General features: G+C 39.9%; 4 protein-coding genes across 7 annotated transcripts in view; 3 read left to right on the top strand and 1 right to left on the bottom strand.

The window, feature by feature from the left end:
• The window catches only part of LOC139927346 (LIM domain and actin-binding protein 1-like), a 23,278-nt gene extending 1,355 nt beyond the window's left edge, over positions 1 to 21,923 (top strand). The window contains exons 2-10 of the mRNA XM_071919456.2: positions 2,912 to 3,054; positions 4,453 to 4,498; positions 8,194 to 8,637; positions 16,532 to 16,589; positions 16,786 to 16,883; positions 17,178 to 17,256; positions 18,401 to 18,432; positions 18,536 to 18,669; positions 18,863 to 21,923. Of these exons, the coding sequence (XP_071775557.2) occupies positions 2,933 to 3,054; positions 4,453 to 4,498; positions 8,194 to 8,637; positions 16,532 to 16,589; positions 16,786 to 16,883; positions 17,178 to 17,256; positions 18,401 to 18,432; positions 18,536 to 18,669; positions 18,863 to 19,952 (2,103 nt within the window). The 5' untranslated portion in view covers positions 2,912 to 2,932 and the 3' untranslated portion in view covers positions 19,953 to 21,923. The remainder of the gene's footprint in view (positions 1 to 2,911; positions 3,055 to 4,452; positions 4,499 to 8,193; positions 8,638 to 16,531; positions 16,590 to 16,785; positions 16,884 to 17,177; positions 17,257 to 18,400; positions 18,433 to 18,535; positions 18,670 to 18,862) is intronic.
• A 738-nt stretch (positions 21,924 to 22,661) lies between these two features.
• On the bottom strand, positions 22,662 to 43,075 carry LOC139927353 (SPRY domain-containing protein 3-like). Of its 3 annotated transcripts, none has more exons than XM_071919465.2 (11): positions 42,639 to 43,075; positions 40,219 to 40,365; positions 39,947 to 40,022; positions 36,567 to 36,691; positions 35,387 to 35,522; positions 35,044 to 35,232; positions 32,084 to 32,233; positions 29,116 to 29,173; positions 26,703 to 26,822; positions 26,451 to 26,572; positions 22,662 to 26,340 (listed from the first exon to the last, which is right to left on the bottom strand). In XM_071919465.2, exons 2-11 carry the CDS (start codon positions 40,344 to 40,346, stop codon positions 26,206 to 26,208), a joined length of 1,239 nt encoding a protein of 412 aa, XP_071775566.1. In that variant the 5' UTR covers positions 40,347 to 40,365; positions 42,639 to 43,075; the 3' UTR covers positions 22,662 to 26,205. The 3 variants fall into 3 exon arrangements, with proteins under 3 accessions (XP_071775566.1, XP_071775567.1, XP_071775564.1); XM_071919466.2 differs by lacking the exon at positions 42,639 to 43,075 and adding an exon at positions 42,123 to 42,195; XM_071919463.2 differs by lacking the exon at positions 42,639 to 43,075 and adding an exon at positions 42,069 to 42,191 and having other exon boundaries at positions 22,663 to 26,340.
• A 610-nt stretch (positions 43,076 to 43,685) lies between these two features.
• On the top strand, positions 43,686 to 46,880 carry LOC139927335 (insulin-like growth factor-binding protein 6). Its single transcript, XM_071919438.2, has 4 exons — positions 43,686 to 44,213; positions 44,892 to 44,920; positions 45,031 to 45,150; positions 45,286 to 46,880. The coding sequence occupies exons 1-4, from the start codon at positions 43,874 to 43,876 to the stop codon at positions 45,397 to 45,399; spliced, it is 603 nt and encodes a 200-aa protein (XP_071775539.1). The 5' UTR covers positions 43,686 to 43,873; the 3' UTR covers positions 45,400 to 46,880.
• Positions 46,881 to 50,367: 3,487 nt separating this feature from the next.
• On the top strand, positions 50,368 to 60,739 carry LOC139927338 (phosphatidylinositol 5-phosphate 4-kinase type-2 gamma-like). Of its 2 annotated transcripts, none has more exons than XM_071919445.2 (10): positions 50,368 to 50,686; positions 50,807 to 50,922; positions 52,364 to 52,460; positions 55,073 to 55,222; positions 56,278 to 56,424; positions 57,176 to 57,214; positions 59,070 to 59,183; positions 59,265 to 59,523; positions 59,712 to 59,815; positions 59,976 to 60,739. In XM_071919445.2, exons 1-10 carry the CDS (start codon positions 50,537 to 50,539, stop codon positions 60,054 to 60,056), a joined length of 1,257 nt encoding a protein of 418 aa, XP_071775546.1. In that variant the 5' UTR covers positions 50,368 to 50,536; the 3' UTR covers positions 60,057 to 60,739. The 2 variants fall into 2 exon arrangements, with proteins under 2 accessions (XP_071775546.1, XP_071775547.1); XM_071919446.2 differs by having other exon boundaries at positions 50,807 to 50,904.
• The last annotated feature ends 209 nt before the right edge of the window (positions 60,740 to 60,948 follow it).

Genomic DNA, 60,948 nt, shown 5'->3' on the forward strand with positions numbered 1-60,948 from the left:
CACTTTAAAGAGGAAATCCAGCCTAAATCCAGTTATTCCTCCGATCGTGGACAATTTTGGCAATGTTTGAGATGATGAACAATTCTCTTCTGAATCCTGAGAACCAAGACACCAAATAATAACTGATAGCACACAGTGGAAAAAAAATGGAAGTGAAGAATCCTCAGCGGGAACAGATGTTGCGAAGGCCAGTTGCGAAAGATTACATTCACCTGTTCTCAGAGAAGAAACTGTTTACTGCCTTTGAGGCAAAACATCTTCTGCGGTTTTCTTTCAATGCCAAGTAATCATACCTGCAACTTCAAAGTCATTTTTATGTCTGGCCTTTGAAGAAGTATAGCTGAGTTAAAACAATTATAGAAACACACAACACACCACATTATCTGTTAGAATTGAGCAAATATTTGCATGTGGGATGTATGAGAACTTATTTGACATACAAAGGGTGGCTTGTACAGCTTAATTATTTGGAGTTTGAGCAGTACCAGTCATAGATATATCACGGTGGTCTGCTGAGTGCCAGTGATATTGTTTGCTACATGATGTTATTAAGAATTTGTTTCCAAACCAGGCCACCCAAAAGAATGTCAGAATCTGTTGAATAGATGGTGTGTAGAGTAATGGCATCATGGAGTAATGGCATCATGTTTGCCTTCACATTGTAGCATTCCTTGGCCCCGCCCTGTTCTTCATTTATATGATTAACATTTCCTGCTGCTGGAAATTCATTAGTTGTAGATGACAGTTCAACCTCAACCTATCCCGTTCTCTTCAGGATAGTGCACGCACAGCAAGAAGGACCCGGGTTTGATTCCAGGCCCGGCCCTTTCTCTGTGGGCTTTGCCTGTTCTCCCCGTGTTTGTGTGGGTTACCTCCCACAGTCCACAGTCACAAGTCAGGTGGATTGGAGACTGTAAATTATCCATAGGTGTGAATGTGTCTATCTGTATTAACCCTGTGATGGACTGGCAGCCTATTCAGGCTGTTTCCCTGCCTTCTACGCAGTGGATGCTGGGATAGACTCCAACCTCCCAAGACCGTAAAAAGATTAAAGGGTATAGAGAGAAGGAATGAATCACTGCATCTTTTCCACATGGCCACCAAACGACAATGTCTTTGAATGCTCTGTTGCCCATTCCCTCTTAATTTTACACAGCACAGCATGCCACTGAGTGACAGCAAGGTAAACTTGCCAATCAGGCCACAAAACCTGTAACAACAGCAAACAGCCCCTGGCTCTTGAGAAACCTAACCACAATGCTTGAGCACTGGACAGGCCTTCACGTCTCTATGTTGCGTCTATGTTGGGTGTTTTATTTGTCTTTTATTTGAATCTCGGCCTTCTGCCCATCAGGAGGCCTACATGCTAGCCAGACAGTAAATCTAAATTAATATTAATTGATAATTGATCTGTCTGGGTGAATAAGTAAAATAATAAATAAATATGAAATTGCTGCAAAGTGCAACAACCTCCTTGTGACTATAAATATTAATGTCATGAGAAATCAGTGTGATACCTTACAATGAGAACCTGGTAGCACCTGATAGATATTGGAAGTCAACAAATTAAATGATTTGGGGAGAAGTTGAATATCATTTTCATCTAAATTGGTGGGCAAGTGGGCAATGCCGTTTCAATGTGTATCTGAATTTGAGTCTTTGTGAGAGGTATTAAGTTTTTTTTTGTTTTTTTTTCAATATTACAGAGCCAGTGCTAGGTTGACATTCAGTTCAGTCCAAAGTCCTTAGACTATTTGTTGCCAGTGTCTCTTTGTGTCTCAGTGACCTATTACATAGGTGCACCTCAGTGAAAAGGCCCAGATAATCAGAGAAACCATTGTTGATAAAACCTACCAGCTGCTACAGCAGTGGTGATTTATATGGAAACACACGGTTATAACATAAGATAACATAAGATTTTTCCAATCATAAGCGACAGCGAAAAGATTGAGCAGCGCAAATTTACAAACTGAAATTTGCAGATTTTCAGTCTCTTCTGACTCACTATGCACTAAAGGAGAGATTCATGGCCTGACAGAATACCTTAAGAGCTGTTTAGAATGTTCTGTCCCTCCAGACAAGACTATCAGAGGCTTATCGTCTGTCTGTGGTGCTCATGTAAGTATGGGTTTGTCAGAGTGCAATTAAAGACCAACTGTGTGTGTGTGTATTAACCGAGTGTTTGTGGCACTCTGCCATTCTCTGGTCCTCTGTAAATGTTGCCCTTTGCAAGTTAACTACTCAGAGTCAGATTGATGATATGCTCAGATTCAGAAAATAACAGCTTAGCTGCTTAAATCTTGTGTTTCCATCTTGCAATCAAGCAGCACAAACTGGAGTGCGAGTTTAAACATGCTGACCTGATCTACAGGCTTGAATTTATAAATGACACTGTGTGTGTGTTTGCATACATGCATATGTGTATGAGCGCACATGTATATGTGTATGTGCATGTGCTTATTTGTAAACACATGCCATGTAGTGGGGGTGTGGTGGGCGATGTCTATGAGAGAAACTGACCTGAGCAGGTGATTATCTTGCAGATCAGTGACCTCAGAGAGCAGGTTGTCCCTTTATATCCACAAACCATGTTGGCACCGACCTGAACTCTGCCACTAATCCGCTACTGCAATATTTGGTTGTATAAAGGTAGCCTGTGTCTATATGGATTCACTAACAATGCAATAGGAGTTTTACTGACTATTGAAGAGTCTGTACACTGATAAAAGACACCTGTTCCACTTGTCAAATGTTAGGATAAAGTGATGGCTAAGGGTAAGGTTTAAGTTTAGTAGTGAGGGTCCCGGTTAGGGAATGATGGTAGACAATGGGTAATCATAAGTGTACTAATACACACTGTTTGTATGTGTGTGTGTGTGTGTGTGTGTGTGTGTGTGTGTTTGTGTTTCAGGTAACCGAGCAGTTGCCAGAGATGGAAAGTGGTCCGTTCAGTCGGCGGTCTTGGGCGTCACAGTCCTTACGTGTCACTGCTAAGGAGCTGTCGCTGGTCAGTGGCAGAGGGAAGAGTAATGCTATTGCAGAACGCTTCTCCAAGTGAGTAAAGCCCACACATCACATGGTTTCCATAATGACTATGGTTCATTTTATATTGAGTGCATTTGTTTTGGGAATGAAATCAATGGATGGAAAAGAACACTGTTATGCTTATGTATCTACTAAGCTCTACTTTGGCACACTGTGTCCTCACCTTGGCCACAGAATAAGGCATCCGCTCTTTGTAGATGCAAACAGCGCTGAGAATGTACTCAGCTCTGCCATTACTTTGAGCCATGTTGGAAGAAATGTGCACAGTAAGCTATACTAACAAAGCAATAGAATCTTTATGGATCCCTGATGACATTGCTCATAATAATGATCATAACTGAGGTTATTATCATGAACTGAAACTAAGATGAAAACTAGGTGTTAAAAACATTGTTGTAAACAGAAATAAAATAAAAATGAAACTGAAACTGAACTAAAACTATCTTTGCTATTTGTAAAACTAAGTAAAATAAAATAAAAATTTTGAAATGTTTTTAGTTTTAGTCTTTTTGTTTATATAGATTTTGAGCAGAGAATTTTTGTCTATTTTTACTGACCTCTAACTACACCACTAGATGGCTCTATCCTGTAGGCCGACTTGCTAGGCTCCCATTGGTTCTCAGAGGAAGTGCCAGCGTTGCCATAGCTGTTTGCACAAGTCATGCTGAAAATGCTTGGGAGAAAATGCAGTCTTGTTTGTTTATTTATCATTTGTTTGTATCCTCGTTTGTTTATTTATTTTGAGCTAAATGGTCTGAATTCAGATTGCTGGTGAGTCTGCTAATACAATTAATTTGTGCAGCATGAGGATGTATTGAAAAATTAATGTAAATAAAATTGTAAAAGAATTTATGATTTCTTGTTTGTATTACACAATACTTGTTGCAAACATGTACAGAATACTTGTTCTGAACTTATATCATTAGCTTGTACTTTAAAAAAAATACTGCCCCTAAAATAAAAAATACTAAAACTAGAACTGAAACTACAACGAAGCATTTGTAAAACATAAAAACTAAACTAAACCTACCAAAACCACACTACCAAAATCCAAAACTATAACAGCCCTATGATTTACTGATACTCATTTCCATCTCATCCTTATAAAACTCTTAAAATTGATGTCTGCAAAAGCTAGGTTTGTTAGTTGTTTTTTTTGCTCATACCAGTGTGATGAGCATCAAACCTATTCACAAATCATATATGCTGATTTGGACAAGTGGGCCAGCAGTTCTCTGACTACGGTGGTAAAATAGACAGTAGTGAATGTTTAACAGTATGCAATGCTTGAACACCATACAAGGTTTTTAAAAGAGGAAATGTGATGAAAGCCTTTACGCTTCTCTTTGACACTGTCTTGAATCAGCAGAGGTCAGTGTTGTTCCCATCTCCCTCTGTCTCTCTCAGGTACCAGAGAGCTGCTGAGGAGTCAAATGCAGAGAGAAGAAAAGGAGTAAGTATTTCTGCTAAGCTTTTCAAACAGACCACCAGAGACATTTTGTCTCCCAGACACGCAGGTTTTTACTTTACCCAAATCTAAATATAGTGGTAATAAAAAATAATTTACTGTTCCTGTATTCATCTGGGGGCAACTTTATACCACTCTGATAACAGGCTCTGCTATGGTGAAATAGGATGCTACATCACATAAGGCACACCATAGAAATTAATTGCACATTATGTTATGTCTACGTGGAGTGGAGGTGCTTATTGCTGAAATGTCTTTCGCTGGGCTTCTTACTGAACTGAATAATGCTGACTAAAGTAATATACGTATGCCTGAGTGGATTAGCTCAGTAGAGGTCCTTCACTGCTGCTGAAGCACATTTTTTGCGTAACCACTGTACGTTGAGCACACACACACGCGCACACACACACACTCACACACACACACACACGCACACCATGCCAACACAGAGTCCGGTGCAAATGTCTTGTCCTGGCTGACCTCTTATTGGCCACTTGTTGCGATAGGCAGGCCATCAAACCCATAATCCTACTTCAGTGTAATCCTCTGGCAATGCTCTCTACAGTTCCAACTGTAAGTTAGCTGGCTTTGTCAGTCTGAAAGACTAATAAACAATCCTGGATTAAGAATAAATTAATAAGTGATCAGCTAATATCATGCAGAAGTTTAAGGTAATACCGCTGTGGATATATTTTATGTGACATTATGGGACATTTTATGTGATAGTTTATGTGTTTACCAAATGTGTGTGAGCTAGCTGCTTAAAAATATGTTAGCTTTTTCACAGTCTTTGTTTCATGGTGTGGTGTTCAGCGTGCTGGTTCCATTTACTCCAGTAGTTTGACTTTATGTGAAAATTACTTGCATTTCTTGCATTGTTCACTCAGATTTAGTGTTTAAAGAACAATAGTTAAAAGATGCTTTGAAGGCTAATTTCTGTAAAGCTAAGCAACAAAGTTCATTTTTTCTATACCTTACATCACGATTAATATGATTCATCATGGATTTATCATAATCACCAATAATGTGGAGCTCAGATGATGCCAATATTAGGGGGATGAAGGAAACTAGTTAAATATTGGCAGATAACACTTGTGTCCCGATGTATCTGTCTGAGCCTAGTTTGTAGCATAACGGACCATCTGTCTGTCTGTGTTAGTGTGTGTGTGTGTGTGTGTTGGGGGGTGATTAAATAAGCTGACTAAATGATGATTAAATAAAATGTCAATCAAATATAATGGCTTTGCATCAAAGAAACTGTAAGGATGCTGTGTTTATACTTTGTGCAGAATTAAATATGTGCTACAATAAGCCTATTTCACCTATTTATTACACAGCTAGTTACCATCAAAATTTACATATTCAAATTTCTTCATTTTTCTGTGGACTGTCACATCAAATCACATTCTGGGTCCTCACGGTACATGCTCCCCCTCGGCCATATAATCTGTAAACACAATGTTTAATTTCCCAGCATTATCTCCCGTTAAAACCCATTGATCCACGCAGCCTTAACACTCTCAACGTTTGCCCCCACAATATTATGGTGCTGGTCTCACAACTTCTTAGAACTCAAGGATATGGAATCTGAAGTAATTGTATTTGGTCCTTCCAACTCCAGAAGTATGAGCCAGAACAAACTAGGTGTCTATTTTCCCACATTAAATCAGTGTCCAGAAACCAAGGGGTGGTTTTGGCACAGCGATCTGACTTTTTGAGGTTTAGAAGCTAGTACAGTTCTGTTTCTTTCAACTGAGGAATATATCTAAAATCAAGGCATTTTTATCCTGGGCCGACTTGGAGAAGGACATTCATGCTTTTATAGCATCTCCTGTAGCCTAATATAATGTATCAAAAGTCAATCTCTTGTCCAGTACAGAATACAGATGCCAGATTTTAACTGGTGCTAAACGGAGAAACCATATCAGACCATTGTTTGGTCCCTAGCTATATTGTAAACCTTTTAAATTTCTTCTCAAGACTCATTTCTATAGACTTGGTTTCATGTGATTTATTTTAGTCTGTCTTTTATTCATTTGTTTGTTCCTATTTTTGTTCCTACATCTGTTCCTTTCTTCTGGTCTCGTTTTATTCATTGTTATTCCATATGTTGTGCTATTTTGTTTTTTTTATGTGAGGATCTTTGTAAAGTCTGTTAAAGTCTGTTAAATATGTGCTATATAAGTAACGTTTATTATTATTACTATTATTATGATCAGAAATCAGTTGTAAGTGGGACATGACACAAAGCCGACATAGTGAACAAATAGTTAACTTTTCCCTGAATGTATCATTTCCTGCTCTGGTTTCCTGGGTATTCTCTCTCTCTCTCTGTCTCTCTGTCTCTCTCTCTCTCTCTCTCTCTCGCTTTCCTGGTGGTAAAGGGGTTGGGCTAGTTCCTACAAGCAGAGTTTGTCTAGCCGCTAACATCTGGGAGAGCTCTATCTCTCACTTTCTCTCAGCACACTGACCCATAGAGAAGGACCGGCCAGAGGACGCTCACTTTCTAGTTCTGGTTATACCTCGTCTCGCCACTCCTTCGCATTCACAGAGGTTTCTCCTTTTTGCTTAAGAAACAGGGAACAATCTTTTCATTGTCCAGTTCTCTCCCTTTACCCTGGGCTTGCCTCACAAAGACAGTGATTGTGCATCTGTTTTCTGTCCACTTTGGGTTTTCTCTCCCTCTTCCCGTTACTCTATTCTTTTATTCTATTCTGCTGTCAATCTTTTTCTTTCTTTCTTTCTTGCTTTCTTTCTTTCTTTCTTTCTTTCTTAGTATAACTTACTTGTAATTGTAGACGTAGTCTGCTAAGGTAGTTATTTCTTTGAGTTGCTAATTGTGTGTTTTCAAATGATTGATTATTGTGTGAAGTAGAAAAGTCAGGAAGAGTCGTCTCTAATGTTGGATGCTAAATGTTGAAAAGTCATTTTTTTCTTTGTTGAGGAATTTTGGTTGTTGACAGCATATTTGCGACATAGTAGTGGTTAAATGTTTCATGCCGACCTAAAACTCTGTCTTGTAGCACGAAGCCTGAAAAAAGCACTTGAACAAGATTTATTAGTTGATTAGTTTGCTAATCTCAGGGTCATTTGTTCTCATGTCTAGACCTTCTTCATAAGTCATGGTTCCTTCAACTTCTCATTCCTTTTTCTCATTGAGGAAAGTTCTGTACGTCAAACAGCAGCAATGTGCCTCCTGTTGTTCTGTTGTGCTGTCAGCTGCTCAACATCTTTTGTTTTCATGGGTGATTGAGTGGCGAACACAGCCCTCCCCGGTGTTTTTGGGAAAGGTGAAGTTGTCGTATGGAATGGAATGCAGCTGAAAAAGCTGCCTCCATGCTCAGCCCTCCTGTCTCCATCTTGAACCAATCCTTGGCTTGAGCAGCCACAGCAAAGCTTCTGTTTCCTGGACCAACTTCTTTGAACAGCTGTTCACCTAATCTGTCAGTGTAGCCAAGCGTTAAGATTTTTCCAGCAGTTCCTATATTCCATTGTACAGCATTTGAAGCTTAAGGCGTGTATTTAGTACTGCATATGAACGGTTGCCAAATGGACAAACATTTCCCTATATGATTTAGAATGTACTCTCAACTTATTTTATCATGCCAGGTGGTGATAATATTGTTTTGCTTTGGGATGATCACTGCTTAATTGCTTTTAATCTCTTCTCTTCCTCACAGTCATTTGAGAGTGCGGCACCCGCCCTGCGCACCGGCAACCTGAGTGTTCTGAAGAAGCGTTGGGAGCAGGCGGGGCACCTTCCTCAGGACAAGCCCTCCTCCCTCCTACTTCCTAGCCAACCCAGCTCCCGCTTCACACCTCCTGCCCTGCCCAAACCTGCTCCTGTCAGCGAGCACTGCCCTCCATCGAAGTCCCCTGGACCGCTGACGCCCCCGGGAGGTCGAGGTACAGCCGGCTGCTTCCAGCACCCCTCAGCAGCTTCAAGAGCAGCCGAGGGAGACCAGAAGAGAGGGATGGAGAGGGATGAGCTGACGTATAGTGAAGGGCCCAAAAAGCTTGAAGAGCCAGTTCCATCCAGCCCCTGTGCCTCTTTTGAGAAACCCAGTGTGCCACTCAACAACCTGAAGATGAGGTTTGAGAAGGGAGAGGAAACCACGGTCAAGGTAAACATGTACCCCCCCCCCCCCATAATTTATTATCATCATCATGCTTTAGCGTATGTGTGTGTGTGTGTGTGTGTGTGTGTGTGATTATTTCATCAGTGTCCAAACTCCGCCAAGTGCGAGCACAAGTCGATCAAAAGATCCTCCTTAGGTGCACGGCCAAAGATTAATAAATGAAGAAAGAAAAGCCAGCACTCATAATGTCCTTTTGTCTTTTAATTAAATGGGCAGCTATAGAGCACAAACGACGGATGCATTTCAGCAATAAGCCATCATCAGCGTTGTGTTGCTCAAAGCGGAAGTGACACTTAAATACATATATGCATACAGTCCAATTAATTATTCAATCAATATGAAAAATACATGATCAAAAAGTCACTGTCAAAGAGAAATCAACATACCAGCTTCCCCCACTCAGTACGGATTAATACCAGGAATACACAATCCACAGCATAAACATAACACTTAGGAAAAATAAGTATCAAGAAAAATATAATATAAGAATAGAAGAATAGAAAATACAGCTAAATGTCTCTGCACATATATCTCACAATTTTTTATCATTTCAAAATACAGATTCTCTACACAGAAAATGGAAATGAAGGGAGGCTAAATATTCCCTTGTACAGGCAGAAGATATTAGCCTTATGAAACTAAACAACTGCACATACAATTGGCCAATAGAACATGCAGTCAGCTGCAGCAGGCAAATCTGCCCAAACAGCCTGGGCTCTCCTTAAAGTTAGGAGTAGAGCCACTAATTATTTCCAAATACATATGAGCCTAGGACTGGAATGAGTGCAGCACATATCAATACACCAACAAGAAAAAACTTAAAATATGTATTCAAAAAAATGCATATCTATTTCACGAATACAAGTTCAGACAATTTCAGAGAAAACACCCTAATAATAATTCTTCATTCAGACCTTTTGGGTGTTCAGTTTGTAAAGTATGTATCCAAAACGCCTCTCTCTGCAAAAGTGTCTTATCTCTATCACCCCCTCTTTTCAAAGGTCTGACTTCTTCTATACCTTGGAACCTCAAGGAACAACGTCATGGCCTGCTGAGTTAAAGTGTCTCGCTACTGAGGACTTCTCATCCCTATTCCTAATGCAACTTTTATGTTCAGATATCCGGGTTTTTAGTTCTCTTTTAGTTTTACCAACATAGCACATCCCACATGGGCATTTCAAAAGGTAAACCACACGCTTCGTCTTCAGAAATAGGAGAGTCTTTTTTACATCCACACTCTGGCAAAAAGTTTTTTATTAAGAGTAGGATTTCTCGTAAGACGAAGCGTGTGGTTTACCTTTTGAAATGCCCATGTGGGATGTGCTATGTTGGTAAAACTAAAAGAGAACTAAAAACCCGGATATCTGAACATAAAAGTTGCATTAGGAATAGGGATGAGAAGTCCTCAGTAGCGAGACACTTTAACTCAGCAGGCCATGACGTGTCTTCCTTGAGGTTCCAAGGTATAGAAGAAGTCAGACCTTTGAAAAGAGGGGGTGATAGAGATAAGACACTTTTGCAGAGAGAGGCGTTTTGGATACATACTTTACAAACTGAACACCCAAAAGGTCTGAATGAAGAATTATTATTAGGGTGTTTTCTCTGAAATTGTCTGAACTTGTATTCGTGAAATAAATATGCATTTTTTTGAATACATATTTTAAGTTTTTTTCTTGTTGGTGTATTGATATGCGCTGCACTCATTCCAGTCCTTCTACTTTGTTGTCGGGCTCATATGTATTTGAAAATGCGGAGGGTGGCTATTAATTAGTGGCTCTACTCCTAACTTTAAGGAGAGCCCAGGCTGTTTGGGCAGATTTGCCTGCTGCAGCTGACTGCATGTTCTATTGGCCAATTGTATGTGCAGTTGTTTAGTTTCATAAGGCTAATATCTTCTGCCTGTACAAGGGAATATTTAGCCTCCCTTCATTTCCATTTTCTGTGTAGAGGATCTGTATTTTGAAATGATAAAAATTTGTGAGATATATGTGCAGAGACATTTAGCTATATTTTCTATTCTTCTATTCTTCTATTATATTTTTCTTGATACTTATTTTTCCTAAGTGTTATGTTTATGCTGTGGATTGTGTATTCCTGGTATTAATCCGTACTGAGTGGGGGAAGCTGGTACGTTGATTTCTCTTTGACAGTGACTTTTTGATCATGTATTTTTCATATTGATTGAATAATTAATTGGACTGCATGCATATATGTATTTAAGTGTCACTTCCACTTGAGCAACACAACGCTAATTACTTCATCAGGACACTCTATCTAAGGATGGTTTGAGTTAAGTTTCTCAAGGGAAAGCACAATGCTGAAGTTTTAGCTCTCCTTAATGTTATTTTCTCTGATCATATAAATAGAAAGCATTAAAAGGCAATTTCATTGAGTTTTGAGTCTGAGGTACTGCATGCCAAGTGCAGACAGGCAGATTCACTGTTAAAAGAACAACCTCTGGCAACCTCTTCTGCTGCGGCTCCTGACACCCAATGTAATGAACACTTCAGCAGGCAGCAGGACATGATCCACATCTCACATGAGGACTCCTGCTCTTTCCCGTCTTGGATTCCATCAGTTACTATTAAGCACTACCAAAGCTGCTAGAATCCAGATATTGGGTGCATTGTCTCTAATAATGGCATTGTCAAATAAGTATTCAAATCAATTTTGTGGTCATACTTCCCTACAAAGCTTGAGACCGCCATTGCCTGAAAAGGTTAAGCTGTCTGGCTACATGCTGCACTGAGCCAAATTTTTTGTAAGAAAATGCATGGCCTCTTCTTTTTTGACAGCTGTGCATCTATTGGCCATGTCTCTCAGGCATTAACTGTGACCACACTGTGGATGGTGGGATTTACTGTACTGATGTTTGAACATTCTTACAGTTTCTGAAACCCTCTTGAGAAAAACGAAGGGCGTTTTTCCCCATATGGCTAACTTTGTGTAGCATACTTTGTAGTAGCCTTAACAGCCTCAGGATGTCACCACAGTTAACTTGCATTTATTTTCTTGACTCTGAATGTGACCATTGCACAATTTGGAGGAAATCTTGACCATTATGTCATTTAGCAGACGCTTCTGTCCAAAGCGACTTACAATAAGTACATTTTGTCACCAGTAGCCAATTCATACCGTGCGGCAAGAACTGGCTGGCCAAAGGCAGATTCTTCCTTGAGCATATATAAAACAGACATATGGAAATACTCAAAAGTTTGATTTTGTTGTAAATGGACCACTCCATGTGAAAGGCCACTATTTGTCCTAGTGTGCAAGTGCTATTCACTGCATTGCACTATGCATAATCATGCATTCATTTCCATGTGAGCATTTCCATGTCCCTTACTCAGTTTCTTCTCAAACGTATTCTTTCTGATGTCCTCTGTCCTTTATATTTCCTGAAGTAGGCTAGTCCTGTTTCTACCAGGCTTCTGCCTTGTCTCCCCACTACCCATATATATCTCTCTCTCAGCCCAAAACAACTTTAACTCAACCCCACTCTCTACCTTCCCTAATAGCCCTAGGTCAGGAATGTTCCTGCATTCCTCTGTTTCGTTCTTCAAAGACCCTCCTGTGAGGAGCAATTCCTCTCTCTTTCTGTTACTTTTCATTAGCTATTTAACTTTTTCAGGTGTGAGTTCTGAATTTTGCAACAATCTCCCTTGTGTTTTCTATTTTAGGTTTTTGACAGCCTTGCATACTAAATGTGCAGCTGCTCTCACACCACCGTTATACAATCTACACTTCATCTTCATAAAAAAATAAACATACAATTTTAACATTAAATTACACTCTACAGGTGCTCAGTATTCTACAGTGTTTTCCTGTTATTTTCCTCGGCTGTAAGCACTCTCTGTCACTTCTGCCATGGTGTCTTAAGTTGTAGATGTTGCAATCGTTTAAACGTACTTGTATGACTAATGCCATTACATCACCACCAGGATGTAACGTTCAATCACAGAGTGGAAAAGAGAAGTGAAAAAACTACCGCGGTGTACATTAACAGTTTGCTTATTCTGTCAGTAGGTTGACTATTCAATGAATACTAGCAGACCAATTTACCCATGGCCTGCCCCTACAGAAGGCCACAGTCTTGAGTGTGCTATAATCTAGTTGTTGTTTTTTGTACTGGATTTACATGCAGAGGCTGAGGTGGATATAAGCGCAACAGGACCCCACGGTTCCAGTGAAGCAGCCTGAAGGAGCAGGCCGTTTTAATTGGCCAGATCTCTTCTCCACTCATGTGTGTCTGGGATTACTGCTAAGCCACACTGTCTGGTTTACTCATTAGTGTTGCTGACGCACACACACAAACACACACGCATACATACGCACATACACATAGCTCATTCTTTGCAATCAAAAAGCAATAGAGTGGTTTCGGTCCTCCTGATTGGTGCACTGGAACTCAACGTATTACCAGGCCTTAAATGGACGTCTGGAAAGGGACATCACTGTTTCTCTGCTTCCATTTTTCCTCTGTGGCTTCACTTCTGGTGTACTCTGCCCTCAGAGCTGCTTCTTTACTTGTGGCGCACCATTTATTCTTGTCAACTCTTAAGTTGTAGATGTTGCAATCTTAATCATACTTGTATGAACAAGGGCAGGGATGGGCAAGCTGGGCGATGATTAGCATTCCACCAAGTAAAAAGATGTGGGCTTGTTCCAACAGTCTTGACTCCCTGGGAGGGAGAGATGTCTGAAGGGCTTCCATTGCATTTGACCTGGTTTGTCCTCAGTGCAGAACTTTGCTGAAGTGCAGTCAGGAGTTTGGAGGGAAAGTACTTTCCAAAGACCATCCTAAGACACTGTAGGGCCTTAGTGTGATCAATGAAGGCAGCATATGCAGTAGTTGATGTGTACACAAATTTCAAGGGGGATGGTGGGGTCTTATGGGGACAAACAATTTGATAGTGGTGAAGACAGTGTGGAGGGGGGGGGGGGGGGGAGACCAGCTGTTTCAGCCTTAGCAGTTATCCGTTTCCTTTACCAGCATAGATTACTCCCCAAAGCAGTCATCAAATTATGAGCCACTGCACAAAATTCAGCACATACTAGAGTAAATGCCTTTGTGCTCTAAATCCCCTGGTCCTTTGTCAAATTTTATTCTGATTTGCTGGACAGCAATTCCCTGGCTTACATGAGTATGACACACAAAGGGTCTTTCCTTTTGACGGTGATTACCTGCCACTTGAACAACAAAATTCTAGCTATAGGTTAACTTTCTGTTTATTTTGTTGCCTGGCAACATCCCGTTGAGAATGAAATGTAGCCTAATTTATAATAGCCTAATGTTTTTTTGTCTTTTTTTTTTGTCTTTTTTTTCATTAATATAATTTTGGTGTCAAAATGTCAACTAGCAATCTAATCTCTGTTTCTCTTTTGCCTTGCTCATAAAATCCAATCTACTGACCACTGTATCAACAGTGAACATGAAGTCCTTATGTCTTAGGAGCTGATATCTTGCTCAGGGGGGAGGGGGGATGCGAGAATACTGAGCATATGGAACCATGTTGCAGATTGGGACAGGGAGCATATAGGACCAGTTTGCAGGCATATTTTTCCAGAAGGATTTATTTAAAATTGTGGGTGTCAGTCTGTCAAGAAGAACTCTGGACATTGGAAATGTTAAAGTTATTTAATGGTAGTTTGGGAATCTGACTCCTTACTGTTGTTCTTGTACAGGCACACCACCACTGCATACCTTAGATAGTGGGGCACCCTTCCCCCGAGAAAGGAGGGATGAACAGGATTGTGAGGCTGTCTAAAAAGGCATCACCCTCTAGTTTGCATACTTCTTGTTAATTTCAGGGATTTTGCAGGCTTTCATGGTGTTTGTTAGCTATTGCAGCCTCTTCCAGAGCTGGTTGGTTGTCCAGTGAATAAAATACATTTCACTTTGGTACATCTTAATTTTTCAATATGCTTACCTGCTGCTCGGGACATTTCTGGGCGTCAACCTTTTGGTAGTAGGTGTGTCCAGCTGCAACCAAAACCACTGCTAAATCATTTTATATCTAAAAGCCACGTTGGCTAGGGTAGTAGTCCCAAACTCTAAAGCAGAGCAACCGGTCAGAGCTGTTGTGTATCGTGAGCTGGCAGCTAGCTACAGTTAGTGTAGCTTCGTTGTAGTAGAAAAGCTGATAGCTAAGCTAACTGGCAACTACCTTTCCAACAGAAAACAGGCCAACTCAGCGTCACTCTTCATCCCCATTCTCTCCTTTAATACTCTCCAATGGGTGAAAGGCAACCCCAGATTCAATCTTGTTTTGGAACGAGCCTTGTCTGCTTGGTGTTTTGCCTCGCTGTACTTCTTTAATGTTTTTTACCATTCTGGCAACCGCAGGGAGGAGGAGTCAACTTTGAAAGTTGTGTTTACAAGCCACAAGCAGCAAAATCCTACCCAGTATGCCTTTAAGTGGGTCCAAAGAATGCAAGGTCATCAGCTTGTCATGTTATGGGTCCAAGTGTGATTCATGGCTTTTTGTGTATGTCTTCCCCTTTCTTTGTCAAATCTTTCCTGTCAGTCTCCACTTCATGATGTCTTATAAAGCTGAAATGCGCCTAAAATAATTTAAAAGAAATCACAGAGTGATGTTGTCATGAAACCACAGAGTGAAATTGTCATGACAGGACATGGCAGCAGCAGCAGGTGTGACCTTGATGCCTCAGCGCATTACAGGAAATTCTACTCTAAATGGAAGGAAATCACAGATGGCTTGTACTGTCTTTCTCATCTAGTTGTATTTACTTTTTGTTGCCACTGTTAAAGTTTTTTACTTGATTCATTCAGTCTTCTTGATAAAGTTGAGCTACCTAAAACCGATATGGTTTTTTGATGTAGATACAGATATTTTAGGATTAAAGATGCCAATAGCTAATATTTTGTGCTGGTATCCAATAGCTTGTGATGTGACCATTTTAATCCAAAAAATTGCAAGGATTCAGTGTTCCCACCCCGGTGGAAAAGCCGGAAAGCTGAAACAGCATGTGGACCTTCACGTGACACTAAAACTAAAACCCATACTGAAATTGTATTAGGTGGATTGGCAGCTTTCTAAGGCAGGGGGAAACTGGGATACATTGGGCCTTAATTTAATGTATTGTTGTTATTATTAATTATAGTAACATTATTGAACAATATAAATACATTGTGCAAAGAAAATCAAATTGCATGTCGGGTTTTACTGACTGGCCCCTCTGACAATACTCCCACACCACACTGGAATGATTCCTCTGCTCAGCCGAAAGAAAAATAATAAATTATACAGTCATGCATACTGCAATCTAAATGTTACATTAGAATCAATTTTGGAGCACCTTGCTGCATACATTTTCATTTTAATGAGGAAAAATATATTTTCTTGAAACTACTACAACTCCTTAATGCTTTAAGATTCATATTAATACTGCCCATGTGTTATGTGAAAACATATAGTATGGTGACATACTTATATTATTATATTTACTAATTCATACAGTAATGAGCTTAATGACCTTGGTCTGGTTATGTTTAATATATCATGGTGGTACTTTACATCAAATTAAATCAAATTTAGCAAATACTTACACAAAACAGAATGTGTACTTTCATGTAAAGGGTCTCTGTTTTGTGAGAGTGTAGTAAAAGATCTCATGTTTAGTAAGCATGACTCGGCTGTTGAGGTTTAGGTGGGCGTCTTGAGAGGGGGAAAGGGGATTTGTGGAAGTGGTCAGCAGTGACTAATGATGTTTTGGCATAAACAAATGTGGTTGATTTATGCCATAGACAAAAGTTAGAAAAGACAAAAGTTAGAAAAGTTGAGGGAAACTGGGTTGGTGCATATTGTTGTGTAAACTGACCCACTGATCCTGTCAATCTCTCTCTCTTATCATCTAGGTTAGCAGGACAGGACTGCGCAGCACTTCATCAGAGGACATGGACCAGCAGCAGGGGGGTAAAGACAATTGCACACACACATACCCCAGGCAACAATAAATATGCCGTCTCCCGTGAATGATTCAGTCCCCCTCTGGGCCAGTTAATACCAAGAATGTCACCTTATTTTGCCCTGTAACGGTAGCACCGACTGACTGTACTGCAGCAGATCCACAGTTAAAGCGTTGTGTGTGTATCTCCCTTCTGCCCTACAGGCCTGTCTTTGTCTGACAGGGTCCTGGAGACCATGTCCCTGAGGGAGAAGATGGCCAAGTACCAGGCTGCTATTTCCAAACAAGCGCCCACACACTCTGTGAGTTCATGCCAACTCAGGAGCTTTTCATTCATATTTAGGCAGTGATTGGAAAAGAACACAGTGAGAAATGTTTGCATGAATTTTGATAGATTCATACAGTGCAGGTGAAAATACATCTAGATATTTTATTGAACAGTTTTGTAGTATTGTATTAGATAGAAAAATTAATTATGACGATGGTTCTAAATAGTGAGTTAACATTATAACTGATGTTACTGTTCTTTCTTTCTTTCTTTCTTTCTTTCTTTCTTTCTTTCTTTCTTTCTTTCTTTCTTTCTTTCTTTCCTCCAGGGTCTGGCCCCAGATATGCCTAGTCAAAAAATATCTGCACCTGTACCTGAGAAACACATATCTGTACCTGAGCACAATGGTGAGTCTCAGGACTCAGGGACTGGAATATACTTCAAGGACATATTCCCAGATACATCTGACTCATATTACTATTATCGCTATGAAAAATGAGGATAGGCCTAGGAATCTAATTACAAACTCACACTTTTTAGCTCATCCCACACTGTACTGCGTACCACCTCGCCCCGTCACATTTCCCCACTTTCTTTTCTGCCTCTGAAGCAATAAATAGTGCTGCAAATGCATGCAACTTCTCAACGTCTGTAACTCAAATTAGACATATTGAGATAGCTCTGTCATTTGTCACTTTTGAATAAAGTTGCCTATCATTTTCAATTAAAACTTCAAAACTCCAGCCTGCCTCATTAGCAGGGATGCCAGGTCAAGGATGCTGTGAAGGGCTGCATATCTTATTTAATAAGCCTATGTCCAGCAAATTGCATTTCTTTATCAAAAAACAATGCCATGGTATCATATTAATGCTTTCATAAGGACTACCATGTTTTTAGCCTGGCTATTCCCGTGTATTAAAATGATGTGCATGTATACAGCTAGTTAAGAAAGTCATTCAAAAGGAAGAAGTGAAATAAAGAAGAGAAGCACATGAGTAGGTAGGCTACAGGCTAACATCTTTACGCTGTAGGCTATTGTAGGATTATTTACAGCACCTAGTGCTCTCACATAGCTTGACTTAACACCAGAAGAAATAAACAAGAATTTATTGTGGTTCCATTTCATACAGAAGTTACTGTGTGCTGTGATTTCAATTCAAACTTAAAATGTTTTTGATACAGTAACATAGTTCAACATAAAGAACCTGCCAGTTGTCAAAACTGACATTGGCCTTGACTGACATTGGACTGACCATATACCTCTGAAAGATTTCAGTTAGTGGCTATTACTGGCTATCAGTCACATACAGTGAGCTCCATAAGTTTTTAGACTGTAATGTTTTAATTTTCAGCATCATACTATTACTACTTTAAATGTGAAATGGCACAAAGACTGACATACTAATCTGTACCAAATGCACTGGCATGTACATGGGAGGCTGTAGTTCCTTTGAGTGAAATCCATTTTGGTTTGATTGCCATTCTCAACGCCTCTGATTGCCTTTTGAGCCACAATAGAGACTGAAGTTTTGTGTTTTTGGTCTGTTTCAGGGGAGAGCAGCGACCCACCCAAGGCATCCAGGGTGAGTCAGTCCTCACAAGTGTGTGACATGAATGAACTATGAATGGCAATCCAATTTCGACCCTTGTTTACGTATGGATATATGTGACTGTATGTGCATTTAGAAGTTCTGCCTGCCGGTGAGGGAGACTTGCGTTGCTTGTCTGAAGACGGTGTACCCACTGGAGAGACTGGTGGCCGATCAGCATATCTACCACAAACCCTGCTTCCGCTGTGCTCACTGCAACACAAAGCTCAGGTTGGTCTCTCATCACCACACATTACTGAACAATATATAGCCAGTTTGCATTACATATTTTTCCTATATTGATTTAAGCAGTGCCTGTATATGCCTGTTGTCATAATAATCATTGGTGGCTAACTGTTCAAGAAAAAACTACAATGTTCCACTGCTTCAGTGAAATATCGCTTTGCTACCCTCTGCTTTTTAGTCTCGGGAACTATGCCTCTCTGCATGGTAATGTCTACTGCAAGCCCCATTTCAACCAGCTGTTTAAGGCCAAAGGCAACTATGATGAGGGCTTTGGTCACCGGCCTCACAAGGAGCTGTGGACCCCCCGAGCTGAAGGAGATGAAGAGGAGGAAGCGGTGAAGCCGAAGGAACGAGAGGAACCAGCAGCGGTAACACGTCCAGCTGAGAGTATCTCAGCTCAACAATCCACCCCACCTGTGGAAACGTCTCCACAGGCCAAGGTTACAGACCTGACTGCTTTGCTGGAGACACATGGCCAGACACACAGTAGCTCTAGTGAGAAGTTTCACTCTACAGAGAGGCCAGCTGAGACCCGCAGGCTGAGAGTCGCCTGGCCCCCTCCGGCTGGTGACGGTCTCTCCGGGGCAGGGGGGCAACGCTCCAGTCCAGCCGCGGAGGGAGCTGCTTCAAGTCGACCCTGGAGGGCCAAGTGGCCTCCAGAGGAAGATCTACCGTCATCCACCCAGAGCCTGGAGCGGACTGAACTGAAGAGCCTGAGGAGGAGCTCTTCTCTAAAGGAGCGCAGTCGGCCCTTCACGGTCGCAGCTAGGCCCGGCCCCGCCACCGCTCCAGGACCCCGGGAGCCTCGCCGCCCTCTCAAAGCCCTGCTGGAAAGGAGGGGATCCTTGGAGGAAACACGCTCAGCAGAGGAAATACCCAGGGAAAATAAACCAGAGCTCCAGCAGGTGAAACAGCAGGAACGGAAAGAGCAGAAGACAGAAGTCCTGACAAGTGGAGATGCATCAAGAGCAAGTGAGACCATCTCAGAGGAGGATGTGGAGACTCTCCCTGAGCAGTGGGAACAAAGAGATGAACGAGTACAGAGAGGAAATGCAGCAGCAGAGAAGCTGGCGGCGGAAGAGGGCTCTCTGAGAAGCATCTCCCCAGATATCTCCACGTCCCCCTCTCCACCTTTGCAGCCAAAAAATAATCGCACCTCCCAGGATGTTGGCTTCTGGGAGGAGGAGAAGGAAGGAAGTGATGCTGAGGAGCTGACCGCAGAAGAGATGATCAAGAGGAACCGCTATTATGAGGAGGATGATGACTGAATCAGCAAAATGTCATTGTCTTATTGTCACTCCTTCCACCATACAACGCTCATCCATACAACGTCTTATGCATCATATTTTGTCTCTTTATAGGTACATAAGTTCCAAATTTAGATTCCCGGATTTTATAGCATTACAGGGGAATTGCAGAAATACATCATAGTGTGTGTGCATATATATATTGCTACTATTGCCTTTAATTTTTACTATTTTTATGATTTTTTTTTTAAATTTGGAATTACAGACTGTAAAAGCATCTGATACAGCTTTTATATGACATATGATTACATTGTGTTGTGGGCCTCTAGGTTTGAATCAATGCATCACTGGGCCTCATTTTTTAATTTTTTATGTGCATCATCAGGGGCTCATTATTTAGAGGAGCATCATATTTTAAGTGGCACTTAAAAATGATCTTGCATAACAGGCAGTCCAGAACTTGCATACAGTAAAACAATCGTTATGTGGATTTTTGCCCTTCCACCTAGACTGGGAATAATTAGACGTTAGCTTAATTAATTAACAGAATGTATCCCATTTGCCATCATACAGTGGGCTGCACAAATAATTCTAAGACGATGTTATTATGTTACGATGCAGCTAGTTGGAAAATAAAATGTCTGTGCATTTTTGTAGTTAATATTTTTGAGTATTGTCTCAGTTTAAATAAGTAAAATAAGTGACAAAGTGAATCACAAACAGCCAAACGAGTATGTTCTGGATAAGGTTTCAGCGGATGTCTAAGCTAACGTTGCAGAGGCCTTGTCCTGGCTCAGGGATGAAGTCATCTCTACCACCAATGTTGTCATTGTTCTCCTTTGTCCAGCAGCCTTCGTATCTCCTCTCATGGGAGTCAGTACTTCTCCACTGTGCCTCTATCGGAGGTATTAGAATTACTTGAAATCTCCTTCCTCAGGCAAAGTTCTCTGTACCAGCTCTTATAGTGGTACTGTGGAGCATGGCAGTATGTTGTTTACTGCTCTAAGCAGGATAGCAACTCTTTATTCAGCCTTCGCCTTTCACCCAGAACCTGAATATACACAATATAGTACAATTAACTGGAAGTCTTTTACTAAACGTGCTGTATATACAAACTATTCAGTAAACCATAACAACGCTAACCTGCAAAAAGCACCCTGGTTTTGTAAAAATACACAGTACCATGCAGCTGTAAGGGCAAATTGCACTGGGATGATCTTAGTATTTGGGGTGACACTATGTAAAGTGCCCTTCGTATCTCCTCCTGTGGGACACAGAACTCCAGACTCACTAGTGAGGTATTACAATCATTTGATTTTTTTTTTGGCATATGTGTATTCATCTGAACCAAATTGAATAAAACGCCCTGATCAAAGGTTGACCATAAAATAGTCTAATATACCATGAAATGTCCCTCGTTATAGACCACCATTGCCACAACAAGGGAGAGTGTTTCTACTGATGGCTATACTTTCAGTGTAAAATCTCAATATGTATTGCCTCTTTGGGCTGTCTGGATTTGTATTGTATATAAAGTATTTTGTAATGATTTTTTTTAATATGTGCAACAGGATATATGTATGCACGCACTACAGTAGTACCTTGTTAATTTGAACACCTTTTGAGTTGATATTGTTGGAATTATTCAAGTCTTCATAGACTGAAATATATTGAAATATGTGTAAACTATTTACACAATATGATACATGCAAGCCCATGTGCTCAAATTGCTCTTTACAGTCTAAGCTGTAGTTGAAATGAATTTATGTATCAAAAAAGAATTTCAACATTTGCACAGTCAACAGAATGTGTTTACGCATTTCTTCTTCACTACTTATGGGGCTCAGATAAACAAGGCTCTACTGTATTAGACTTATTGTATCCTCATGTTTTATATATCTTTGGTGAGGACCAAAAAAGTTGCATTGTGTTATTGAGGTAAACTAAACAGGGAAAATGGTTGCAATAAATAAATATTATGATTCATCTGCACTCTTGTTTGAATTCACTGACTAATGAATCAGATGTAGCCGATATAACTGCCAGCTTCCTGGTTTGTGTCATTAGGCCTACTTTGTTTCATATCCGACCAAAGTATTAGACTATTTGTAAATTCACACCGTCAGATTTCTTCACTTGCAGGCAATATTCTGAACAATATCTTTCTCAGTTAACGTCTTGTTATAAGTGTCATTCATGCTAACAAACACATTAGATAGGAGCTTAATTAGTTTCTCCAACTGTGACACATTCATACTCTCTTCTGTAGTCCTTAGTAATTGTAGTCCTCTGATTGTTAATATCACAGCCTGCTGTTGTACAGAAATATACTTTTGTCTTTTAGTACTTAAACATTGCATACATTTACATCACTTAAAGATGACATCCAGTACATTCATTCAGTATATCCATCACACTGATGAAATCAAATATTTCTCAATGCAGCAACTGTGTGAAGATAATCGTCCCTTATGAAATACTGCCAACTAGAGGCCAGTTCTGTTAAAACTGATCAAGGGTTCTTTGACTTTTTCACCCCAGAGCCCCTGTTACTATGTGTATATCTGTAAATCACTTTAAGTGGGGTAATTTACTGTGATGAGTTACTGACAAGGATTATGTCATTGCACAGAGAACAAAATGTTAAAGTCTGCTGTCTGAGGCCTTAACAAAAACACTAATTAGCCCTTATGCAGCCACAAATTACCAAAATAAAACAGCGGGAAAAATATTATTATACATTTTGTTTTGAGACTGAAAGAACTGGTCTGGGTTTCATAAAAACAACTTACTATGATGATCTCAATTCCATTTTAAGCCCATGGACAAATGCTTTTGAGAGCGGACAGTGCAAGTGGTAACAAAGCCTTAGTTTATTATTATTATTAGATTATTTTTGGCAAGATTAGTGGGTTAGCGAGCTAACTTTGGGTTTAACCCTGGCTTTTCAGTCTCACAGCAGTGGGTCACATATAGTGGGGTACATCCCCATGGTAACTCAGGCTGCACAGCTAACCTACTCTGGAGCAGGTTATGTTCAGATCAGATCCAAACGTATAAAAAGCCAATCAACTCTCTGGAAAATGTCATCACCACTCCTAGAGGATACCATGGCCTTTTATTTAATAACCTTTATTGCAAAAATTCCATTTACAAAACCAGATATGAATAAAAACAGATATTGCTCGCTTTTTCTAAGTATGGTTGATTGTATTAGTGTGAATATAATATAATAATATATATAAATGCGGTCATCTGTGGATTCCCACTGCTAGACCAGTGTTTCCCAATTAGAAAGAAACAGTAGACAGTAGAAACAGATCTACCTGAACAGGGCTAGCATGAAAGTGTGTAGCCCTTAATTGGATCAGGTGTGCAAGAGTAAAGATGGGACAAAAACTTGTAGGACAGGGGGTATGTGAGGACTGGGTTAGCAAACACTAAAAGATACCCTGACTATGTTGAACTTGCTTCATGAGACTGGCCCCAGGGCCATTCCACAAAGGAGGCTAAGACAAGTGAGGCTTAATATGAAGAACCTGTAGCAGATGGGCTACAGCAGCAGCAGAACATGCTGGGTTCACAACTAACAAGAAGAAGATGAAGCTACAGTCGGCACGTGATCACAAAAATTAGATAATTGAAGTGAAAAAAGGCCGTCTGACCCGATGAGTCCTGGTTTCTATTATGACATGGCAGGGTCTGAGTTTAGCATAAACAACATGGATCCATGGATCCATCCTGCTGATGTCTGCAGTACAGTACAGGCTGGTGATGGTGGTGTAATGGTGTAATGGTGTGGGGAATGTTTTCTTGGCATTCTTCACATTAGGCCCCTTAGTAACAATGGAGCATCACTTGAACACCACAGGCTACCTAAACAGTGCTGACCAGGTGCAGCCCTTCATGTGGAGAGTCGGCATGCACCAAGATCCCTGTGAAACGTTTCCAGCACCTTGTTGAATCCGTACCTCGAAGAATTCACGCTGCTCTGAGGGCAAACGGGGCGTCCTAACTAGTACTAGCTAATGGGAGATCAGTTAGGGAGAGAAAGGCAATTTTATTTGATGAGAGGGGCAAAGGGGCGGGACAGTTGAAAGATCTGTGAAGGTATTATTGGTTGCAATTTTTATTTATGCCTACTGGTATAGCATGAGGTAACCATTAAAGACACACTGTTTTCCAGGAAGTAAAAGTAATGGTATTTTGAAATATAAAATATACAATAAAATAAATATTTTGTAATTTATTTGGCATTTATTGTTAAATATGTGTATATTATTGCATGGGAAATTAGCTAACAAAGTGAAAAAGTCATTTTTGATTTCATTGTGACTTTAAGTAGTAGAGGACTGAAGTTCAAATAATCAAAGTTCTACTGTATACTGCATCTATAAAGTGCTTATTATGAACATATATGGCAGAATGTGTTTTAGAAAACCCTAAAATACAGTACTGAAGTTAAAAAGTAATATAATTTTAATTAATTGTGACTTTGGTATATACCTGAGAGTAGCAAATTTTGGCTATGGCTTCATTTTCAACATTTGAATCTTTACTAAAATATGAAAACTAGTTGAACTAGTAAGACTACCAGGTACACTAGCTGCTTAATGTACTGGTACATTTCTGACATGTTAGTCCTATATCATTCTTGTCTTGATAGAATTTAATACTTCAGAGGATTGCTCATCGCTTTCCCTTATTGAGACATTTGGTATTCTTTTTATGCTGATAAAACACACCTGCACCTCCATTTCTCAAAAAGAAGAAAAGGATAGCTCTGAGTTTAGCATGTCACTTTTATCAATTCAAATATGCAGGTTACTATGTTTTGTTTTGTTTTTAGATGTGTAAGGCAAATTATCAGATGCAGTGAACGCCTGATACCCCCTAATCTCACATGGATACCAAATATCTCAGTAATGAAAAAACATGCAATTCACAGAGGAATGAAACAGCAAAGCTACAAAGATATTGTCAAAATAAAGAAAACACCAGCATAAAGACATGGTGGCTCTGTATTGGTGTGGGTGCTTTTTCTGACATGGTTTGGTCCTAGTTATTGGTGGTGATGAACTCTCCATCTTTATAATGACAAAGTACACTGTCTCAAACAATTACAGTAGGATCAAATCTAATAAGAAGGACATAGCTAGCATAATGGTCATGATGCAACCCGCCTTGATTTGAGTTGTATTATCAATAATAATTAATTTAATGACATGAAATTTGCTTTTGAAACTGCTGAGATTCACTGCCTTATGAAGGCAAACAGGAGTAACTATTTTGTGTGTTTTGAAGGTCAAAGAGAATGATTAGGGTTTGGATTTAGTTTCAACAAATTGTTATTAAATTTAATTACCCATAATTGCCAATAGATGTGGCTTAGGAACAAACCTTTTATACTTATTGCACAATCGCTACAAAATACAGCATAATTACAGGAATGAGTCCATGTCAGAACATGCACCCACACTTGTACAGAACCACCAGAACCATAGAAATGAAGAAACTAGTTGTAGTCACACATACTAATGTTGACATGTAAAATACAATGTCCAAGTCAAAAGAGTGAAATGATAATCTCATAAGCTCATAGTGCATTAGGAAGACTGTCTGAGCATCATTTTTCAACCGGTCACTCTCACCACTGAGTGTCAGTAACGCACCAACAACAGCTCAACTAGTTCTATTGCACCTCTAATGAGGAAGAAGCACTGAATTCTGGGCAGAACGAGGAAGCAGCTTTCAGAACGGACCACTGATGACGCTCCTCTTCTTCTCCTCTATTTTGCAGCTGGGGACTGCTCTGTCTAGCATTTTACACTCTTCATTCTGGTGGGACCATGTTGGCGTTTCATTTATCTTTTATCATACGCTGTACGATCCAAATGTCAAAAACAGTGTTACTGTCCTTTTGGACCTCTCTAGACTGGTTCAACGATCTCCCCTGAAACCGTTTTAATAATAAGCACTTTCTTGAGGCACTCATGCTATATTAACATACATTATTTTGATCATGCTCATTCTTCCTAAAATTTCAAACAGTATCATTCTTAAATCATGAGGGAGTCATTGTAAACTATACTGAGGTGACTTTTCAAGTAACACATTGGAGCCAATAGAGAGGTATTATTTAGTGTTGCATCTCCAAAATACACTGGGACGCCCTCCGATTTTTACTAAAAGGCAAGTTCTAAATAGAGCTCATTCTTTCCTCTATCCATCCTCCCTCTGTTTTCCCTGTTCCTTCCATTTTCTTCTACTCGGGTCAGCCACTGAGGGGGTGCAGGTCCACCCTGACCTTCTCCCCGCTGCTCATCATGCCGATAGTGGGGTAGAAGCCCCCCGCCGGCAAGGCCACCTCCCTCCGGCCCACCACCTTCCCATTGCGGGTGAAGAACACCTGTTCAAACACAAGGGGACAGCAATGAGTTGGTTTAAGAGCTCAGAATTACACGTTTGTTGTTCAGTTAATTCCTGGTTCCCATTCCTAGATTTCACAAGGTGTCTCACCATGACCTTCCTCCCCTCCAAATCTTCTCCGTCCTCCTCCTCATCGTCATTATTTGCATACAAGTCATTCTGAACCGGACTCTGCTTGGGCCACACGTCTAGGTCCCAATCATCTATGTCATCTGAACGATGAACACAGCAACACGGAGAGAAGGGCAGAAACATGATTACAGACAGAAACTGTACGTGACGAGACACAGACCGTTCTGTAGTTTCGACGAGTGTTTACACACACAATGTAAGGACACTCACCTCCACTGTCAAGCATATAGTCGCGTGGAAACATGATCCCACAGCCCATAATGTCCCCCTCAAAGCAGCGTGGCCCAAAGGGGTCGCCCACCCCGCTGCCCTGGAACATCTTTCCATCGTCTACAAAGAATGACAGGTTAGCTGACTGGGGCTTTGTTAAATCGTGTCACCATGCATGACGGAGTAAGATACCATCAAGACATTAAGATTTTATCAAGAAAGAAACATTTTTAAAAAGCCATGTTGATAGTATCATGCTTAGCTTTTGTAGTTAAAACACGCTGTCCTTATGTAAACATAACCAAAACGTTCGAAGACATCTGTAAAGAGAGAACCACTTTTTCATAATTTGAATGAATAGGAAGACAGGCGTGGCCCAAGGAAAACTGTCATGAAAAAACAACATTAAAATATTACTAGGTAAGGTGAGGTCAACTTATAAGGTCACTCGAAAATAAGAAATGGCCTCAATAAATAGTCTTTAAATATTCTGTCGATTGAGGTTGTTGCCTTGCTCTCTAACTGTTAATCAAAACACACTCACTAGCCGTAACTTCCAGACAGCGTTGGGGTTCCCACTCTATTATTATCTGCATCAAAAACAACTTGGCTTCTTTGCCAGTTTGTAGTGGCAAAGAAGCTTTAACAACAAATGCTTTGACATCCTATGTTACGTTAACATGTCATTATATAAGTGAGAACAGGGAAATAAAGAGCGCTGTATTACAAACTTGTTTGATGCCTGAGAGACACACTACTGAACCTGTAAGAGGTGCTGAGAGCAGCAGTGGGCCTACAGACAGAGGTAATAGTCTGTCTGTGACGATGCCAGCAACATCCGTCTGGACAACACCCAGCGACTTGAGTGGGACTCAACACTGTGCTTTGCACATACTTTGCAGTTGGCAATAAACAGTGGCTTTAAAGTGAATGTCATACACTGTGTTGCCATGGCTGCCAGCAGGAGAGCCAGATGGCAGCAATGGCAGACTTCCTCAGTGAGGATTATAAGAGACTTCATTGTGCAGCATCTTTACATGTGACTCAAAAAATGTTGAGTTTTGGCTACTTTCTATCTTTCTATCATTCCATCATGTAGATTTGTTTAGTTATACTGTTCTGTAATTAAGTATTAATTAGACATTAGTCATTACCATATTTCAGATTAATAGATAAACAATTTTATTGTTTATTGAAGTTCCTAAACATTATGCTCTCATCGAAGGTTACACTTGAATACTATATTATTGTTATATCAGTGAATTTAATACTTCAATAACTACATTTGTTATTTGTAGACTATTACAGTGCTGTCTTTTGGACTTATAAATGTTGAAAGTTATTTTGGCTAGTCTCGCACTTTTTGTTTTTTCAAACTCTCAAAAATAAAATATCTAAATCATTATTATCCATTATTTGATTATTGCCTCCAGGTACAGAGCGGGATAATGAAATCAATTTTGTTCTTTTAAATTGATTGCCTACTTCTATAACAAAATAAATGTTCATGATTCACTGAAGAGAAAATAAACACAATTTGTGCTTGTTTTTTATGTTTAAAATGTCAAGATATTGTTTTGTCCATAAGTCAATAAGCTTTGGTTGAACTTTGGCATTTTGTAGACTCCGACTAATCAATTTGTCCAAACCAAAGCACCCACTGACAATAAAACTTTTGCACTTCTCTAGCAACTATACAATATATAGTTAAATCTTAATGTTCATTAGACAATACTAACGTTACTGTATCCTCCATATATATCATTACCATGGATGCAATGGGAGTGTACTGAATCTGTACTTGTTAATTCCCCTCTTTTTTTTTTTTGCAATAATGTAATATGACTCTCTAAGAAGCAGTGTGTATCTGTAAGTTGTTTTTGATACAGTTAGCAGCAGAATGAGAGCCAGTGGCATCTGGAAGAAGGGGCAACACAGGTGGGAGAAGTATACAGTATGTATGTGAAAGATACCAGGGGTTTACTGTTGCTAGTGACCCAAAAAATGATTCCGCTGGTGTTCTTTAAAGACAATAACCACCAAATATCAGCTTTGAAATGTGTTGTTCTTGTTGATTTGCATTAATGAACATCCAATCCTTTCTCCCATTGCCAAAAACATGAAACAGGTCGGTGCCACCTCCCATCCGCTCAGTGGTGATATCATACCTGTGTACAGCTCCATACTGAATGACATGGGAAACATGACAGTGACAGTACCCATGATGATGACGCACATTATCTGGCCAACTGATAGTGCTACTGCAATATGGATTTGATTGGATATAAATGTTTACACAAACATTTCATCAGTCTTGGTTCTTGAATTTTTAGAGTTGGGAGAGGCTTGACTTTGAGTAACAGAGGAAAAGGAACAGTTAGAAAACACAGTGACATCATGCAGCAACACTCACCTGCATGGTAGGCAATGGACCCTCTGCTCCAACCAGGATGTCTGTTTTTGGGGTAGTCCTGCGAATCAAATGAACATGAAATCTCATGAGTCAACAGAGCGTCAACTAATCTGTACTGTGTCTCCATTTCTTTTCATTTGTTTTGTGTGTGTGTGTACAATAACCTTACATTAGGTGGCTTTAGCTGAAATAAACAAAGTCCTAAGATGAAATGTTTCTCATAATATCTGAAGATGAATTAAATGGGGTCCTTACAATTGCTGCGATACTGTGGTAGATGGAGACTTACCATGGGATTACGCATATCATTTTATTTCATTTTTATGGGGTGGGGTTTGTCAGATTTGATATTAAGAGGCGCTGCAAAGCACTGCTACCTTCTCTAGGGGCCTTTAATAGAATACTTTGCTCTCTCTTTCTCTCTTAGTTTGTGCAGGGCAAACTGACAATCAAATTTTGTTTCATGCTGTGCTCAGTGTTCCAGCTCAAGACGTTGAGTTGAAGTTTTACAAACATTGTTTAACGATGGTTGGACTGACAGGTTAGGAACATCAAGGCCTGCATCAGAAATGCATCAGGAATGAAAACCTTTAGATCTTAATTGTGCTGTAACATCACTAAGAATCCAACATCAGGGTGTGACATTTTCATTTGTATATATACAAAAAATAGTATTATAAAGTAAAAAACAAACTGAAGGGGAAAAAAAACATCAAAACATATCCATGGGTTATTTTATTGATCACTATAATGATTTTCTTATCTATTTTTTTTTACCATGGTAACTAATGTAATAATGTAGTAATTGTGAAATGGGAGTTAAATGAAACCTGCACATTTAATTGCTGCTGATTTAAAGCAATTTTTACTCTCTACTGAGGTCAGGCTGCTTTAAACAATGCACAACTGTGTCTCTGGAAGCATCTTGCCTGTTAGTTGAGAAGTCTACTTATCAGTAACTTATCAGTAGTCTACTTAAATTGTGAAAACATTTCTTAAGTGACATGCAAAACACACTTCTTAATTTTCTCCAGCATTCACTCTTATCTTATTTACCTCTTTAAATACAATTGACAATCCAGTTAGTTTTTTTTAGAGGATCTACCTTTTGGCATCCGCAGGTGTCACTTCTCTGTAGATGGTTTGTTAGACAAACAGCAAGCTAACACCCTCTTTCACCAAACTCTGTGATGCTAATCAGCGACATCACATCACCTCAGGATGGCATTACCAGGCACAACAGCACTATGGATTGTTCAATGGGACCCACTGTAACAAAATGTCGATCTGCCAGTTAATGGCTTATTCTAATTTGCAATGAGGAGAGAGAAATTAGATGATGTACCCATGTAAGCCCCTATAGGCAGAGCACTTTACTGGCAGCAGAAAGCTATGATGGAGAGATAGCAACAGGTACAGCAGGAGCACAGGGCACTGGAGAGAGAAAGGATGAGAGGCTAAAATGGTGGGGATATCATGGACTCTTTAGGAGATTCAAAATTCATTCTATCCTACTCTATCCTAGAGTAAAGATGGACTGTAGTTAATGTGAAGAGATTGGGAGCCTGTAATGACTGGTGTGTAGATAGAACAAAAGGATAGGAATACAGAGAAGCAAAGGAAGGCACCATGAACAATTGCTCCTTTATCTAATATAAGAGGAGCAACAGTTGAGCAACTTGAAACTGCTGTCACCACAAGTGGGCTTCAGCATTTTTGTTTTGATGTTTGCAGTGGGAGGTAATGGCTCCCATCAGCAGACTGATGAAAGGATGCCTCATTGTACCTGGTAGGAGGTGTGGGGGTTGGAATGAAACCTCAGGAATGACCGATTGATGGATTTATAATGCCCCACCAAAACCGCAGACACCTCAGAAAAAAAAACAATTCCTGGAAAACAATCAGTGAAATGACAGAGCTCCATTCTCCACACGGTCCGGCCCGAGGGCACAAGCTACACACACACTGTGGAGGTAGAGGTGTGTGGGGGGGCTTGACGTAGAGGACGGGAAAAGGAGAGCGAGCAGAGCAGTGATGAACAATGATCTGTCACCTCCCCGGTTGTGAGCAGGATCACAGCTGGTGAAACACCAGAGCGATTAGGAAGACTGACGTGCAACCAGTCAGGATCCAGCAGACTGGTCAGACTGAGTACAATGAGCGCTGTACAGCCCAGCTGACAGCAGCAATATTTAAACCATGCTTCATTTCTCTCAAGCTATCATTTCATTGACAAAGTGACTGCATCTTAATTATTATGCGATTTTATTTATATTAAATATGGTGTGAAGAGTTCATGTTGATTCAATGTGAGGCTAAAGCCAGTTGATTGCATCTCTGTTGTGTAAACATTGAACAAGTCCTTTCTCAGAACCAGCTGATTACTACTTATTTCCAAAATATGGATCATCAGTTGCTGTCATCAATTATGATGAGATGCTACCTGAATGAGCCAAATTACTTTGGATATCAACCGTAAATTGCTTTGCCTGAGGAACTACTGCATACTTTGTATTTTTTCACATTTTCTTATTGTGTACGGCGGCTGACTGTCAGTATGCAAAGATGAAGAAGAAAACGGAGAGAAAGTAAAACTGAAAGAAACTGACAGAGAGAAATAGAGCGATTAGAGGTTCTCATCTTGCAGGAAGAGACCCCGTCCCACACAACTGATTTCCCATACTGCATTGCATAATGCTATCAAGTTAGCATAGTTGGTTAGCATGTAAATGGAACAACCTGCGCTTTCTACGGAAAACCAAACGAGGGGTTAAAATGAGACAATATTTATTCTGTTGTTAGCTTTTCCTCTCTCGGTCATCCATCACTCAGCCTGGAAACAGTGAGGGCAGCGGTGGGTAACAAATAAACACAGAGCTGAGTATATAATAGAATGTGTGACAGAAAACGATGATGATATGTGTTTACTAGAGGATGGTAGTGATGACAACAGTGAGGAGACTCTTACCCTGCGCGCCAATCCCAGGGCGATGTAACACTTCTCTCCAGCGCTTGTGATCTCCAGCTCATAGTAGTGGCAGCGTGTGCTCAGCGGGCGGCGGGCCTGGGCCAAGCCCACGTCCACAATGCTCTTCCCCTTGCCCATGTACTCCAGCAGCTGAAGGGCCGAGAAGACACATATACAAAAAGGTTGTCACTGAACCTGAAGATACACAGGAGTTGGCTATTGCTTGACTTCCCCCAACATTTGAGAATATGAGAATGCAGTATTGAATTAAAAACAAAAAGGTAGTAAATCTGAAACAGGGTTAGGCTTTAGTTGGAAGTTAGTTAAGCTATTTTGGGTGGAAAACAATTTTGATAATGTGCTTTTATTCAAACTGTTCTACAGTTTTAGGCCACTGAGCGTACACTGACTATTATGCGTTCTCAGCCTGAATAAAATGCTTTAGGCTATTTTAGATTATTTTAATTTTGCACTCAAGTGAAAAAGGACATATTTCTCATGTAGGGCTAACACGTGTCATAGAAACTCTTTTTCACTCCATTTAGCCTACTTTGAAAGGCGTTTATGCTCTATTAGGCAAAAAAATCACCTTATTATGCAACTTGAGGGCAGTGAAGTTAGTTTTAATTTCTATCTTCAATAATATTTTATCTAAATATGAGGAATATAAAACATATGTATCCATGATCAGTGTACTACCTTTTATTAACAGTCTGAGACTGAAAGAGAATGAATGAGCTAGCTTGGTAGGCTTGGCTACTCAAATCCACCAAGGCAGGATAACAAGGCATTTTCCACTCTGTGCAAATACACACCTTCCTCTTGAATTACTTTGTATAAACTGGGGTCGCCCAGTTAAACTGAACACATTACTATAGGCAGTTTAGCAAAACACCTAAAAAACAAAAATAATAATAATAAATAAAATTACCATTATACATACAAACTTTTTCAAGCGTCTCTGGACACTTCTGAGTGGAACCTGAAGCAGTTCACTTTGAGTAAAAATACAGTGGGACTTCAGATGGGAAAGTAACTAGGGAATTGTAATTTAAACTGATTGGCTGATTTCTGTTTACAGTCTCTCATACATCTATGAATGTTTTCAAGATCATCACTTTTGAATTTAAGCTTGCTGGAAATATCCGATTAACATCACAATACTAAACAAACTGCATGCGTAATAAATCAATCTTAGAACAGTAGTAACATTTTGTCTTTGTAGCTGAAGTGGACATGAAAAGATTTTGTTTGTTAACACATCTACATGTTAATATTTAACCCTGTGTCCAATAAATGGCTGACCTGTGCTACCACATGACTTCATGTTCATCAATTTGTTTTGTCAGTTGTCAACAAGAAATGTAAACAAACCAATGCTGCAATTACAAAATATTACTATTATGTATTACTCAGACCAATTCAAACCAGGATCTAGGCTGATAATAGGAAACCACAAACCTACATTTCACACTTCAATCCACTAAGTTGTTTTTTTTTAGATGATTTTTGTGTCACTTTTGCCTTTATCCAATAGTTTAAAGTTGAGAGAGACAAGAAAGACTAGGAGAGAGGGGGCTGACCCAGGTTGTCGCGTTTACATGGTGCTTGCCTTAGACCACTGAGCCACCAGGATGCCCGCAAATCAATATCACACTGCAAAGTATCAAAGCATACTGCTTTAAACTCCTCTATCCCTCAAAACCCTTCAGAGCCCACAGAAAAGCACTACTGCTGCTCTGTTACTGACATGTCTTGTTTATTCTGTCCTGACAGCTTTCATCTAGTATTAAGGTGTGCCTATGCGTAAATAATGACTTCCAGGGATTTCAGACTGTAGCGGTGCAATAACACAGAGGAGAGGGCCAAATTTGTAGAAATCAAGTATAATTAAATGCGTAGGAGGCAAGCAGGTTAGCTGCTCCTGCCCAAGGGCTCTTCAGCTGCAATCCCCTCCCATCCTCCTTCCATTCAAAAAGGTTTTGTGTGAACCACCCTGAGTCAGAGACACACCTCGCTGCACTGAGTTGGACAATGCCAGACAGACTTCCCCTCCTTTAAACTCATCATAACTCACCATCAGAGGCCATCTGGGGGACGGAGGGAGGGAGGGAGGGAGAGAGAAACATCTTGGTTTTACCTTTGGGAAAATATCTACTTCACCTGTGATAATATTGGTCATCACTTCTTACTGTCTATTTAATAGTTACTATTTAATTCTGAATTACCGTATTGACTATATGTGATTAATCTTATTCACACCCTGTAATCTAAAAGGTTACTCTACTTATTTATTTTTCTTATATAATTTGAATTTTTCTGATAGTTGATTTCTTTTTATACACAAACACTAGTTCCATACACATAGTAGAATTACTGATACTCTGTATAGGGGCAGATGTTCTTTTTCAACTTTTTGATAAATTCCCATTGTATTTGAACACTTTGGTCACATTAATGAATAAATCTTACTAAAGAGAGAGAGAGGTAGAGATGGCAAGTGTGTCTATGTAGCGGGTCTTAATGTTGGGCAAAATATACATGGGTACTGCACCGCTCCTCAACAAACACAGAGAGTCTAGCCTGTAGAAGTGTACAGCTAGTTTTAATGCTGCTTGTAAATTAAATAGTGGATGCTAACCATACAAACACAATTTATCACCAGGGATTTCTGAACACGAGAAAAAAGTGAATGAACTGCATGAATGATGGAGTCACACTATGACAACCATGTGGTGTCTCTCTTCTGCAAGGCAGCTAGTAAATGATTCAATCAGTCGTATCACCAAATCACTACACAGCATCAACATTTATGAGGGAGACAGATGCACTAATGCACACACTCTCACCAGCCTGTCACACACAAGGAGTACTTGATTTTACAAGGGTTGAAAGTGAATGTCCATTTTTTAGATTTGGCTTTTTTTTCCACTTTCCATCTACTCCACGACAGGACTTACCGTGCCAGTCACCTTGACGTCATGGAGACGGCCCCATTCGTCTTCATGGCTGTCCACTATCATCAGTCCATCATCCTCCTCCATCCCCCACTCTGCCTGCAGGTCCAGCTGCACTTCTTCCCCCAAAGAGTGCATTCCCACAGCAGGGTAGAAAGCCTCGGGAGATCCTAGGATCTCCACATTGCCAACCTGGACACAAATTCAAATACAGTAGGCTACTCCTTAGGGTAAACCAGCTGGGAGCTATGGACTAAATAACACAAGGTGAATACACTTGTAAATAATTGTAATGGTGAGTAGCCTGTGTGTCTGAAGTAGAATAAGATGGGAACGCAGAACTTACTTCCTTGCCGTTCTTGGTAAAAAACACTGTGATCTGCCCATCATCACAAAAGTCCAGATTTATTCCACAGCCAATTCTATCACCTCGGTTGCATTTTGGCCCAAACTGCTGACCCACAACGTTGCCATTGTACAGCCTGTGGAAGGACAGAGTGGTTCAGTGACTGCTACTCACCTTACTCAGTGTTTGTTTAGTATTATTGGTACAACTTAGTCTTATGCCATTTCTGTTATGCTGACAGCCCCTTTGATGGAGCCAGCAGTGCAAGTCTACACTTTATTAAAGCTGATTAACTGTTTGTTTAGTTCCTTTCATTTTACAGCACTTTGTGACTTTGTTTTAAAGAAAAGTGCTATGCTATTGTTGTTTTAGTGAACTGACATCAATTTATATCATTATCCACACCAGGACAGGGTGAGGAAGCCTGTACATACCAGAAAACAGAACTTACAGAACAATAAAAAATTGTGTCTATTGTTATACAAAACAATTCACCAAAAAACAAGCTCAACCCTCAGTTATTTATGTGGGTGCTGAATCCTCAAAAAATGTGTAACGAAATACTCCAGGACAGCACTCCAATTAATTAATTTATATTTATTGCGTCAATAATTGCGGCAATAAATATAAATTAATTAATTGGAGTGCTGTCCTGGAGTATTTCGTCTATTGTTATACAGCAATAGGCTGTCAATAGGCTATTTAAAAGGACCAGTCCTTAATGGAAATGTTAATGTGTAGCTACTGTAACCTGTCTCCAGTTCCTAAAACAACAAACAAGTTTTGTGCTCTCAAACTGACTGACAAAGCTCTTGCTAAGAGCAGTAACTTTCAAACATATAATTACACATTTGAAGAGTAAATATTTAACAAAATTTGAATTTGCTTTGAAGTTATAAAAAGTGAAAAAATAAAAATAACGTCTGCTTCATATGTATTAAATTGTCAGCTACATTCAATCAGTCAGTCAATCTACATAAACAAACATGTTTTTGTGAGGTTGTACGAAAGTTAAAGTTGGTGTTACTGTTGAACAATTCATGTGAAGTATACCAGTATTTTAAGTTAGGAGAAAATAAATCTGTTCCATCTGCATGTCATGTACCATTTAAGAATATGTTCAATTTAAATCTAAAGATAATTCAGAGAATGTATCAGTGTTTCAAGGCATGTCACATACTTGCCATCATCAGCATGATAAGCCACAGATTGTGGGAGCCAGCCCGGCTGGTGGTCCAGCTTGTACATCTGAGGCACCAGGCCGACAGCAATCATCCCCCTCACTCCTGTGTCGATGATTGTCACCTACAAATCCCACAGACCACATTATGACCAGGAGACAAGGGAAGAATTACCATTTCAACTGAAACTGCCCCTTTCCTTCAAGTTATTTTTTTTCTTTGGGACTCCTCCAAAATAATTTCATAACATATTTCTGTGGGCTATTTTGTGGGGTAATCTAGCCAAATGTCTGTTTTATTTGGTGGGGGCTCCTAACACCCTTAGCCAACCTAAACATAGCTAGAAGCTTTAGATATTAATTTCTTCAGAATAATTTTATTCTTCCTTTGATGCATTTTTGGATGCCAACCTAGACTTTAAAAGATACTGTTTTAAGACAGAGAGCACGACGTCATAAACTACACGCTTTACATATGTGTATGTATCTCTGTTTCTTTTTTGTGGGAGGGTGTTACAGTGTGAGGCAGTATGAAGAGTTATTGGAGCAGAACAAGAGATGGTGAGAGGAGGAGAGGGAAGGAGCATGAGGGGGTGCAGCGAGGAAGATGGTTAATGAGTTAAGAGGGAGGACAGGGACAGAGGGAATGTTTATGTTTTATTCTGCTTTTCTTAGATTTTCTTGTGGTTGATTTTGTCAGACCAGGGCTGTGAAAATACTGCATATATTCTGTTCACATATACATACAGTAGATTTTAAATGAATATTTACCGTGCAAATAAGTAAATAACCATTGCTGGGTGGCAAACCTACATAGAGAACCGAGTGCTCATGTTTAGCTGACTGACTCTGTTTACTGATTAAACTAGTTCAGTGAAAAACACTGACAGATGGTCTACCTTTTAATTAGTGTTTTAGTAGAGCTTTCAAACAGTGAAGGGCTCATTTGACTGTTTTCACAATTTTACAGCAAAAATATACAAGGTGAAACTGAAAGTTTGACTGCCCCAACAGGAGTGTGTGTAAAGTTTGGTTTCTATTCACATACCAAGTTTGCCCCTAGATTTTTAAATGCCATTATATTTTGCTTTTGGGTTGTTGAACTGTTGTGGTTGAATTGTGGTTAAGGTATTACTGTTAATGATACTGTTTTACATTTAAAATATTGCAACCTCAAAGGGCATTATCTTTTTGTAAATACAGTTTTTTCATGTTCATCAGAAGTGAAAACCCAACAGCGACAAGCAAGCTGGCCTACATCCTTGTTACCTAAAGCGAATACTGACCATGATTATATATGACATCATCCCTAGGGAGCCCTACATGGACGCATTGCAAGCGGAGCACTGGCAAATCCAGGGCAAGGAAAAGAGGAAACTTTAAGTCCTTTCCCATGACCTCAGCACCGGTCCCCAGAGAGAATGTCTCTGTTGTGTCAACGAGTAACACTCAGGACATTCAAATCCAACCTCAGATCTACAATCAGCATCCACTTTAATATAATTTATTAGCACATCACCCCATTTACGCAAACTGCTCCCTCCTCCAGAAGTGAGTCACGCAGATGAAGCGTAAGTATATAGCATACAGATAATTTTGAAAGGTTCAGTTACTGTTTGACGTCAGACTGGGCAGGATGTGTGATTTAAGCAAGTTTGTACGTGTTGTGATCGTTGGTGCCAAACGCTCCAGCTTCTCAGAAACAGCCTCCCTGCTGGGATGTTTGCGCATTACAGCATCTAGAGTTTACTGAGAATAGTGCAATATACAAACAAGCACGAAATTCGTGATAAGCTGCGAGCTATTTGGCTCTGTGAAACCAAACACAAAAGCCTAAGTTGACAAGCCCAGGATTAGAACCCGGGACGTTTGCGTTGAAGTCCGCTGCTCTACCAAGTAGCTAAAAGCAACCAACAGAGAAACAGAGCAACCCTGCCAACCCTGCCAACCCTACTAACCCTACTAACCCTACCAACCCTACCAACCGACCGACAGAGAGACTTATACTAGTTACTGCCAATCCAGGAGGGTTGGCTACCTTATCTGGACTGTTTGATTTTTGGCTTTGTGAAACCGAACCAAACCAGCTGAAGAACGAAACAATGTATCATTCTCGCATCAGGTGCGAACCAAGGAAGCGGACTGTCAGGTGTGAAAGCGCCCTAAAACTTCAGGCTGTTCTGGAGGCAAAGGGGCTTCATTGGTAGCCTACTAGCTAGCTGTCACCATAACTTTTTCATATGAAATGAGGTTACTCCACTGATTCCACAATATATTGTTGCCTCTTCTCACTCATCGCAAAAGCTTTACGTTAAAAAAAATTTTCATCAAACAGCAAAGTTATTAGGTTAAGTTGTACAGTTGTCGTAGGCCACAATGAACTTGCAGTTGACCAGTCAGGGGAGGGTGCTCAACATTAATAGCTGAATCACTTTGGAGCACAAAAAAGATCAGAGATTGCTTACTTTTGTGCTGGGACTGGACTTTATTGCTGAAATTGCTTCTGACATTGGCATCTTTGACTTTGGCATCTATAACCCTTGAAGAATTAACAATAGCTTCAGCAATTATGCCCAGTCCCAGCACACAATTTAATAATCACTGCCAATTTCCAAGCTAAAAGATCTTCAAACTCTATTTCTCAAACAGGATAGTGCTGCACTTCTAAGGTGCTACTCCCAAGAGGTGTGATGATTTCCCTTTCATTAAGGCTGAAGAAGATGTAGGCACGCAGCCAGACACGATGGTCTGCCAAGTCCCTTCTCATCAACACAGAACTAGGACTCCTTTGCTATACTCGCTCTTTAGTCTGGCATTTGGTCAATATTACACAGTAAGCATATCTCACTGTGTACAGCCAAGCCCTTCTTGGTTAAGCATTACTTTTTATTGACTTTTTATGATTCTGCCGTCTTCATTTAGTCTGGAGCAACTGATATGAAAACAATGATGGATCTCTGGGGTAATCTGTCACACATTGCATTCTTTTAAAGTGAAAAGATTACATTTGATAAATGCCATTATTAAAAGGATTGAGCACAAAGTATAATTGGTGAGGAACATGTGAATTGTGATTGGAATTATGCTTATGATGCTCCAGATCTATACTAGTGAATATCATCAATTAGCCTGTACATTGGCAGTTGCTCAACAATGTGGAAATAAGGGAAGCCCACGCAAACTACTGTACATAAAATCCAGATAGGTCAAGTTAGTGTAGGTTGGGTGTTTGTCCTAATTTCAAGTGGTAGACAATAAAGATATTATATTGCTGTAGTGACCTTAGCCTTTCCCTGGCCAGGTACTTTTTTTAAAATTTGGTAGTCAACTCCTGTGTCAAAGGGACAGCTGTGAAATTAGAGGACATCATTAATTCTTACTTCAAAATAGCGGTTTCTTTTCGATAATGGCCTGGGGGCCACATAACAGCCAACTTCTTCAGAGTTCCCTTGATACCTACAAATAAATAGATATACAAAAATGAAAACAAAAAGTAAAAATGTTTCTGTGAACTCAAACAATGTCAGTAATGTGAGATGCTGATTCAGCAAAGCAAAAGAGCCTTAAGGTTAAAGTCAGGGATCAAACCCATATCTGACCAGCTGGTGCTGCCAGTTAGAACTCTCACGGTGGCTTTGCTCACTACTGTTACCTGAGTATGTCTCCGTCCCTCAGCATTCTTTTGAACCGATCCCGATATCGCACCGCTCGCACTTCACGAATTTCTCGGATTCGCCTCCTCCAGTTCAGAAAGCGATAGTGGAGGTTGATGTCGTCCATCTCCTGATATCATTACAATCTAGGAGACGGGGAAACAAATCAAACATTTTTTTACTACTGTGGAGAATGTTACCTTCAAAGCCGAGCCAGCTGGCATTAGATAGCTATCTTACCATCTAACAAAGTTCAGCTTTACTGCATGATGACATTTCCGGGAGCTCCAAAGTTTGTGTTTAAGGAGAGTTAACAAGTTGCTCATAGCATTAGACCTTCTCTGTAAGGCTAAATTATGGTGGTTTGGTAGGTAGATTATTTCTCACCTATTTGTGTGTGTAACGTGTGCCTGATCCTTCAATTTGTGGTGGAAATATTGCAAACAAAGCTCCTTGTGTTTGTGGATGCAACATCATTTAAAGCGAATGGAAATGGGTAAATCCTGCCGGTGCTTTGCACCTTGCCGCACAAGTCGATCACAGCACAAGACACTTGCCAAGCTGTCTGATAGGAGGCTCAAAATAACACGGGTCCAGAAAAAATCCTTTCATCTATTTTTGATGCTTCTGTTGGTAATGCAGGAAGAACAATTGTAGAGAAATTGTGACTCTTATGGAGCACTAGAGTGTTGAGTGTGTCAGTACAGACTGCATCTGTTACAGAAGCAGCGGAGGAGGAAAAGGGCTAGCAATGAATGTATCCAAAGAATGAAATGAGAGCACAGATCCTCCTTAAAAAGAAAGCAAAAATCTGTGACCAAGCGATTAGGCCTAGCACTGTCACCTCACAACAAGCCCTTGCTGTGTGGAGTTTGTGTGTTTGTGTGGGTTTTTCTGCTTCCGTTTCCTCCCACATTCCAAAGACATGCAAGTCAGAACGGACTGGAGACTCCACTTTGCCAGTGAGCATTAATGTGAGTTTCTACCTGTGTTAGCGCTGTGGTGGCCTGGTGTCTCCCTGCCTTCCACCCAATGTATGCTGGGATAGACTCCAGATGATAAGACATGTTTACATTGGATATTTCACTCCAATGTAAAAATGTCTTCTTCCTCTATTATAACCGAAGTTTAGGGGACAGCCCGGGCATTTTGCTGAGTCACCCAGTAATTTAGTATCTATTTTCCTGAAATGAAATATTGCAGAGTGAAATGCCTCATTTAGGCCTGTACCTCACTGACACACTACAATGTGAAATCTACTGTAGGCCTTTCTTTTTTTGGCAGAGTATACAATCAAAGTCAGGCCCACCCATGTGAACACAGATACCTTCTCACAGTCTGCTTTTGCTCTTATGTCATTAAAATTCATTATTTAGTATCAAAATATCTAAAAATGTTGATTTTTCACATTGTGAACCATTGGATCAGTGGGGGATATTTTCTTCTCAAGATAGAGGAAACATGAGTTTGGTAGAAAAAGCTTGGAAATATTTTCTGTTCCCCTTTAAACATAAGAGGAAACTATGAACATATTTGCCAAATGTGATGACAAAACGTTACCAGCCCAAACACGACTGAATCATATAGTTGAATGAACCTTAGATCTAACTGGTAACTTATTTTAACAAAATAAACAAAACGAAACAAACATCCAAACGCTATCACCTCGCAAATACGATTGATCGTGGGATAAATCCACCACTTTACCCATTTACGAGCCTACCGCGAACGCAGCATCACATTTCCCAAACTACTACAGCCAGGACTCCGGTGGCCGGCTAGCTGGCTTGCCAACGTTATAAAATTGTCCCACTGTATGATTAATAACAGAATGTGAACATGAATATACCTTAAGTTATCCACATATTATCCAAAGCCCCTTGATGTCACTTTCATTCCTTACTGCTTAATAACTTGTAGCGCCGTCGTCCTTTTGTTTTCGCTTCCAATTTTAAGGAGGTGAGATCTGTCACTTTATGTCCAACCTGCACTGTCGGAAGTCCCGCCCACTCAGCCAATCACATCAAAGGGTAAATGCGGGTAAGCCTTCTTTAACCCATGCCGTGCTAACCACAGGAGGCAGAGAAAACTTGCATGTGCAATGTATGTGTATGTGCGCGCATGTAAGCGTGTATGCGCGTGTGTGTGTGTGTGTGTGTGTGGATGTGTGTGTGTGTGTGTGTGTGTGTGTGTGTAATCTTTGTTTTTTACATCTGTTGTAAGAAAAGCTGTATGTACTCTATTGTTTCGCCGAGCACCGTTCGACACGTAGATAAGTAGCTTTTTGTTTGGCCAGGACGCGAGAGGACGCAGCTACAGTCAAGGAGGAAGTTTATCTCGACCTGACAAAAAAAAAATCCTAACACTGAAAAGGAAAACATCAAACGGAGTTAAGAAGAAAAATGAAATGAAGCCTCACCTCAAAGCTTTGTCCAAGATTATCATTTCCATGAGACGTCGCCTTGTTACTTTTGTTATAATATTGATGGAAAGTTTGACTCTCTCTCTTTTGGGAGGGGTCTACAAAACCGAAGCTAAAACAGTTAAATTATTACATTTTCACGTTTACTGCCACAGTATAGCGTATTAACATTGACATTATTTGAGATTAAGCGATCCCAGGTTGTCCCATAGGCCTATGATACTTTAAGTTATAGGTTATTCAACTGGTCTTCCAATATAATCAGTACATTTGTGACTCACACACAGTGGAATTTGTGGAGTGGGACTTTTGCCCGTGGCTATTAATGGCTTAGTCATCCAACCTGTTGAGTAGCACTCCTTTAGCCTCTCACTGTACGCCATAAAACCTTATGCCTATCCTTCTGCCAGCTGCTTTAGACTGAGAAGAAAATGTTTGTTTTTGTTGTTGCTATTCAAAGCAAAGTCATGACAACCTCATACAAAAATCCACCCTGATATCAGCACTTATTCACCACAATATGTAAACTTTTTTTTAACCATATGTTCACAATATGTGACTAATTATATTAAATTTAATCCACAACTTTGTAGAGACAGGCCACCATATTGTCCTTGTCACACATTTTTGACAAACAGCAATCATTTTAAAAGCTTAATGGCAAATTGCTTGTCTACAGACCCATGATTGGTTGATTATATATGCCTATATATGTGTCAGCTCTGGAAATAAATTAATAAATGAACGGAGTAGCATACACAGCAATCACTTGTGATTTATGTTGATGTTGAAAACATTACTGTTCTGCAAGATGACAGACAAGGAATGGTATGAGCGTGTGTGTGTGTGTGTCAGAGACAAGGGGAAATGGGGGTGTGCTCAGCAGTGTGGAAATGAGAGGAGAGACTAACATTCTCCATCACGTACACTCCCATACCTTTCCCTTAGTTTTGGCTCTTTAAAAGCTGCTGTCAGTGGTATCTGTCAGCCTCATTATCGCTTTGTCTTAGCTTGAGGGAATTCCTATCCACTTTGCTTCTCTACAGACTGTAGTCAGCGGAACTAAACTACAACAGAAAAAAAGAAGAAGAAGAAGAACCTTTATTTGGTAATCAGCACATCCACACACAACACATGGAAGAGAAGTGAAAATAAGAACTCATCACAGGCAGCATTCTAATACTAGGAGAGTGGACCGTTCCCAGTTGTTAGTGGACAAGGTGTAGAGTGAGATGGCTCTATACCTGAACATCCTGGCCCTGCTCCTCCTGCAGCTGGCTCTGTCAAGCCCTCGGCCGCTGAGCTCCCTGGTGACGACCGCCAGAGGGTGTCCCACCTGCCAGGGAAGTCAGGAGCGTACGAGCCCTTCGCAGAGACATCAGTCTGCAGATTTCAGCACCGCTGTTCTGGCTGTCGGAGACCCATGCGGGGTCTACACTCTGAGCTGTGCCCAGGGGGTTCGTTGCGCCCCTCCAGAGGACGACCCCCGGCCCCTGCAGGCCCTGCTGGAAGGCAGGGGTGTCTGCAGCAACACCAGCAGGATCAACCCAACTGAGAGGGTCCACACTGTGGGTAAGGCTGCCACAACAGTTTGTACCTGGGGACACTTTAAACGAGTGTCATTCAACTTTTGGGCTTAGGTTAGGTTCATGGTATCCAGATTTATATTTTCAACACTAACACTCAGTGTTTGCTATGTCAGTTTTGGCTGGACTAGGAGCTTGCATGTCACTTTAAATCCAGAAATGACTGTTCAACCGCTCTTCCTGTAATGTGAGAGAGGGTTTCCTTTGTAATAGAGGAAATAATGATAATATGACTAATACACTTGTTCTTACATGACAGAAACACTAGTATTGAGTTACTTTGTTCATGTACCAACTGCTCAGTCCAGGATGTGGTTAAATAAAGACTGTTGTTTTAGGACAATCAGTGAAATGTTACAATAAGTTGTGTGAAAAATTATTTTAGATTTTGCTGGCTTAGCCACCACAGTACAAACATGGGTATTTGGTTCAGATACTTTCTTATGCTATTAATAAACTAAGGTTTGTTAACAAAAAATAATCACACTACCTCACCCGCAGTCAAAAAAAGAGTTTCCTTGTTGAAGATTTCATTGAAAATTGTAGTAGTATAATTAGTAGTAGCATAATTGCTGCTGACTAAACAATAACATAAGTTTGTGTTTATTTTAACAGCTATTCACATAGCAATTAACTGTTCTATCTTTTCTTTATTTGATCCCAGACCCTACACCTACTGGGGATCCAGAGAAGGTAACAATCCTCTCCATCTGATGACTGCAATACTTCAGAGAAACAGTAGATGAATGACCTGAAATTGGGCTTATGCTTATCTCTTGAAATCTGTGTCTCTTCCTCACTAGGCTCCATGTCGTAAACTGCTTTTCACAATTATCCAAGGTCTTGATGCCCAGTTATTTCAGTCACATCATGATATTTACATGCCCAATTGTGACAAGCGTGGTTTCTTCAGAAAGAAGCAAGTGAGTTGGTACAATATTCATCTAAATTTATGTGAGATTGTTTCAATCATAGTAACTAGAGCGAATGGCATATCTACATCGTTTGCAGCTCTAAAATAGGGTTCCACCATGTGTTTGCATGTTGTCTTTGTGCAGTGTCGGTCCTCTCGAGGTATGCAGCGGGGCAACTGCTGGTGTGTGGATAAACATGGCATGCCAACGCCTTCATATGTTAAAAAGGAGGGCACCCTGATCTGTGAAAGTGCATGAAGACTAGGCTAAAGCAGAGGAGGCTCGAGCTGGATCACCAATGTGAGATATGGACAAAAGAGCAACACACAGATTCTAAAGGTGCTGGACACTACTTTGCCCTCACACTTATTCTCCACCACCTGAAAGCAGAAATCCCTTCTTGAAAAGCTTTTTCCATAGTCAGTTGTAAGTTGGTCTCCTTGCGCCCTCTACTGAACATAAGTCATACAACTTCTTTAAACTGGGAAAGTGAGGAGACTGTATACTCACAGAACCTTATTTTCATTTCAGCACCCTGACATCCTTTGACATCTACTCATATTTGTATATGAAGGTGTGAAATCACCCAGCCAAGTGTCACACGGTAGCATGGCATTCTGTTAAGTCAAACCATTACATCTGTAGTAGTTATAACATGTCCACTGTCTGGTCCATCCTTGTGTCTACAGCAGTAACTCAGAAACTGTGCTTACAGTGTGGGACTGCACATAATGAACATGCTCATCTTTCACTTTCAAGATTTTAGCTCCATACATAATAAACAATATATCTCATGCCATGAATCAAGCATCAGGAACCAATATGATTTTGTAACTTACATTTTTTTCATTACTAGAGCAATAGCACACAGTATCTTTTCAAAGTTTTAGTAGGTCTTTTGTATGCACTCGCTATACTTAATGTATTTTTTGACTTTTTTTTATTTTCATCATGTGTTTTGCAGTTTTGTTTTGTTTTTTACATCTTTTTTCTGTAATTCACTGTAATTTTATTACTGTAATTGGTGTATATAATCTCTCAATGTCATTCTATTTATGTTCCCTTAAATATAATACTCTATTTATGTTAATATTGATGCTACTCTTTATAGCATGCTACCTTTATATAGGTAAATAATGTATCAGTGCTTGCCTGAGAGCAGACACCAGAGGTATAATGAGAAGAACCTGAAACCTTTGTGTTTATAACACAGATTTAGGGGCATTATTTTTATTTCTGTTTTCATTGCATTTATCCTTTATTTAACCAGGCATGTTCAACGTAAATCTTACTTATACAAGCATGGAACACAGTGAATACAAGGAGGAAATTGACCTCTTGAACTGTAAGAGGAAGTGTTAAAAAAAAAGTTGAGAATGATAAAAAAATACTCATCACTAACAGACAATATTACTAAAACGTTCTTGATAGACTTCAGGGATTGTAATACAAAAACCATTATGGTTGCTTTTGTTGTAAATAACAATAACTTTGCTCTGGAAGTAAAGCCCTCTAGTCCCTTAATCCAACAATCTTTCTCATATGATCAGGGACTGAGAGAACTGGGACAGGACTGCCCACCTTTTAAGGCTTGTTTGGAGTATGTTTTCACCCTACATGAAAACAGTGAAGCATTGTGGATACATGCAGGGTTGGGGAGTAACAGAGTACATGTAACAAGAATGGTAACTGTAATTCATTATATTTGCTGAAAAAACAGTAATGAGATTAAAAATACATGAGGAAATATGTGCTTATATGTGCTTATTGGGGGTGACACGGTCTCTCAGTGGTCTAAGGCGCGTATCATGTAACTGTGACGTCCCGGGTTTCGAATCCGGCCCAGGACCTTTGTCGCATGTCATCCACCTCTCTCTCCTAATCTTTCCTGTCTATCTGTACTGTAAAACTATCCAAAAAAAAAAAAAAAATCCATTCCAATCATCATACCATTCATAGCAATAAGAAAGCACTCAACCAGTATTAGTATTTCTAGAATGTTTATACAAAATAGCCAGTGTTTGTATTCAGTAATTGAAATTTCCACTTTCTTCCACAAGTTGCACTATTCCATCAATAAGAGTCAATGCACATGCACAATTCTTTTTGGGGTTCAGAGGCTGTTATGAATTCCAGGTGAATCTGCATTAGGTTGCTGAAAGTGAAGACGTATTTTGAGAATCACTTTATTGATAGTTTGGCATGCTATTTTAAAAATGTTGCCCATTATGGCCATGTTGCCCATACAGTTAATGGTGTAAAAAAAAAAAATAGATGAGCACAATAGATGTAGACAGGTTTAAAATTGTGTTTCTAAGCCATAGTTGCTTCTCAATGCAGTTTGGCATCTCTCACAATTTCTCACAATCTCTCATTTTTAAAGCCATTATTTCTGCATTGATCGGATAAGAGAAGGAGGCAAATGTATGGAAGCCCATTCCTGCCACTCAATAAAATAAAAAACAACTCAATTGTGAGTTTTTCTCTCACAAAAAAAGTCTGAATTCTGAGATATAAAGTCAGAATTGTGCGATAAAAAGTCTGAATTCTGAGAAAAAAAGTCTGAATTCTGAGAAATAATGTCACAATTGCAAGAAAAAAACAATTGAGTTGTTTTTTATTTTATTGAGTGGCGGGAATGGGCTTCCATAATGCCTTATGATTTTATGGAGAGGATGAATGTTGACCTGGCCTTAAATGCTCACTGCTGACTAATGTAAGCTGTTGATGAGAGATAAGGTATGTGCACCAGGGTTAAAAAGCCTACAAATACCTTTAAATTGGTTAGAGAAGCCCCTATAGATTATAACTCCTCAGGTGATCAGTGTTACCAATGTTTAGATGTTTCAATCTGAAAAGGGCAAAAGGACAAGGGGACCCCCCCACCCACCCACCCACCCCATATTGTCCGTATTGTTCACTGATTAGAGCCTTTGTGTGTGGCTGATAAATGTCAAGAATTCCTTATAATCTATTTACATGGATTGCCTGCCAGTTTCTGTTGGACAGTCCATAGGAAGGAAATGGTAAATTAGATTATCACTTAATTGGCATTTGCAACAATAATCTCACGCAGACAGATCTTCACTCTCTGTGCTGAGTTCTGCTTTGTCAAGCACTGGCTATAGTAAAATGTGTTTTATGATAATGTGATAATTGGTGCTTTTTCCCTCAAAAAGGATATATGTCATTTCTTCATAACTTAACTTAAAGTAACTTCATATTGGAGCAACTGAAAGTAATGTGATTAGTGAATCCAATGATCTGTGTTGGGTTACTGGTTAAAGTTTTAAGTAGATAATCAGTAATCAACAGCACACTGTTCCGGCCCTGGCTGCATGCTCCTGCGGCTGCTGATGGACTGTCTGATGCTGCACAGGCTGTTAGGACGGATCCCTCTGCTGCTGTGATGTGCTCACCCTCAAGAAATCTCAAGAACCTTCAAACTTTATGGCTTTTACTTACATATGAATGAATTGATGTCAGGATATAATACTGCACTTAAGACTGTGTGAGAGAAGTATTTAATATTATAGTGAGAAGTTTTTAACCTTCTACACTAAGAAAATTGTAAACAGAAGAAATCTGATTGTACCTCCTAAGCATGAGTTGATTGTGATCCGTCAAGTGAGCAGTTCCTTTAGCTCCTCAGATCTCAGCATAAACATTTTGGAGATTGTTCCTCATATGAAAAGTTCATCATGTCTTCAGATACAATTCTGTCTAGACACCCAAAAGAGGTCTTTGATGCTGTTTGTCCATATTTTCTTTAAATAATAGATAGCTCATTGGCCACTGGACTTCAAACGTGCATTTATCCAGCCTCTTCTTAAAAAGCCTACTGTTTGATTTATATCTCATCTCATGGCCTGGATTTTATATTCTCCGTAGTTTAATTTTCCCAAGGAGTACCCCAAGGATCCATACTTGGTCCCATTTTGTTCTCCATTTATATGCTCCCACTTGAACACATAATTTGTCGACATAATGTTTCCTTTCACTGTTATGCTGATGACACACAACTGTATCTGCCCATAAAATCCAGTGATTCAAGTAGCCTTGACACTCTCAGGGAGTGCTTAGCCGAAATTAGTTGTTGGATGTCTCTAAACTTTCTGTAACTAAGTCTGAGGTTGTTGTGTTTTGCCCTCTTGATGCAACCGATTCATGAAAATCTTGGTAACATAACGGCTATCGAGCCAGCAGCCAGAAATATGTCAGTCATTTTAATTCCGGTTTGAAATGTGAGAAATTCAAAGTGGTAGTCTTGTTTCTATCAGTTAAGAACTATATCTAGGATCAGGTCATTTATATCCTGTTCAGACTTCAGTCTTTAATGCAGTGATTTCATCTCATATTGACTATTGTAATTCCCTGTATTCTGGCTTTAATCCGAAAGCTCTATCTCTCCTGCAACTAATCCAAAATGCACCTTCTAAGCTTTTGACTAGATCTAACAGGAGAGAGAGCATAAGTCTAATTTTAGCAAATTTACTCTGGCCTCCTTGATTATAGAATTGATTTCAATATTTGATTGATTGTTTTTAAAGCAGTGGCTTGGCCCCTAGCTATATCATGGATCTTTTATGAATGCAGTCTTAGATCAGCTGACAAACTCTTTCAACTGTCCCTGTCAGAGATGATAGAGCTTCTGCCATCAGAGCCCCAACACTATGGAACAAGCCCTCTGTACATGCTTTAAACTCATTTTTATGATGTTGCGCTTTACTGTTGATTTATTTTGTATCTTATTTGCTTTGCATTTGTTTTGAAAGGTGCTATATATAAATAAAGTGTATTAATAAACTTTATTTATATAGCCTATAGCACCTTTCACCTTTATTATTATCATTATTAATATTATGTTGGTCAAAAGTTGTGTTAGAATTTGCAAATGTAGCCTACATATATGACTGAGAAAACACACAGAAAACACACAAAGACGCATTCTATTATCTCGAATGAATGAAATTAAGAAATGTTACATCAATAAATGGGTGGAAAATGTGATGAATCCAGTGTAGCCTAATTGCAGCTTACTGATTGTAATGCTGATTTTGTTTGAGGTTGCCGGTAGTGCGGAGTGATGCTCTGATGAGTACACATGCATGTGTTTGATTAGGTATTATTGCACCGGATAAGCCATAGACCGCGACGCAAAACGGCGAAGGCAAAAGGTGTTGAGAGTACCAGGCTGCAGTGACTCCACAGCAAGGCGGACTTCAGCCTACTTTACATAGACTATTACACCAGAGATGACAACAAAAAAAGGTCTGTTCAGCGGCACGTCTGAATAACTTCCCGCAAAGTTATTCCACAGTATTGGCCTTTTTGTCATGGAGACTAGCCTTCGTCAAAGGTAAAACAGCAAGCTCTCCTAACCTGTTAAAGTGCGATGGCTTCTCCCAGTGCCACCTCGAACCCTCTCAATGCTCTGGCACCAAAGAGGAAGACAAAGAAGAAACATTTTGTGCAGCAGAAAGTAGAGGTTTTCCGCGCGAGTGACCCCGTGTTGAGCGTGCTCATGTGGGGAGTCAATCATTCGGTAGGTAGGCTGTGTGTGTGTGTGTGTGTGTGTGTGTGTGTGTGTGTGTGTGTGTGTGTGTGCGCGCGCGCGTGTGTGTGTATCTAATATCTGTATTGACTGTATGTCCACCATCTGCAGATTAATGACCTGAGCCAGGTGCCTGTCCCTGTCATGCTGCTTCCAGACGACTTCAAAGCCAACACCAAGATCAAAGTCAACAACCACCTCTTCAACAAGTACAGTACTGCTAGATTGTATGAGCCTCCATCCAGCATCCTGTGATTTCTAGAGATTTCTGTGGATCTTAAGATTTATTTGCCTGCTTATCAGAGTTTGCAGTGACCCCTTTACAACAGGAATAAGAAACAACAATGCTAACTACAGTATAACAGTGTATTTACTACAACTTATATTACTACTGCCACTGCTACTACTACTACTACGATTACTATTACTGTTACTACCACTACTACTACTACTTCTACCATTACTAGGCCTACTAATAATAATAATAACAATACTAGTAATTTAACAAGTCAAATAGATTAGAAATAACTAACGTGTCTACAGTAGGCTTACAGTGTAACTATATAGTACTGGGCTATGTAAAAAGATTAATATTCTAACACATTGTGTGCCGCACACAATTAAAAGGAAGGAAATACAGCACAGTCTCCTCAGTAAATTGTACCAGTGGTGCCAGAGGTTGTGAAACACCAGAATATTAATATGTACCAAGCAAAAACATGACAGAGAACAGCTAAGTAGATTGATGCCCACTGAAAGCATGTGAAAACTTTGTGGGGCTCACAGAGGAGACGTGTCAGTCGGAGGGAGAGTTTGACAGAATATGTTACAATATAAATGCTGCACCACAATTTGTGGATACTGTGTTATACATTATGTCTGCTGTGAGGTCCAGTTTCCATACAGACGGAATCTACAAAAATCTCAATGAGTGGCTTTCAATAATCCTTTAATCCATTCAGGAATCCAGGGCCTGGTAAAGGACTCATAGACAGAGGTGGGAAGAACAATAAGAACAATAAAATATGTTTTCTCAAGTAGAAGTGCTGTTGCCTCAGTGAAATTTTACTCAAGTAGTAGTAAACCTACTTGTGTTGGAAACTGGTCAAGTAAAAAACTAAAGTTTCTCACTAAAAGGTACTCAATCAGTCCTTAGATATCATATCTGAACATGACCCATGACCCAATTTTCAATATACATTATGCAAAACGTTTCAGCAGCGAATTTGACACTACCTTGCCCTCAAACACATTCAGTATGCATGTTTGAGTAGCATTCCTAAAAAATATACACTGTGACAAGAGCATTGAATAAATGAATACATTTTGTAATTGGTTACTACCTACTTCTGCATAGATTTTAATCTTGAAAGAGGATATGAGTGGCACAAACCTGCAGCCATTTTACCTATAGTTCACCTTTTTTGCACTTATGATCCACATACAATCACACTTATGATTAGAATACTTTACTTTTGTACAATATTATATTCCTGCCCTAAGTAGGGAGAAGAGACAGTGAGATACAGGGAGAGATAACAGTATTCAGTATTCATGAATGTACCATGTAGCTCAAATAAAGAGTTGGTGATTAGATGTGCACAACACAGTAAACCGAGCTGCATCATCCTTACTTTATTGAATAAAATGTTGTGTGCTTCCCCTCAGAGAGAATCTTCCGGGACAATTCAAATTCAAAGAGTACTGTCCACAGGTGTTCAGAAACCTCAGAGAGCGCTTTGGAATTGAAGACCAGGATTATCAGGTACGGGTATGAATTCACCACAAATCCACATTTGACTTGTTGATTGTCAAATCAGAGAATTTCACAATTGTGCATATGGTAGCAATTTACAGAATGGATTTTAGAATTTAAAAAGGGCAAAAATGCTCAACTTTAATTTTAGAGTGGAGATTTTGGACTTTGATCCCATTTACAGCTCCCATCAAGTGTTATATTTACTCTACAGTGGTTACAATGTGAAGGGGTAACAAGTGGTTCTTGACAGAATATATCTGAAGCCACAGGAACTTTTCCAGTGTTGCTAGATTTTTCAATGTGTTTTTTATCCTCTAATGAAAACTAGACATCTATTTGTTTAACTAAAATTTTTTGGTCTGTGTTGATGTGTGCCCTTCTAAATTTGCATTCATTTGTATAATATTTGCATGTGTCAGGTGGCGCACAGTCTAGTCATCGATCTGCTCTCTACACATTTGTTTAGCACACATTATGTGAGGCATACAGTATGTGTATGTGAGAACTTGCTGTTTTACCTTTGACGAAGGCTAGTCTCCATGACAAAAAGGCCAATACTGTGGAATAACTTTGCGGGAAGTTATTCAGACGTGCCGCTGAACAGACCTTTTTTTGTTGTCATCTCTGGTGTAATAGTCTATGTAAAGTAGGCTGAAGTCCGCCTTGCTGTGGAGTCACTGCAGCCTGGTACTCTCAACACCTTTTGCCTTCGAGGCGTTTGGCCGTTTTGCGTCGCGGTCTATGGCTTATCCGGTGCAATAATACCTAATCAAACACATGCATGTGTACTCATCAGAGCATCACTCCGCACTACCGGCAACCTCAAACAAAATCAGCATTACAATCAATAAGCTGCATCAAGTGTTATATTTACTCTACAGTGGTTACAATGTGAAGGGGTAACAAGTGGTTCTTGACAGAATATATCTGAAGCCACAGGAACTTTTCCAGTGTTGCTAGATTTTTCAATGTGTTTTTTATCCTCTAATGAAAACTAGACATCTATTCGTTTAACTAAAATTTTTTGGTCTGTGTTGATGTGTGCCCTTCTAAATTTGCATTCATTTGTATAATATTTGCATGTGTCAGGTGGCGCACAGTCTAGTCATCGATCTGCTCTCTACACATTTGTTTAGCACACATTATGTGAGGCATACAGTATGTGCATTGTCATAAAACATGTACTGTTTAAAGGAATATTACTGTTGACCTACGGGACTGTTTGTAGTATAAGAGGGAGGAAGTGGCCGTTGGTGCAAAATGCAGATTTTTATGTCCCAGTGTTGCACAAATTGAGCTGTATTACACTGACACTGTAAACTGAGACTACAAATATGCCTTTGCTTTCAAAATCATGTTTTTCCTGTTTTTGGTTTGCATTTGTTGGCAATCTCATGTACATTACTCTACAAAAGTAGTTAAATATCTGCCAGCTACTAAAAAAAAAGTCATCAGTCAGTCATGTTTGTATATTTTCAGGGCAGGATGTAGAATGCCCAGTGACTATTAGAATAAGTACCCGTACATTTTTGTTAGATTTATTAAAGTCTTTGTTTATTAATATATATTAAATATCCAATGTCCAGTGCAATGGGAATTGCAATTCTTAAATTCCATGGTATAATTCAACAAAGGACCTTTTAATGTAAAGTTACCCAAATTATTATAACTGTCAGCCTTGTGAAAATTTGACGCCCTTTGAAAACTCTCCCTCTGGTTGTCAACAGAATCAAACATTTGTCAACACAATTCCAATCTACTTCCTGGTGTAAATGATGTCACCTTCACACTGGTTTTAATGAATGCTCTAATTGGTGGACAGTATGTATAGTTAATCAGGTGTCCCACAGTCTGTCAGACAACAGCCAGCCAGGTACTTGCCAAACTAGACAAAATCTCTGTGCCTCCTTTGTTGCTGGGTGCAGAAGTTCCAACGCTGGATATTTGTTCCCCAAAGACAGAAACATTGTCATGCAGTGGAAGGTTCAGATATCACTCAGTCCTACAAGCTTTGTACCATCTAACCATCAAAAAAAAAAAAAGATGCTCATTGTGTTAGAAATAAAAAAAAATGTTCCTGATTGAATTGAAATTGCACTGGATCTTTAATGAATATGATTTACACATTGGACAGTTTGTAATAATTGTGTATGCTTAAAATAACCAGCAGAGTCTGTTTTTCTTGAAACTTTCAACTCAGACACTTTCTCAAGTTAAATAGGTTGAACACCATCCAGACCCCCTCCACATGAACTTAGGTAACATTTTTAGGCAGCTATAGGTGACTAGGCAGGTTCCTTCACAAGTAAATCCTCTTCTCAACAGCCATAACTATGTGTTTAATTTTATTATCACTAAGTAATGGTCAGGGGCTTACTGGAAATGTGCAAGCACAACTGGATGTAAAACAGTTGAAACTGAGTAATGTTAATTATATATAACTGCTGAATTTGTCAATATATTGCCTGGCAATATATCACACAGTAGGTATAAAAAGATTTCAGGAACCTGTGTAAGGGATGTGAAGGCATCACTGGGAAGATGTACAGCACAGTTGCACCACAGTTCATGTTACATTTTAATCTTGTTAGACATGCCATATTCTTACTCACCAACAGGTGTCTCTAGCCCGCAGTCCTCCAGTCAAAGATGGGGAGGGGCAGGGCATGGGGCTGCTGCTGACATCATACGACCGCACTTTGGTAGTGAAAGAAATCTCCAGTGAGGAAGTGGAGGATATACACAATATTCTCTCTGAATATCACCAGGTAAGACACAAAGTGAAGCCCTTAATTCTCCTGTGTTACACTGTTCATATCGAGTTTTAGATATATTCTGATATTAATCACAATGACCGTTACCCTCCTTTTAGTGATTTCATCCATTTTTAGTTAGTGTATAGTAGTAGTCAATGAAATTTAAGGGTATTTTAATTTATTTTTGTCACATTTTGTCCTGTATCTTCTGCATGCTAGGATGCTACAGGGGAGAGTTGTTCATTTTATGATAGCTCTGGTTGCCATGGCAAAGGTTTGACAACATCAAAGCAAAAAGATGAGAGGTTGACTTTCACACAGAAAGAGTGTTTCAACGAGTGATAATATATGACCATGGCTCTTGCTTTTACAGTGAAATTTAAGGTTATAGACATACCTCTGTCAAGCAAAGAAATACAGAAAATCTTCTAGTCAAGGGTCTTTCTGCTTTCTGCTATCAAAGTAGATAGAGAGATGGGGAAGTGCACCTACTGTACTGTCTTTAAAGGTATTTAACAAAACTGAGGATAATTGAATTTGTACATCATCAGAAAATGTAATGTCTAGTGATTTCTTCATACATTTGTCTTGTCATGTTAACATCATTTTAGTTTAGGCAACTAGTTTAGGTCCTAGCATTTGTCTCGTCTTAATGGTCGGGTTAAATGATGATGAATATTTTTGTCTGACAAATTAAACGGCCCTGTCAGTATGCTAAGTACAACCCAGGCTGCTGAGTATCCTACAGCAATATAATGTGCTTTGATATGAACCTTCATATTTTTTTAAAGGAGAGCGGGCAGTCCACTCACTTTTGGCACTGCATTATTTATTCAGACAGCAGGAAACTAGAGAAGGAGACAGAGTAAAGGAGATACAGACAGCCTGTCAAGATGTGATGATAGGCTAGTGGAAGTATGCGTGTGGATCCAGAGGCAGGGGATTTAACCACTTGACTATCTGCAGGCGCAGCACTTTCATATTTACACTGCCCCATGCCACTGATTAGATGTTTCCTCCGTTCCCCATCATCTACGGTCCATTCATTCCTAACTGTCCTCTTCCAGCACATTGTCACCTGCCATGGCAGTACGCTGCTGCCTCAGTTCCTGGCCATGTACCGAGTCTCTGTGGAGAGCGAGGACACCTACCTCTTAGTTATGAGGAACATGTTCAGCCACAGACTGCATGTACACTGGAAGTATGACCTCAAGGTACGTATTGTAGCAGTTATTTAGTTAGAGGAGTATTCAGAGTGGGTTTTCTTTCAGTGCAATCAATACAAAACTCTGATTGTGAATGGGACATAGACAGTCATGTGGGTCATCTCGTGTTGAAGCATGCTTCAACACGAGATGACCCAAGGTAAAACTTGCTAGCCTTGCGCTCTCTAGTGTTCAGGCAATACAAATGAAAAAAATTGTTAGATTAGACCACAGCTGAAATAGAGAAAAATGTTCAACTCCACAATTGTTGAATTTTTGTATCGTGACATTTTGTGTTACAAACTTTCGTTACAGCCCTATAATTTGCTCACCAAACTGAAATTGTTAAGCCTTCTTAATAAATAGCAAATGTGGACGCCCCGGTGGCTCAGACCGAGTAGAGCGTGTACCATAAGGCTCAGTCCTTCCCGCAACGACCTGGGTTTGAATCCAGCCCGCGGTCATTTGCTGCATGTCCTCCCCTCTCTCTCTCTCCCATACCTTCCTGTCTCTCTCTCACACTATCTCTGTCAATAAAGCATAAAATGCCAAAAACAAAAAATAAATAAATAAATAAATAGCAGATGTTGCAAATTGGATCATCCAGCTTAATTAAAGGATAATTCCAGCCATGGTGAATGTTAAAGCCGGGAGTGACAACTACAGGTGCATTAAGTAATGTGTGCATATGGTTACTAATAAGGCTCAAGTTAAACAGGAGCTTATCAATGAAATGCTGTGGGATCTTTTCTTCTCTCAGGGCTCCCTGGTGTCTCGTGAAGCAAGTTTCAAAGAGAAGGTGAGATCAGGCTACGTTAAAAGTCGTATGATTTGCTGTTGTTAATCTCTGCATTCTGCATGCCATACTTTTATCTTTGTAAAATGGGTATTATCTAGTCACTTTCTGGTTACTTTTATCTGTTTTTGTTGGTGTGAGAAATGCTTGTGTTATCTATGATTGTAACTTATTAACACAAACTCTGTAAGGCCTACAGTGAGATCTTTATATTGTGCATAATGACAATCTAAGGAAGACAGCCTTTGAGCTGCTTGAATAGTAAGTGCTTTCAACCCCTCAATGTCCTTGACATTTTTTAAAATACCATCAGACAACAGCCTGCTTGTTGATGCAGATTTATGCTAACATGCTAATTTGAACTCTGAGTAAAATATAGCAGCATACACTTTATGAAGTTTTCAAACCAGAACACTTTAATGGAGTAGTGAGCGAGCATCTTGGGGCCGTTTTAGGGATGTGGCTTGCTGCTGAAACTGCAAAATACATATCCATCTCCTTTTCAATTAAAGGTGGCATGAGCTAGTTACTTAAACCTAGATGAAACTCTGGTGAAGACTGAGTGTGGGGTGTCTGGGATCTGAGCATTTCCAGGTTCTCTCTCTTATAACCAAAAGACATGTTCCTGTTCATCCGTCCTGACACTTTCATGGTGTTTCAGTTCTTCCTCATGGTCCTTTCTTTGAGCTCTACCGTAACTGGAGACGTCAGTAACCCAGAGGTTTGAGAAATGTCATTGTCTATAAGGTCACCATATGTTTTACAATCTTTGACATGTTTCATGAATCCTGGCCAAACTGCCAGTATTGTATTGTATTAAGTAAAGTCAAATTAAATCTTCAGCACTTTGTTTAATGCTTAATGAGGATGACTTGGGTAAAAATTGTAAAACAGACAATGATAACAGACAATGATCCAGATGGACACAAAGACGGCATTCAGGAGTGCTTTCAATGCTTTGAGCTGTCAAATATGGACAAGATCATTTTCTCTTGTGGCCTCATCCAGTGTTTAACAGTGGTGACGTATTTGCTGCCAAATGTGTCCTAAGCCATATGTAATACATAAACAGGGTAGTGAGCGCTATTGCAAAGTCCACAATAATGTAGAACATTTTCACTTTTTAGCGTGTACACAGAGAGACCAGAAGGAGGTGCAAAACCCCTGGTGGAGTGATTTATTAAAAAGAGTTTACGAAGGGGAAATGGGGGTGAAGAACCAAACCGCAGGGTGAGAGGGTGAGCAGAATTGCTGCAAGCGTTGCTGTTGGGTGCTGGGATCACGGCAGCCTCCCTTCAGGGTCCCAGTCAGAGGATGGCACTGAAGAAAAGCAGAAGCAGCTTCGACTCTCTGCGTTCCCACCAGACTGTTGTGTCCTGGCTCTTTTTTAACGAGCGCTGAATCGTCTGCAGCTGTGGCACCGCAGTCCAGCTGAAGGTGTGGAGGATGAGGAGTCCCTGCCCTGGCTCCATGTGCTCTTTGTTTATGTGTTGATTGCTGCTGTCCGTGGTGCTGATGCTCAGCTTTCACAGGCAACACAGGCTTCCCATCACAGCATCTGCACAGAAGTTCAGGAGCTGTCAGTCTCCCTGGGGACCCAGCAGAGTGCAAGCTGTTTTCCCTAGTTTGACATATTTCTAATTGCAAATGTTTGAAGACTGTTTAAATAACTGTAGCTTTGGAAACTTTTGAGCTTTCTGACCATGTTGACATGAAATAAATATTTGGCCAATGTTATTGACTACTTTGTATATTACCTTTTGATGAGAAAAATGCTAAATGGTTATTGTGGCATTTCTGTAATCTTGGTATTTTCTTGCTGAATGTAACTTAGTTGATCTTCACTCTGTATTTCCAGGTGAAAGAGTTGCCCACTTATAAAGACGTAGACTTCAGGAATAACATGCAAAAGGTTTATGTGAGTGATGAAGAGAAGGAGAAGGTCATGGATAAGCTCAATAGAGATGTAGAGGTAAGAAAAAGTGTTAAAAAAGTGTCTTGTGCACATTGTTTTCTTGGCTGGTTGTGTGTACTCGTGTGCCTCTGTTTTCAGTTTCTGGTGCATATGAGGATCATGGACTACAGCCTGCTGCTGGGTATTCATGACGTTGAGCGGGCTGAGAGGGAGGAGGAGGAGGAGATGGAGTCATCCTATGAGGAGGAAGAGGAGGATGAAAACGGCCTGGCTCCCGCTCCTGCTCCGGGCTCCACCTCGCCCGAGGGGATCGCTGGCTACATGAACTCCTTCAAGCCCATGGGCCCGGGGGAGTTCGACCCTTATGTGGACGTGTACGCCGTCCAGAGCGCCGTAGGTCAGTCCTGACAAGTCATCAGACAATTTAAATAGGTTAGGAGACACGCGCTCTAGGTGTCCCACTTTACTGCTCTTACGCTACACCACATCTCAAGCTAGTGACCGGCGCAGACTAGATCATCTGTACAGACCAAGATCACTCACCACAGACTGTCGCTCACTGCTCCTCTGCATGCTGTGATGTAGGTGCGCCCCAGAGGGAGGTCTATTTTATGGGTCTCATCGATGTGCTGACGCAATACGACACCAAGAAGAAAGCTGCTCATGCTGCTAAGGCTGTCAAGCACGGGGTGAGTGATCAGTGTCTTTGAAAGGGAGAGGGCATAAAGGGATGTCACTTTAAATTTTGATGTGTTGTTTTCCTTCACCAAACACATACAGTAAAGTCAGCATGGCTCCGTATCCTGCAAAGTTTAAAGGTTTTTTCTGATTTTCTCTGATGTTTTTCAGGCAGGAGCAGAAATCTCAACAGTTCACCCAGAGCAGTATGCTAAACGTTTCCGAGAGTTCATTACTAAGATCTTCGCCTAGTTCAACGTTTTGCAGTCTGGGCTTCCATAGTCATTCAATACAAGGGGAGCTTCGCCATGCAACTGTTTCAACATCATGAAAAATGGAAGATTCACAGTTAATTAAATTTCTTAATGATTTATTTGCAGTTTCAATATTCCCCCTCAATATTATACCACACTGCAAGACAGTGGGCATTTGTGCACAGATTAAATTGAGACTACTTGGGCAACACATGGATGTTAATGGTCCTCTTTTGTTTTCACTTATATTATATTGCCTAGTGCAGCTTTAAAATAAATGGCACAAAGATAGAGGTGTAGTGGGGCACCAATTATTACTATTGTTAGGCTTCTTTTTGGCACATATTTTTAAATGAAAATTGAATGGTTTAGACAACTTTTTCTTTTTTTTTTAAATCTACTATGTAATTATGTTATGTAAATAGGTAATGAAGCAATTTGAAATGTTGATTGTTTATTCATGAATGTATTATTAATCATGACATCAGCCTATAATGAATATGCTATTAAAACCCTTTACACAGAAAGTAAACAAATACACCAGGTAGGTTATTTCTCTTAGGTGAGGAGCCACTAAATGAAAAATAAAGAATTGAGTAATATTAGCTTCCTAGCTTCATCAGAGATTCTCACTAATTTATAACCCAAGGGAGCACTTACCTGCTTTTGGGAACTAATTCCTTGCGTGCAGTATTTTTTTTCCCTTAAGAGTGAAAAAATATATAAATATATCACTAGCTAATGCTGTAAATATGTGGGCACAAAGTAGGCTACTGTAGATGTAGGTACAGCAAGTTGTTCTGTGTGTGTGTGTGTGTGTGTGTGTTGCAAGCCTGTGCAACGCTGTGTTATGTGTAGTGGATGGTACACAGCAGCTTGCATCATCTCAA

This window comes from Centroberyx gerrardi, chromosome 5, assembly GCF_048128805.1.
Source record: "Centroberyx gerrardi isolate f3 chromosome 5, fCenGer3.hap1.cur.20231027, whole genome shotgun sequence".
Taxonomy (NCBI): Eukaryota; Metazoa; Chordata; class Actinopteri; order Beryciformes; family Berycidae; genus Centroberyx; species Centroberyx gerrardi.

Excerpts from the sequence above, each read along its gene's own strand:
- LOC139927335 (XM_071919438.2), top strand. The coding sequence starts at position 43,874 with ATGGCTCTATACCTGAACATCCTGGCCCTGCTCCTCCTGCAGCTGGCT. Across the intron at positions 44,921-45,030 it reads CTACTGGGGATCCAGAGAAG|GCTCCATGTCGTAAACTGCT; the intron begins GTAACAATCCTC and ends CTTCCTCACTAG. Across the intron at positions 45,151-45,285 it reads GTTTCTTCAGAAAGAAGCAA|TGTCGGTCCTCTCGAGGTAT; the intron begins GTGAGTTGGTAC and ends GTCTTTGTGCAG.
- LOC139927353 (XM_071919465.2), bottom strand. The coding sequence starts at position 40,346 with ATGGACGACATCAACCTCCACTATCGCTTTCTGAACTGGAGGAGGCGA. Across the intron at positions 40,023-40,218 it reads AGGGACGGAGACATACTCAG|GTATCAAGGGAACTCTGAAG; the intron begins GTAACAGTAGTG and ends ATTTATTTGTAG. Across the intron at positions 29,174-32,083 it reads CCCTGGGATTGGCGCGCAGG|GACTACCCCAAAAACAGACA; the intron begins GTAAGAGTCTCC and ends TTTGATTCGCAG.
- LOC139927338 (XM_071919445.2), top strand. The coding sequence starts at position 50,537 with ATGGCTTCTCCCAGTGCCACCTCGAACCCTCTCAATGCTCTGGCACCA. Across the intron at positions 50,923-52,363 it reads AAGTACAGTACTGCTAGATT|AGAGAATCTTCCGGGACAAT; the intron begins GTATGAGCCTCC and ends GCTTCCCCTCAG. Across the intron at positions 57,215-59,069 it reads AAGCAAGTTTCAAAGAGAAG|GTGAAAGAGTTGCCCACTTA; the intron begins GTGAGATCAGGC and ends CTGTATTTCCAG.